At 42.3% G+C, this 62604-nt stretch overlaps 2 protein-coding genes across 2 annotated transcripts; both read left to right on the top strand.

The window, feature by feature from the left end:
- Positions 1 to 6308: 6308 nt before the first annotated feature.
- On the top strand, positions 6309 to 21613 carry slc22a31 (solute carrier family 22 member 31; the record flags this gene model as incomplete). The annotated part of the gene is given in 10 exon segments (XM_079737415.1): positions 6309 to 6410; positions 6413 to 6820; positions 7742 to 7845; positions 8416 to 8570; positions 15821 to 15989; positions 16245 to 16390; positions 16649 to 16757; positions 17068 to 17282; positions 20598 to 20709; positions 21091 to 21613. Coding segments are annotated over 10 exon segments (2043 nt in total).
- Positions 21614 to 24905: 3292 nt separating this feature from the next.
- Positions 24906 to 45459, top strand: dpep1 (dipeptidase 1). Its single transcript, XM_079737411.1, has 10 exons — positions 24906 to 25068; positions 27321 to 27447; positions 30450 to 30582; positions 36475 to 36625; positions 37019 to 37088; positions 38034 to 38210; positions 42594 to 42678; positions 42790 to 42865; positions 43026 to 43161; positions 44832 to 45459. Exons 1-10 carry the CDS (start codon positions 24935 to 24937, stop codon positions 45003 to 45005), a joined length of 1263 nt encoding a protein of 420 aa, XP_079593537.1. The 5' UTR covers positions 24906 to 24934; the 3' UTR covers positions 45006 to 45459.
- Positions 45460 to 62604: the final 17145 nt, after the last annotated feature.

Raw genomic sequence — 62604 nt, 5'->3', positions numbered from 1 at the left:
GTCCAATCTGAAGGCTCTACTTAACCACTCCCCCTACTCACTTCCACCAATGCAAACCGAACAGAACTGGGAGGGCGTAGCCTAACTAGTTTGTGAACGACCCAGAGGAGCGCAACGCAAATTCAATGTGAACATGTATGAGGCTTTAATAAAATCCCGGACGATTTTGAAATTCCGCCCGGAGATTTTTTTTTATAAGTTTCTCAAAAAGAGTGCATGTCCGGGCAAAAGAGAACGTCTCCCTACGTACGGGGAACCCATTTGATTCCTATCTGTTTCACTGTTAAATAGCGGCGCAAGTTGGTGGATGCTATCCTGTAATTTCTCTGCGTGAGAAATACGAAGTGTGGCGTGTGAGCGTGTGCATGGGTTGAATTGCGCCTGTCTCGCGCCGAAAGCGTGAGACTTGAGAAACTACACGCCTACTAAGGGGTCAGTTGATTCCCCGTATGGGATTAATAAAGTAGGCCTACACCTCATGCACATTCAGTAAATGCGAATGAAGGTAACTCTGTATGTAGTTAATTTTCACACTAGTATCCTTATGTCATAAATATAGCGGTACACATATATTGATATGGCGTTCCTAACATACAAATTGTACTGAGATGGTATCCACCTGGGGGCAGCAAATCACAATAAACCGGTGCCAGAGCGTCGACTCTTTGAGGCATGGACCTATTAAAGAGCCTACTTCTAGCCTTCTGTTGAGACGGAGAACCGAGCGAAAAGACTACAACCAGCCCCCCTTTCCGGTTCCGGTCAACGAGCAATTAGTCTTCCCACCGAAATCAATGGATTTACAAAAAAATGCCATTTTTTCTCATGGGACTGAAACAGATAGTGCACCTCAAATGTTTCAATTTTAACATTTCTTTCATGATCAACATGGCTAATGGCCAGCCCTTTCAAAAACTGTTGTTTTCAATGTTGGTGGTTGTGAATGGAGGGTAGCCTACATTTTCAGGCCCTTTAGCTAATGTTTATTGCTTATTGCATTAGGGCCTGTAGCCTAGGCTACATCAAACACCACTTATATAGTCCACTTGGCATTGTATGCGTTTGATACCTGGCTATTTTCTTATTTATATTTTACAACTGCAATTCATTGGCTCTGTAGCTGTACTCTGCTAAATGACAATAAAATTGAATCTAATCTCATCTTTTTTCAGCATGTACTGCCAAGCAGAAAGACCTTCGCAACGGACTTGGATAAGGCATATGCTGTCATGGCAAAGGAACTTAAAAGGACCATTGAAGAACAGCTCCACGTGTCCACCACCGCAGATATTTGGAGGGCCAATAACAGAAGCTACCTCGGGGTGACAATGGATTGATGGTGAAACTTTGAAACGGAGGAAGGCGGAATAGCCTGTAAACGATTCAGTGGTCGCCATACATTTGATAAAATTGCCGCTGAGATCGAAGACGTTTTCTCGGAATTTGGCCTTACTCACGACAAAGTTACTGCATGTGTAACTGATAACGGGAATTTGTGAATGGCCTCAAGGAGTATCAGTAAGTTTGATTCTGAAGAGGAGGAGGAGAAGGAGGGCAAAGGCGGGCGAAGGCAAAGTAGAGTTTACAGAGACCGTCTCAGTGTACTGCTTACTGCTGTAGTCGAAGATGCCCAGGCTGGGCTATGTGTACTCCCTCCCCACCATAAATGCGCACCCCATACACTTAATCTAATTGTGAACAATGAGGTTGATAAATGGTTGGCAACCAATCCAGAATTAAGAGCGGTGTTCCGCAGTTCCACAGCCAAATGTTCAGCGCTGTGGACAAAGACGAGCCGCTCCACTGTCGCATCAGATTGTCTGGAAGAGGTTGGTGAGAAAAAGTTGATTGTCCCCACAGTAACACGGTGGACGTCATTCTATAACGCCTATGCACGAATTACAGAAATGCCCCTCACTAACATAAATAATCTCTGCACACAGATTAAATGTATGAATGGCAGGGAATACCAGTTTCTCAAAGAATATTGTGCAGTCATGAAGCCTTTCAAAGTCGCATTGGACATCTTAAAGGGTGAGGGCACTTGTTTTCATGGGACGTTTCAACCAACGCTAGAGGTTCTAATGGCCAAAACCTTCGCAATGAAAATGGTCTATCGCCAATGACCACTGGGTTGCCAGAGGTTATTGTGGGAGCAATCAAAACTCGATTTGCTGCTACAATGATTCCAAAGCTGCACTAATGGCTTCCACCTCACTGCTCAAGTTTAAGCTGCGCTGGGTAAAAGAGGAAACCAGAAGAGACCACATCACTTCAATCATCCTCCTTACAACGGAGCGCCGCTGCCTTCCAACGGAGGAGCCTGCAGCCCTGATGCCTGTTGACCGTGGTGAAGTTAGTTTGATGATGGATATTCGACAGATACTCGGATATTCATTTCCTATGGAAAATTGCTTTTTGCTTAATAGCTTCCGAGTTATGGGACCCAGACACCCCAGACCAATGCAGACCTGTCCTGCTATGTGGTACTAAAAAGACACACCTCACTAAAAATGCATATTTGGCACCTCCTATTTTATTTAAATATTTTAAGAATCCCATTAATTTCCTATGGACAATGTTTTCTTGCTCAATAGCTTCCGAGTTATGGGACCCAGACACCCCAGACCAATGCAGAACTGTCCTGCTATGTGGTACTTACAAGACACACTTCACTGAAAATTCATATTTTGCACCTCCTATTTTATTTAAAGGGGACATATCATGCCACCAGGTGTGAGTGTGATTAGCCATTACAAGCCGTTTTCAAAATGTGCAGTATTGTGACATCACAGGTGGGCGTGTCCATCTAGATGTGTGACGGATAGATGGACACGCCAACCTGTGATGTCACAATGCTGCACATTTTCAAACCTGCTTGTAATGGCTAATCACACTCACACCTGGTGGTATGAGATGTCCCCTTTAAATATTTTAAGAATCACATTCATTTCCTATGGAAAATTGCTTTTTGCTCAATAGCTTCCGAGTTATGGGACCCAGACACCCCAGACCGATGCAAACCCGTCCAGCTTCGTAGTTCTAACAAGACACACCTCATTAAAAATTCATATTTTGCACCTCCTATTTTATTTGTGACCAAAAGGGGGCGTGCCTCCGTGAAATGCCGCAGCTGGGAGATGTAGCCTAGCCCTACACCTTACGACTCGTACAGCCGGGAGCACCATACATCTGGATCGCGGCATAACTGTCCTCTTCCTTTCTTCAAAGCTCATCTCAAGACCTTTCTGTTTAATGATAACTTCTCCTCCACTCCAAACACATAGCTCTATCTTTTCTCCTAGGCTCCTTTTATTTAGTTTTGTTTTTCTCTTTTTCTGTATTATTTTTGTTTGTATTTTAATTTCCACTATGTGAAGTGACCTTGGGTTTGAGAAAGGAGCTATATAAATGTAAATGATTATTATTATTATTATTATTATTATTATTATTATTATTATTTACCTGTTGTGAACCAAATTGCCCCGTAAGGACATTTCAATTCAATTAAATTCACCTGGAGGGTCAGGTAACTCAAAAGTAGCAAGTGACATAAGGCATTACTCTGTGCATGGTAGTAAAGTAATGAAGTAACTTCCCCAACACTGGTGGCATACCAGTTAAACCTAAGTGTCCTACCAAGTGACAAAGTCATGGAAATGACTAAATAATTTATTCTTTTTTCAATTCAACAGATCCAGTGTGATAAATGTGACCAGTGGTTCCATACCCTTTGCTTAAACATGGACAACAAGAAGTTAGAGGAAGTCAAGAAAAGGCCATAGCTGTGTGTTTTATGCCGATGACAAGGTTGAGGAAGAAATATTTTCCATTGGAAAATTGTGCCTTGTCCAAGCACCAGGTTTAGTTTTGAAATGTCATTACATTGCTGTTAACACAGTTCCTGTTTAGTGGCTTTGGCACCATATTTTATAGCTTCTTACGGGCAAATAAACTTGGTGCTGAACAATCAGACAGGTACGTTTTTGTGGCTTGGTCTGAAGATCATCTAGTCTGAGTGTCATCAGGTTTGCGGAATTGAGATGATTTAAAAATATATATAACCTTAAAATGTGTGTTTACATCAGAAAATGTGGAAAGCATGAATGGGGGGTGGGGGGCGGAGAGACACACACACATTTCCATTTCATCTATTCTCTCTGGTTACAGCCATATAAAATGTCATATTGGGTCCCTTCTACTTTCTTTAACCCTAGGCTATAATGTATTGACTGAAGATCAATGCCTGATCACCAAAAGATTCTGTTGAGTGTATAAAACACACCAGCTGCGTTGATTGAAAATCGCTTCACACCTATACTGTGCATAGTCTCATTCATTGCCATGGATTGCAAGAAGGAAATATTACAGAAAGGTCTGAAGCTAAAATATAATTTGCAAAAACTTATTTTGGTAAGTTCCCATAATGAAATGGTCAATGAAAAACAGCAACAAAATGCTGAATGCAACAATTGTTCCATTCCAATGTGCCTGCTGGTGCCCCTGGTGGAAGGTATAGCAAAAATCTGTTTTCTGATATCTGGAAGAAGGGTGTTATTTAAATATTGTGAATGAAATAGTAGGTGCAAAAGACTACAATTAATTAATAGATTAACCAAAAAATACACATATACCAGAAAGGCTCTGCATTTTGCTTTAGAAAATGAATACAATTAAAGTGGGAAAACATGTAATAAGGTGTGTTTGATTAGTATATCCTAGCAGAATAGTTCTGCATTGGTCTGGGGTGTTAGGGTTCCATAACATGGAAGCTATTGAGCAAAAAGCAATTTTCCATAGGAAATGAATATCCGAATATCTGTCTAATATTTTCCATAGGAAATGAATGGGATTTTTAAAGAGTTCAGATAAAATAGGAGGTGCAAAATATGAATCTTTAGTGAGCTGTGTCTTAGTACAACATAGCAGGAAAGGTCTGCATTGGTCTGGGGTGTCTGGGTCCCATAACTCGGAAGATATTGAGCAAAAAGCCATTTTCCATAGGAAATGAATGGGATTCTTAAAAAATTCTAATAAAAAAGGAGATGCAAAATTTGAATTTCTAGTGAGGTATGTCTTTTAAGTACTACATAGCAGAACAGATTTACATTGATATTGGCTGTCTGGGTCCCATAACTCGGAAGCTATTGACAAAATCAATTTTCCATTGGAAATTAATGGGATTTGGAAAAAGATTAAATAAATAGGAGGTACAAAATATGAATTTCTAGTGAGGTGTGCCTTATTAGCGCTACTTAGCAGGAAAGATCTGCATTGATCTAGGGTGTCTGGGTCCTATAACTCGGAAGCTAATGAGCAAAAAGCAATTTTCCATAGGAAATGAATATCCGAATATCTGTCGAATATCCAACATCAAACTAACTTCACCACGGTTGCCTGAAGCCCCTCAACCTGCCGCGGTCACTCCAAGTGAGGAGGTCTTTTTCTCTTTTGATGAACAGGTCAGTACCTCGGCTGATGCACCCATGTCAGTAGAAACAGAGGTAACGTCTTACTTGAATTCTGCCCCTCTGATGGAAAGCCTCCATCGGTTACCTAGAACTAAAAGAATCGCTCTCCGTTCCAATGCACCTACACCATCCAGCGCACCAGTCTAGAGTTAATTTTACCAGCCTTGTTTGGCTGCATGCTACCTCTGTTTATTTATTTGGTAGTAACAGGTGATCTGTTAAGACTTTTATTTCCATTTCTTCATGTATAGCCACTAAAATCAAAATTTGAAGCCCTTTGATTGTCATTTGTAATTTTGAAAAAAGTGTCTATCCCCACAGAAGCAATAGCCATAGGTCTAGCTATATCATTATGCTGTGAATTCTCTGTGAATAAAGTAAAGGGATACAATTTTAACAAGGGGTGTGTATCTTGTCATGACTTTTTTTTTTTTTACAATCTACAGTAGTATTTCTTTTAATGTGCATTGTAGCACTTTGAGGTCAATAAGTTGATGTAAAGTGCGTTATAAATAAAATGTATTATTATTATTAGTAGTAGTAGGCTCTTGCTCTTGATTTCAATATGAATTCCTAAAGTTACAGTATTTCTATTATAATTCTATTATAGTGTTCTATTATTATTCTATTATATTTCTATTATAGTGTTATTATTGCCTAACACTGTGCGCCAGTATATAAAAAAAATGAGTTAACACAAGACATTATCACCTAGTTGTAACGTATTTGGTTAAGAGGGGGACACGCTTTCTCACAGTTGTCTGACCCAATTATCCAGGGTCTGTTTTCTGCAGTTGTCCTTCTAACGAAGACAAGAGATGACCAACCGGTCTGTTAATGAACATCCCCTTTAACTCCCGCCCCTTGGGAAGCTGGTCTCCAGGTCCTCCTACATGTGCATCGTGTGGCGGCTCTTCCCAGCGGGTCGTCTGTGGCTCCACATCAGTGTTCTATCCAACATGGACTATGAGACCAAGGTTTACCCCGGGTCTGGCGGCTATGGACAGTTCAACCGGCTGGTAGTCTTGTTCAGCTGGTTCCCAACCTTTGCGGTCATGCTGAATCTTTTCTGCGACGTTTTCTACACTTTGATGCCGGAATTGTACCACTGCAAACCGGACCCTCGGCTGCTGCCCTCGTGTTTCCTATTCAGCAACTACTCCAAGCAAGGGTACCTCAACATCACCATCCCCTGGCTCAACAGCAGCAGACGCAGTCACTGTCAACTGTTTAAATACCCGAGAAATGTCTCGGTTTTTAACGAAAACCTCCCAAAGCAGAAGGTGTCGTGCACCAGGGGATGGGAGTACATACACTCTGCTGGACTCATCAGAAACTACGTGACTGAGGTGAGAGAAGCGATAGATGGGCAAAGATTTGGGTGGATACTGTTTATTTTGAGAGTAACTAGGCATGGTCATCAAATCGGAGATCCCAGATAAACTAATTCCAGGGTCGTTAGTTTCCGCCCTGCATTACTTTGAATTATTGCATCGTCGCTCAAAGTCCTCTCTCTGTTTGGCGTCCCGCTGTGGTAGAATCAGCGTGAGCCGCCGACTTCTAAGATTCAATTTTAACAACCAAAACCTCGCACCACTCCCTCGCTATCGTTCTTACTTTAAGCTGCCTTACCTAGAGGTAAATCCATTAGCCCACTGGTAAAAAGCAACACAGCCACGTGTGATACACCGCTTAAACACACACACACACACACACACACACACACACACACACACACAAACACACACACTATGTGTGATAAGGACATTTGACAGCTCAAATATTTATCCTCTCCAACCTCACAGTTATAGCTGGAAAGTGCACCTACTTGCTAGTGTTTCCCAACGTCTATTTCTTAATGGAAATATGTCTCATGCTAAACATGTAGCAGCTCTTACAGTGTAAGAACAGACAACAAAGTTCAAGTTCCTCTTTTCTATGACTGTATAAGGAAATACAGTAACATGTAAATATGTTGAGAGAGAATGAGAACCATAGTGAGAAGGAGCGAGAGTTGGAGTTGGGGGAAGTAGGAGTCATTGACCCTGAGCTGCATACTTTGTTTAATGCAATAACGCTGTCAGCAGACTTTCTAATTCAACATACAGGGACTTGATTCACTTTTCAACAAATCACACACAATGTGTCTGTGTGTGTTGTTTGTACTGCGTGCTTTTTCAGTAACTGACTCCAGCCAATCAGTAGTTCTTGTGTCTACTACTATCTGCTACTTCCTGTATGATGTGATGTCTTCCTGTGTCCTTGTGCAGTGGGACCTGGTGTGCGGAGACTACTGGAAGGTTCCTCTGCAGCACATCTGCTTCATGACAGGGTGGACCTTCGGATATGTTCTTCTGGGGACACTGTGTGACTGGTGAGGACTTCTGATTTTTGCCACTAGTTTCTGTATTTCAGATGAGATATTAAACTGAGGTCCTGATTCCCCCTGGTCACTGAAGATCACATGGCTGTTAGCGTGGCGTCCCGGATGCCCTGGCTCTTGTAACAACATGGCCAACCGATGGGCCCCTGGTCGCTATTCTGATGATTCCTCACCTCTCACTGTTAGTAGAAGAGGTGTGATATCCACTCACTCACTATGTATAGTGCATTGAGTAGCTTGAAAAGCAATATATATTAATATGTTGAGTCATTGTTATTAATAGTGTAACAGAGTGACAGCTTATTGGCTAATCACAAGAAATAACCACAATGGTAAGATTCTACCTCCCTTGAAGATGCTCAAGGAAGCAGACAGACCTCTTTTTACATTAATATGCTGGTTTTAAGGTTGCTTCCTTCTTCCTTCTTCTAAATGACTAAATAGTTATAGTTAAACATGAGTAGCCTTACGTTCTGGCCAATCCTTCAGAAACAGCTTATTAAACTTATTTTGTTAAGTAGCTTTTGACTGTTGCTGCACTGTGTGTGCTTTTCTCCCCAGGGTGGGCCGGCGGCGGGGGTTTCTAACCTCTGTCAGTCTGAGCAGTGTGCTGGGTGTGGCACTCTGCATCTCCAACAACCCTGTAGTCTTTCTCCTGCTGCGCCTGGCCCAGGGAGCCATGCTGGCCGGGGTCCTGCTGGCCTCCTATATTTCCAGTAAGGTTACAGATCCTATATTTGAAACACTTCTACATCTCTATTAGGGTCACAAATTCTAAATCTGATACATTTCTTTATCTTCCGCCAGGATCCACACCCTAAAGTTCTAGTAAGGTCACACATCTTATACTAATACACATCCTAAAGTACACCCACTATATCTCAGGTAGAGTCCCAAATCCTATTTCTTCAAATCCTAAAACACATCTATTATATCTTCAGTAAGGTCATACATCTTATATCTGATATCTGCATCTCTAGTTAGTTCCCATAACTATATATGATTCACAATCAAAACCTGCATCTCTAGTTAGTTCCCATAACTATATATGATTTACAATCAAAACCTGCATCTCTAGTTAGTTCCCATACCTATATCTGATTCCCAACCTTCATCTCTAGTTAGTTCCCATACCTATATCTGATTCCCAACCTTCATCTCTAGTTAGTTCCCACATCCTCTATCTGATCCACAACACCCTCTACATATATCTCACTATATCTCATGAAGTGGCTCAGAACCTATATTGAATACACCATTTACTTTATCTCAAGCAGTGATGGGGCTAACGGTAATATAAATAACGGCATTATGAACTGCGTTACTTTTTTCAGTAACGAGTAATAGATTACTCTTCCAATCATTATACGGTGCGTTACTATAATTGAAGCAGTTTTTTATTCAGACCTACTAGATCTCTTTCTCTCTCTTTACTGTTCTTCCTTGATTAGTGGGCACAAGACAATTGCATTAATGACGAACGATGGGCTGAGGTAGAGTAACATGTCACATTAAGCCAATCAGAGGTAGAGTTGGGTGGGTGTTGTTTACACACATTCAAAAGCACGCATAGTCGGACACACAAGGACACAAGTGAGTCAACGGGAAACAGGAATGGCGAGCCCAAATAATCCCAAAACAGCCTTCTTTAAATGGAAGTAGCCATTACTTTTCCCTCCAAGAAATTAAAGGAACGAGTGTAATCGTGAAATTATGCCGTCCTGGACAAGGTGCCTATCCACGTCGGTGTCAAGTAATTCAAATATCTTTCAACGTTGCATGCTTCCGTGCATTCAATGCTTCCGTGCATGAACATATTTCGGTGTCTCCATTTAAACTTAAACACTCCAAATGCAAATAACACATTACATGCTGCCTCAGGACGCCAGTAATGAGGTGTAGGATTTCATGTTTCCCTGTTTAACAATTTACCAATAAGATCTGTCACATATTCTTAAAGGGGACATATTATACCACCAGGTGTGAGTGTGAATAGCCATTACAAGCTGTTTTGAAAATATGCAGCTTCTGACATCACAGGTATTATACGTCCCCTTTATCCATAAATGTTCAGGGACATTTCAGGGTATATTTCAGGGAATTTATTTCCAAGGCCTCATCTACTGACTGAAGTTCCTGTCCATTTTTAAGACCCTAACGCATATGAATGACCCTCTGGCTGGTGATTGGCTGGTATAACCGGTTGCTTTGCCCTCTTTTCAGACATTTACATTTACATTTAGGGCATTTAGCAGACGCTAAATCCAAAGCGACTTACAATAAGTGCATTTGTTACAATAAGTACATTTGTCATAAGAAGTGAAACAATATATCGCTGTCGGTACAGTAAAGATGTTCATAGAACCAAGTGCAAGTATTACAATCGCTAGGCTAACCCATTCCCCGTGTAAAGCAATGATAGCAGCTACTGTAGATGCTACACAATTAAGTACCTTGAATAAGTGCAATATGTACAAGTGCCAGGACGTACAACATTCAATGGTGGCTGTGCATTGGTTTCTATGCAGAGTCGAGGTGAACTCTGAACAGGTGAGTTTTGAGTCTTTTGCGGAAGCTGGTGAGCGACTCTGCGATCCTGACATCGGTAGGGAGCTCGTTCCACCACTGAGGTCCCAAAACAGAGAAAAGTTGTGAGTCAATGGTGAGAGGGTACACTAACGTGTGTGTGGAGGTCAATCTGGGCTGCGGTTGTGGTTTCTGATAGCTTAAGATAGGGTTCTAGCAAGGTGTGTGTGGCACATTTCATATATAACATCACTCGTTAAAATACTCCTAGACAATGCCGTAAAGGATAAAAATAAAGTATCACAGAGTTTCCCTGGGGGGTTCTAAGTGCAAGTTTTCACTTACACTTCAAAAGTCAAGTCACTTTTTTGTTAGTCAGCTAAATCTATCTTTAATGACTCAACCTTTTCCATATTAGCATTTTTTGTCTCACTGTCAGATTTTTAGGATCAATAATGTTCAGTATGATGAGTCAAATTCGTAGTTAAAAGGTTTAGGGACAGTTAACTGGTAGTTGATTTAACAGCTTAAAGGTGTATCATGTGAGATTAGTCCTTAAAGATTAACTGAACTGAAATTTGAAGTTTAGTTGATACAACAGATGTATTGTCTGCCTTCTCATTGGTACAATAACTAAAAATGGCTGAACTTGCTAAAAGGGATAAAATTGTACAGTGAAAGTGTTGTTTATGTTACGGGGCGTCACCATGTTGGATTTCAACAATCAGCTACGTCACTGGCATGGTAACCTACTCCTACTCTGTGGCTCTAGCAGCCATAGCAGGTAATGAGTCAGACTCCAAGGCTCGCTGAAATGGCTACGGAAAAGCAAACAACCAGGTCTTCAGGAGGATCATACTGCATTGCCCCTGGCTGCAGTAATGAATTATATAGGGCCAAGGCAGCTGGGGTAATCATATATGTTTCCAAGCTTCTAATCAAACCACGGAGGGTCTGTAAACAGAAATTCCACATATGTCCCTTTCTACTCACCTTGATGACCACCGACTGGCCGATTGCTGATGCAGAGGGAGTTGCACTCGAAGAAGTAGTTTCATAGTAAGATGTATCTGTGCAATATTCATCTGTGCAATATCCATCAACATCCACCAGAAAGTAAAACTCCAACATCCACCTAAAGTAAATGTAACACTTGTGAATCTGCCTCGCATCTATGCTCATCCGCGGGTATATCTCCCAAAGTGCATCTAACATGTCTTTCAGGCCCCGTCCACACGGAGCCGATTTTTGGGTGAAACCATTCCTATAATAACCATGTTATTAGGCAGATAATAAACCATGTTCTTTAATAGGTCCACGGTCCCAGGGTGATTTCAAATAAAACCGGACCTATGCGGTTTCGTGTTAGGATTCGTGTGGACGCCTGAAGCAACTGCGTTGAAAGTTAGGGTTTTTTTTGTATTATTTTTATTATTTTTGTAGTTTTAAATAAAGCCCCTTGGTCAATTTAATTACTAATTGTACATTAAAAACTATTTCTACTCAATCTAAAAGATTTAACAACTGATATCTCCTCCTTGACTTGAATGTTTGTATACAGCGCCCAGGCTGGATGCTCGCAGGCTTGATGCGCTTGACTTTTTTTTGTCGAGAACCAGTGCCTTGAATATGTAGATACTACAGCGTTTGTACAGGTCGATGGGTTTTCGCAATGAGTCCGTCTTTAAGGAGATATTCCTGAAACGCATCAAAGGAAAATGAAGGGGGAAAGATCATTTTCGCCTTATTACTTGTGGTTGCTATTTATGGGGCGCTCCAGCGTCTCCGCTCGGACGTCCCTTAGAGACAGCATGGCCACTTCCAAAACCTCTCTCTCGCCGCACAGCATCCGAAATGCCCTATGCATGGTTATGCAACCTAATCCCACCATTAGATGGTCATGGTTGACCGGGACCCCTTGGCAGCAGACCGATTCAACGGCAGTGTCCATGCCCCGGCAGCACCCACACGCACACCAGTCACACCCACATGATCCGAAGGTGGAGCTGGAGCCTGAAATGTATCCCTCTCCACCGGGTGGTAGTCGGACACTACAGGCATGTCCCCTCACAGGCTCAATCGCGTAACCAGCCATATTAAAATCACTATTTTCCGCCGTGGAGTGTAGAAGACGTTTGCGTGTCTGCAGCAATGACCTGTCCTACCATGCCAGTGACGTCATCGAAAATGTCGCCGCTCTAATACTAACAGACGCATTTTCTTTAGTTGCTGAAAAAAAGCTGTATATTGATTTTTTAAATATTTTTTTTTGTCATTTTTTTATAATGGTCATAACTAACACGTTATCGATGTTGATTATTTCAGTTCAGTTCATCTTTAATGCTTAACAAATAGGGGGCCGCGTACTACATGATGTTTATGGTGTTCACAACTTTTGTTTTCTAACTGTCCTTTTATAAGATTGCGCTACACAGCCAACGTGATCCATAGCTGCTTACTGGTCAGTCTAAAGGAACAAGTTTAGTATCAAACATCATTCCTTTACTAGCCAAGAGCCCTATCCAGTGATGGGAAGCATCACCAACGTTAAATCTGGTTTTGCTTCTATTTCTCTCATTTATTTAATTAGCCAGGACTGACAAAATTTTAGAATAGTGGAGATTAGCAATAGGTATTGACAGGGGTCAAAACTAGCTTTTTTCACCACCGTCCCGGAAACGTCCCGAGAAACATTTTGAGCCGTCCCGAATCGTCCCGAATTTTCTCAAGAATCTTTTTTACATTTTGAGTTATTACTTACTGATAATATTAAAAAACCACAATACACTTTGTTGATAAAATAATATATTTACTTCCAGACTAGATTTGTTTAGCTTCAAGATGACAACCAACACCCTCAGTCAATGTGACCTTCTGCCAGTAACCTAATCCACCATTTAGTGACTGCATTTAGTGAGTTGTATTCGTCAAGAGGAGGATCATGCATGATTTGCATGAGGCTGTACAGAGTGTCATTGTCTAGGCGAGACCTCCAGTCCGACTTCACCCGTTTCATGCAGGAGAAATCACGCTCGCAGCAGGAGCTGCTCACGCCTTTTTCACGGGACGGTCAGCGTGTTTACACTGCCCGAGGTAAATTGCCTGCTTGAGCTAGCACCCCAATTTACCCTCCCGGACCCTACACACATTGGCGGTTTATTGGGTTTCATTCTGATGTAAATCCGACGGCTACGTGGTTCCGGGGGGGGGGGGGGGGGGGGGGTTGGGTAGAGGTGTTGTGCTGTCTCCACAGAGACAACGCAGCAATATCATTATGAGCAGTTCTAACTGGAGAGAAAGTGAAATACGCAAGCTGCTGATTACGTAAGAGAAGGTGATGCAGTCGCATTAAACAAAGACGTTGAAAGATGGAGCGATCTACGAGAGAGACGCAGAGGAACTGTCCTTACGAGGCATTTGTGGTGGTCAGTAAAATAAAGAATATGTTGGCGTTTTTGCACTTGTAAATAGGCCTAGTTAATCGCGTTTGTAGCCTACACTCAGACGTGAACTCATTCTTGCATGCGCGTGTCTTCATTCATAAAAAAAATAAAAACATTCGGGAGTATGCAAATTATTCTAAAGAGGTCTAGACTAGAGATGTGCGGTTGGCGGTCATACCCGCGGACACCATGGATAATCCACGGGTTGGGTGGATTGCGTGAAAAAAAGTAAGCCTAATACTTGGTGGAATTGCGGGCAGGTCACGGTTGAAATAAATAAATAAATAAATATTAAGTAGTTTTAACATATTGACTAGGCAAACGGCAAACGGACAAATTAGACATATACTTTTCTATAATCTCCCTGCGTCTGAAATGCGCGAACATCTCCGCCCAGTGCTCGTCCGCGGGGTTTCCATAAGCATTCCACTGCGATCATCCCTGCTGCGTATGCCTTCACACATTGTTGTAATATGCTGGATGCTTTATTCTTTCTATGTGGCTTTTAGTTATTGATCGGGCTACAATAAGACCACGTTGGATATGTAATCGCTGACAACAGGGGACATTTCATAGTGGTTGGACATTTTAGCGTGCCGACAGGCATTTGTCGGGACGCAGAACACGCAACTCAAAATCGGGACGTCTGGTCACCCGATGAACGGGCGGGTGCGGGTATCAATTGTTGAAAAAAACATTGCTTCGGGTCGATATTGATATTAGGCAGCGGGTACGGATGACATTACAGCTCATCCGCAGATGTAGGCTCCGTATAAAATAGACACATTTTCATAACCAAGAAAGCCCGCGCCATGACGAACGGGGGATTTTACCCCCTCGGTTTTACACAGGAAACTTGAGATAAGACGGTGAAATCGCCGGGCGTGCCAAGCTGCGACCGAACCGGCTTGGCAGTGTAAAGAGGCCATCACCATTTTTGCAAACAGTCTCTGCGTTTCACTGAAGAACAAAAACGCGAGCACGCCAGCCAATTGAACGAAGCTCAGTCATTTTTCCATTTACCTTTTCACATAAGTCTTTTCCACCGACCACGAACCCGTTCGGGTTCGCAGAAAGTGTTGAAAACTTAAATAGAAAAATGATGTCAGTGCCCACTAAATACTCTTCGTCCCGAGGTCGATCCGAGAGAGAATATTGATCCTCCCGATGACAATTAATTACGTCCCCGGGACGTCGTTAATTTTAATCCCTGGGTATTGACAAGAATGACAACCTACTTCTTCATCCTCTCATGAAGGACTGAGGGCGATGCAGTGACGGGAAACTCTTGAAGTACAAAGGTGTATTACGAGACAGAAGGGGTCACACTTAGCTGGGCTAGCTGCTAATAAAACTTGTATATCTCTGCCAAATAATAGAGATGTCTTTGACATAACGTCAAAACTGTTCTGTCTTCACATTGTTAATTAATGTACTTCACTTAACGTTGTTTTTAACCCCACCTTTAAATCTTCTGAGTTTGCTCTCCAATAAATTTGTTTTGTGTGGGATGTCATATCCCTCCTTACTTTCCCATCCCACATCTCTCTTCTCCCTTGCATCTATCCTCTCATCTTCCTCTGCTTTCTCTAATCTGTATCTCTGTTCTCATCTTTCTATCTGTTCTCCCATCTTCCCCTCTGTTCTCTCATCTCATCTTCCAATTGCCGTGGCAATTTCTTAGTTTTCCTTGAGATATTGCTAGTAGTGAGTGAGCCCAGAATCTAGTTTCCCACAGCCTTTTAACACAGTTCACACCCTTGCCGCAATGTAATTTTCCATACATCATGGGAGGGGAATTCCCTACTAGAGTTTTGTAATTTGTTAATGCATAATTTAGAAACATTTAGAAACAAAAAATTAATAATAATAATAAAATAAAAAAATCACATGACACATGAGGTGGCTAGATGACACAACCTGAAGAAAACAAAGCTTAATTTATTCAAATGAAATAACATGGATTTTCCCTTACAACCTGTCTCTTCTTTCCTCAGGGCTGGAGGTGTGCGACCCCCCTCATCGCCTAATGGTCGCCATGATCGGTGGCTTCTTCGGAGTGGGGGCAGAGCTCCTGTTGCCGGTTTTAGTCGTCCTATGCCGTGATTGGAAAATTCTCCAGGGCGTCGCGACGCTGCCCCTCATCCTGTTGCTCTCCTACTGGTGGTCAGCGCTATCTAGCACTTACTAGCCTAGTTTTGCATTAGCAAGGAAGCTTGGATTAACAATAGCAAGCAAGCCTAGATAAGCATAGCAATAATTAACATTCTATCACAAAGTGCTTTTTTAACCTATTTATCCTTCAACTAAAACTTGCAACACAAACATTTTCCTGTTCACCTGTTTCATCGTTTACTGTCTTTCTTCATATTTCCCAAATACTGCTTCCTGTTTCCTGCCTATTGCTTCCTGCTTCCCCAGTTGTGAGTCAGTGTTTCCAGAGTCTCCCCGCTGGCTGCTGTCCACCTCCCAGCTCCTCCAGGCCAAGAGGTCCCTCAAGATGTTCTCCTTCAGGAATGCACTCTGTCTCCGAGACGAGAACCAGCCAGGAGAGCGCCTATTGGCTGGTAAACATCCACACGCTCACGCTCTTGCTCTGAGAAAGTGAGAATTGAAGGATTTAACGGCTAAAGATCACTCTCTTGTCTTCCTCTTTGTTTCTCGTCTCTCTCGTCTCCCTCTCTCTCTGTCTCTCTCTTGTATGTCTCTTTCTCTCTTTTGTCACTTGTCACTCTCACTCTGTCTCTTATCTTTTTGCCTTTGTCTGTCTAAATGTTGTGTCTCTCTCCTTCTCTATCTCCCCTGCCTCCCTCCCCCTCCCCCAGAAATGGACTCTGTGTATGGGGACAACTGCCAGCCAGAGTTCCACACAGTCCTGGAGCTCCGACAGACCCGTGTCGTCTGGAGGAACTGTCTGATTCTCAGCTTCACTCTGTAAGAATCCTCTTCTTCACCTATATCTTAATCTTATTATTATTATTATTTTTTAACTGGCTCTCATCTGAAAGCCATGTCACCTTTTCTAAAATCTGACATCCAGATTTTCAGAATTCCAGCACTGTCCAGAAGTCAGCACTGGTTTTGAGGACCCTTTTAGAAATAATATACATTAATTAGAGTTAAACATGTTTAAGATGCTTCTGAGCTTTTTTATTATTGTTTTATTAGCTATAAAACCAGTAGTTTCAACAGCGTTACCTTCACCCTAGACTTCCTTCACTATTGTCTTATCTTGTTTCTCCAGCTTTATTGGGACAGGTATACAGTATTGCTTCAAAAGGAACCTGCACAGCTTTACCACAAACTTCTACTTCACCTACTTCTTGAGGGTCCTCACCAGAGCTCTAAGCTGCCTCTTCCTCTGTTTCACTGTCAACCGCTTCGGTCGCCGCAGCATCCTGCTTCTATCTGCCATCTTCACCGGGCTGTCCTCACTTCTCCTGCTGGCACTCACACTATGTAGGTGATCTCACTTATACAGCTCAGTCCCCACAATCGTATATCCCCTGATATACAGCTCAGTCCCCACAGTGTTATGTCCCCACATGTACAGCTCAGTCCCCATAATGTTATGTCCCCACATGTACAGCTCAGTCCCCATAATGTTATGTCCCCACATGTACCGCTCAGTCCCCACAATGTCTACATTATTACATAATATGTAAAATGTTAAGTATCTTATCGAACCAGCGCTAGTTGTCCTTATATGGTTTTCAACCCTCATATTTTCAACATTTTTGATAATCAATAATTTATACAAATTTATACTACTATCTGATTATCACGAAAGTCAACGAAACAAAACTTTTGTTGACAGCCCTACATCATAAGTCCCCGCAATATTTATTGCCCCACATGTACTGCTCAATCCGCACAATGTATCACAATGTCACTGAATATGCTGTTTGGACCACACATGCCACAATTTAAGTACAAACCTGTTCCCAATGCTGTTTTTAGCAAGTTCTCCTCCAATCCTGTTTTGACTACAATGTACGTGTCCCTTCATGTACAGTTTGTCCCCAAACATGAAGATGTACAGTGTAGGTGTCCCAACAAATAATGTTCAAACTCAGGACAGACCTTGTGCATCTACTATCTCACTTTCCCCAGAATGTATGCATTTTAAATCTCATGGTTCTCCATTGAATAGACAACACATTGAATTCTGTTAACCTAATTTAACTTAAAAGTGCAGTGTATGGAGGGCTTCCGATTTGGACAATGGAGTAGTTAGACGTATGTGACACTGTGCTCCCAGACATATCTCAATTTATCCTCTGAATAACTCGATAACCTAATATACAGTAAAAACGATAGATGAACCAGTGTAGAACCACCAGAAGCCACAAAAGTGTGCCGAAAACCATAGTCATTGATTTGACAGAAAAAATTTGCAAAACCAGAGCAGCTCAAGCTAGCAAAAGCCAGGCCAGCCCCGGAACAAGCATGGGTTCCACAGACATAATTAAGGCGATAAAATACAAATAAAATTCCGTAATGGGGGACAATGACGGCTTGAGACAAGAAATGATTCACAATGGACAAGAAATCAACGGTGAACTTGACAATCTCGTGGCAGAAGTGCACAATTTGACTGAATGAGTTGAAGAAGCAGAGTCCCATGTGGCGCAGGTGGAGGGATGGGCGGCGGCGGTGACGAGGCCTTCTGCACCGGCCTGGAGCAGCAAAGAACCATGCGGCGCAAGCTAACCAACCTGGGATCCCGCTCCCGCAGAAACTATATAAGAATCTTTGGCGTTGCAGAGGGGGAAGAAGAAAACTCTGACACTGTTTATTGAGAAACTCCTCAGAAGACAATTGCCACTAACCCAGGACTTGGCCTTGAAAATACAGTGGGCACATCGCGCAAGGAGTACAACGGGTTTAAGAAACAACCTTAAGAGAAAGGGAATTGTTTCTAAACAACGTGCACAATCATGCTGATCCACTCGGACATGGGGGCCCAGGAGGCACAACGTAAGATGAGAGCAAGAGCGAGGGATAAACTTCAAGGTTTCCAGAGAGGAGAAACTGTGTAAAGATAAATGGGAGCATATCTCACGAGCTGGTATGATTGTTATAATATTGAATGGCTCTAAAATGACTGAAACTATAGCAATTTGGCTTCGCACAGTTGACTCAACTAGTCTGGGAAAGGCGGGTTAATTTTTCGTATGAGTCACGTTACGTTGGGCGGTGGTGGTAGAGTTATTGTTTTTCGCCAGCCACCCTTAACATATGGCCCTTTCTTATTGAGGGGCTTCACCCCCGACCCACCACCGGGGTAACAGATGAGGAGGTAAGAGAGCCTCATCTTTCCTTGGAGGTCAACTCATTTATATGTTGAATCGTTTTTGTTTGTGTTCAAATTTTGCTTTTGGGGTTCAGTACTCTGTTAATCACATCTTGGAAACAAATGGCCGCGTCACATAATTTTGATTCACAGACTCCAGTTAGGGTCCCTGAATCTCACCCAATTTACAGCTTGGGTTAAAATGATATCTGTTTATTTGGGCAGGAGCTAGGAATAAGGATAAGATTCAAGACACTCCAATTAGACAAGGAAATGGGGGGCATAACACTGCCAGATCTAAGAGAATATTATTATGCTGCCCAAATCAGATACATTGTTTATTGGTGCTGCCAAAAATATCAAGCCAGATGGACGGACATTGAGTTAAATCTATATCAGGCTCCTCCTCAGACTAGGCTAGGTAGTAAACAATTTTCAATTCAAAAAGATAAAAACTTAAATTTAGAAGGAACACTTGAAATATGGACTGAGGTTGTCAAAAAATATAAACTGGTTGGAGTAAGTCAACTTTTGAATTGGCCTTGTCAATTTCCCCGGTTTGGACCTGCAGAAACTGCCAAAACGTTTGCTCAATGGGCCAAAAAATTAATAACAGCTCTTTGCACACTTGTTGAGGGACAAGTGTGTTTAACTTAGAAAACAGGGATATGTTCAGGTACTTTTAATTGACCTGTCACTAAGCTTTGCCCTTAGAACGCAGATGAGCCAATGACATTCCAGCATCCACTATACTCGGACATCAGCTCGGACAACTCCATTGAAAACAACAGGGAGGAGCCATAATATAACAATTTCATGGTGGATTTACATTGAAAAACATGGTTCAAACGATGTGCTTGGGGTACATGTAACATGGACAGTCGGTATCCCGCGAGTCAGCAGAATGGGGTACATTTCATCCCTTTTCCCAAGCCACAACGAGACAAGAGTGTGTGTAATGTAGATCAGACTGTGTGGCAGGCCAGAATACCAAATTAATTTAAGCTTGTCACCTTCTGTATGTATTTTAAAGTTTTGAATGTACTCCTCCATAGCGTATTGTACTCCCTTTTGATTGCTTCTGGAAGAAATTAATAATTTTCCGCCCAAAACTTCTCCAAAACCTGCTTTGATATACTGTCAGCTGATTTTTCCATATGTTTGTGTTTTCTAGTCTGGTTTGTTTGTCTGAGTTCGTCATGGTAACGACAGGGGTCGTGACTTAGCGACAGGTCAATTTACATTTCTATCACACAGAAGTTAAAAAAGAATATCAATAGATGTTAATTAAGTGATTGGATTGCTGACAAACTTTGGAGAGAATTCGGATGGAAAAACTTAATTAAATTTTTTCATTACACCACATATAAAAAATGAATAATTGGATAGTTTGTTGCATTAATAAAAAATTGTAGTTGTAGGGTGTGATGTTTTATGTTCTGGATGACATACTATGAAAACTTTTTTTGTGTGTGTAGACCTGCATGACGGTCTCCTCATGGTCCTGTCTGTTGTGGGTCTGCTCTCCTCTCAGGCCCTGGCAATGCTCAGTTTGCTCTTCGCCAGCGAGATCATGCCCACAGTCATACGGTACGAAATATCCCTTAAGTATTTATACAGCAGCATTGTTAAATATTTGATACTAAATGGTTTGTAATGTTCCATCTGTGTGCAGTATATTTCCATATAAGGAAACCTCTACCCTTTCATGTTAGCAAATCAATGCACTAAATTGAAGAATTAACAACAATTAGAAACTCGACCAGATGCTTCATTGACCTCGCAGAAACAATATGCCTATAGCACTGCGGAAGAGCATTTAATTTCAGCTGAATTGTTTTCCATTCCCTATCTTCTTCTTCCTCGGCTCGTCGTCTCATACTTTCTCTATCGCCACTCCTCTACTCTTCATATCTCACCCTATCTTCCCTCTTTCCTCTCCCTCCTCCCTTCTTCTGACCTCTCCCCAAGTGGTGGCTGTCTGGGCCTGGTGTTCGCGGCGGGCTGCGTGGGCATTGCCGCCTCCTCTCTGATGGAGCTCCAGAACAACGCCGGCTACTTTCTGCACCACGTCATCTTTGCCTCCTTCGCTGTGCTCTCCGTGCTCTGCATCATGCTGCTGCCTGAGAGCAGGTGCAAGCCCCTCCCCGACTCGCTGGACGACGGCGAGAGCTGGCGCCGCCCACCCCTCTTCCTTTTGCGCAGTGAACGGGACAGCCTGTTGCTGCCCACAAATCCTCCGCCCCCAGAGTACAATGCTAGCAGCTACTCACGCCTTCTGACGGCCACTCACCACATGCTGTGCAAGAAGGGAATACCGTTCAAGATGGCCGTTCCCGCACAGTCGTCATCGACAACGCCACCGCAGCTGGAAGTTGGCAAGAGAGTTGAGGAGGGATCATGGGATTACAGCTTCGCTGAGGGAGAAGATATCCAACCCCTCAACCCCTCTCTAGGTCTCTTGGACTCGCTGTCCATGTCTGAAGATATCTGAATGGTCCAGACCGACAATTATCCGTCATCCGATAAGACAGTGGTGTGGTAGAGAGGACTAGTTGTTTACAATATCAGCCAGCGGAACTTTGGGTGGTCCCCTCAACAACACAAGAGAGAGGATCCTTGTGCTTACAATAATTTGCTTTTGTAGGTATGAGAGAGAGAATTATCAGTAATCGCCTCACCCCTCCAGAATGCTGTACACAAAATTTGAGCACTTAATTAATGACATCACTGTCCTCTCATCTGTCGGTGTCTCTTTCCGTCTTTCTGTAGCCTGTATGTGCCGCTGTGATTCAATGTCTGTCCATATTTCTAATTGTGTGTGTATATATATATCTTGTCTCCTATTATGTCATTCATATTGTCATTTCTGCATATTTGTCTGTTTGTCGAGATATCTTAACCTCTGTCTGCCTCTAAGTTTGTCTCCAAGTCTGTCCAGTGACGGGGCCTAAGGGTATTAGCTAGCTATATCCTTATGCTATGGCAGGACTTCCTGATGAGCTAGTCATCAATAGCAACGTTGCTTCGAAAGAAAATGTCTTGTCTGTTTTGTTAGAAATTGTGTGTTGTTCTGTAGTTGTTGATTATGGTGAGGATACACGCAATCCTATTCTTCCACTGTAAATTTATTGAATCTCAATCAGGGTTCACTCTACTGTAATTACCTTGAGACTTCAAATCATCAAGTCAACCTTAAGTTTTGCCATAAGACTAAATGTTTGGTTGCCCTCTAAATGCGGGGAATACGCACTGCTCCCATCCAGATATCCATTTATGACAATTTATGACTTCATAGAGTGCCTAGGTCACGCCACTTCCGGTGTTCCAGGGGACTTTCTTTCCAGAGCTATTTAGAGTCACGACAGCGGAAGTTCAAACTACTTGATCGTCACAGGTTTTTTTTTTATTTGAAAAGAAAATTAATAAATCTGAAAATCATTCACAAAATAGACACATTTACATATCTACATAAATGTACATATATTAATAAATAAATCAGAATATAGATTTTAATTTAAAAAAAAAGAGGGGGGGAGGGGAATGATTAAGTTGCACAACAGTTCAATATGAAAGGATTCATTGATGCAGTGTTAAAAAATATTTCTGGCTGGGTCCGACTTAGCTATGATATGGAGTAGACATGTCTTCCTCGAGCTCCGACTACTTTAAGGGATTTGTTTTTATTTTTATGTTGGATTTTCTTCTTCGTTGAAATTGACTAAAATGGGCTTCGAAAGCGACCAGAAGAGACGGCAAGAAAGACTAGTCGCCTGCCGTTCCAAACATGGCCACCCTTGTTAAGCTGGAGAAGCATCGAGAAGCCCTCTCTATGGAATTTAAATATGCCATAAATTCACTTGAAGGGAAATTGGACTTTATCCAGACAACGGTCTCAGGCCATGGTAACCGCCTGACTTCCCTCGAATGAAGCCAGCTTTTGGCGAATCAGCTTAGTGATTAAAGGCTAGTGCTAAAGGCTAAAGATATTGACCTTGAGTTAAGCAGCCGCCGCAATAATGTAAGAATAACTGGCCTTGATCGGGCTCACAGAGCATTAACTACCAAGCCAAGCGCCGGGTCCAGTCCAAGTGCGGTAATAGCGCAAACCCACCATTAGACCATTAGAGTAGACTAGAAGAGAGGCGAGTATTACAGTTCAATTACCTTGAGAAGAATAGCTTTACAGCCGCCAATAATTAATTATTGTTAGCCATATAACAATAACATTCTAGGAAGAGAAAAGGTCAATGGGAGAATTCGAGCAGCTCTTTTCATGGATAAACAACACTTTAACAAAATAAGAGCAGTCAAGAAAGCTAAAGTTTGAAAGAAAAAACTTTATTATCACTTGCAAACAAGTAACAACAAAACCTGAGTTGGTTATATTTAGAGAATAAGCGTGCATTCAAAAAAAATTATGATACCTCTGTATGTGATTGTAGAATACATTCATGATGTAGGCTTGATGAATGTATGTTTGATTAGCTAGTTAACCTTAACATATGTCATCATAATCTTCTTTGTGGCTGTCATAAAGCCCTCCCCATCTTATCTTCTCAGGATGAGGTGAGCCAGGTAAAGAAAAGTTTATAGCATTTTAGGTGTAAACACTGAGTCAGCTAAGTAACAGGGTTCATCTCGGGGGCGGCAGAAGGTATAAAATAGTAAGACATGGTTGTCCTTTGGAATGTGGGCCTTCATTTACTTTTTCCACACTTCCTTTATATGAGCAAGATAATGGCTTCCTTTAAGTTTGTGGTAAATTCAATCATACGGCAGGTCAACTATAACCCCCTGGCTCAACAGGGGGTTATAGTTTTAGGGGTTACTCAGGTAAACAAGGGTCATCTCAGAGGGCTGGTTAGGAGGTGTTATGAGTGCCATGTGGAATATAGTCCTTCATTAACTCGTTGCTTAATGCTTACACGCCCTTTAAACCTCAGTACATTTTTACCATACTCTGCAGCGTTCTGTTTGGCTTATCAGCTCACACTTCAGGTCTCTAACAGAGCATGGTTTTTAGCTACTTTTAACCATCCCAACTTCATTTATTCTCCTTGGAGATTCTCTCGTTAGCAGGAACTTTCAACATATTCTGAAAAAAAACATCTAGTACTTCTCCCCTTGCAGCACCTTGATGAAACCACAATAGAAAATATGGTATAATCACAGGATTCCATCTACACGCTGAAGGAAGCTTCAGTCAATGTTAAACAGCATTAAGAGATTATCATGAACGTTGTTAACATGTAATGACCAGTGCCATGCCACACTGCAATGTGTTTCAATGACGAACTGACAAAATAATTCACAAATAACAACTAAAGGACTAACAGAAACCAACACCCTAACCGAAAGCCAATGTAAGAAAACATGGTTTGAAATACTGCGAGCTATTCGCATTAATTCTCTCTTGATTTTGGTCAGAGATCATTATCTCCAGATGTTTTCCCGAAAGCTTTTGGAACTGGAATCTTTATCCTCTCCCTCCCTTTCCTTGGTATTTTCATTTGGATTCCCCAATGTCCGCTGAGCTGTACTCGTTGTTCTTTGGCAAGTAAATGAATAACATGGTCATCTGCTGTGTGATAATGTTCACCTTGGCCAAAGAGGAGGCGTGATGGGCGTCTCAGGATATCCCCCAATCCAGTCAGAGAACAGCTGAGTGTGGAGGAAAAGGGCAGAGACTTCAGACTCTACAACGGACAGACACAAACTGCCTCATGACTTAGACCCAGCAGGAAATCAACTGAAGAACTTGCGTAGATTGTGCGATTTAGGTCTCTGTGTTTGTGAGACTGAAGTGGAAATAATGTTATCTAGGGCTTTAGCGCATGTATGTAGACTTATGGGGGTCATGACCTTTGTCGTGGCTCAAATCATGGCTCAGGATGAGTACATGATCAGAGCTTTGAGGCTCATGTCTGAGACTCCTCTGATAGATGGGTGAGTAACCAACAAGTCCAGCTAGTGGACCTCTAACTATATGTCCTGAAACCGCTTGATATCTAAGGATCTGCCTTTCTACTAACTACTTTATAACTAGCATTATCTACCTCTTACTATAGTTGACCACTAATTAGATGTCCACTTACTAGCTGACATCTATCTGGCTAGCGTTCCACTAACCAGCTGACTTCTTCTTACTATTTGATCTCTAAACCTCGTACTTTCTATCTTCTAACTAGCTGACTGACGATTAGGTGCTACCATTGACTAAAATGCTTATGCCTTTGTTTTTCAAATGAATGTATAATGGTTTATCAAATGTAAAACCTCTTCATGAGTTGTTTGTTGGACTACTATTAGAAACATGGATGGAATTCTTTCCCCTATTTAATACGAAAGTAACCTAATACTAAAACTACTTTGACAAGCAGCTCTTAACACAGTGTAGCAACGTAGCATTGTTACATCGCAAACATTACCACTTGAGTTGGTTTTCATAGTTGCAGTTGTTCTAAAGGGAGTTGATTCACAGTTTTGCGAAAAAAATATTTAAAGATAATCCTGCACAAGAGAGCTCCGTATTCTAAGTTTTATAGCTTTCAAGGTCAAGGTCGATTACTTACGGATCTAGCCAGCGAGTAAATCAGTTTAAACCATCACTATCGGGAGCTTTGTTATAGTCCACATGGTCAATGTATACGTTATATTACATGGCGGAAGTAACAACCTATTTACGTTCCTCCACAGATAGTACTCTTACTCATCCATAGTGGTAAGCTACATTCATAAACCTATAATTATCGTTATCTATTATATGATTATTAATCTAGATAGCAGTCGGCCCTACAAGCCAATGTTGGACTGCGGTACGTCAAAATAGGTTGCTTTTGATAACATGGTGTGAAGTTGTATCGTCTAGTTTTGGATACCAAATTTCTGTGAAACAACCTCAAAAACGAAAGTCTCAGAATGAACACATACTTCTCATAATCCCCCTCATCCTTGAATTGCCATTTGCGACACTTATTTACAATTGATTTGGAAGTAAAGGGATATTTTGGTGAAAGGCTAAAGCATAAGATTGCCTTCACAAGGCTATGTAGGTTGAATAGTAAATATTTCATTTTCGACATCGCGATTTATTGGAAATTGCGAAATATTCCTGTCGAGGCTGATGTAAATAGTTTTGCTGCTACAATTCTGTATGCATTATTTTCGTCTGTGTAATTGCTCCATGTTTAAGCTTTAACAGGTGCAATGTGGCTGTGAATTGGCCCTCGTTGCGGAAGCAATCCGAAGGGATGTGTTTTCCCACACAAACAAAAATGTGTATGTGTATAAAATAAAATCCACTCTGTCCTGCCATTTCTGGAATTTGAGCGAATGTGCAGACAGAGCCTCACCATCCATACACACACACCGTGGCATTATAAGTGTCTGAAAAACTAAACTTTCTCTTGGACGCTGTTGTCAACCACTACCCAGAGACCTACATGCATCCCTCTACAGAGCATCTGCAGTGGTTTAACTGGATGTGGTTCTTCACCTGAGAGGGGTTGGGTAAAGCAAATTTTCCTATCCATGAAGTCAAGGTCGGGGGATTATCAAAACGGCCTGTTCTATCAGACCTGTTCAGAACCACACTTCAGAACAAGACAGCAAACAAACAGGGGGACTGCCAGATTTCAGATTTTTCCCCTACTTAAGTCATGGTTAACATGTGGACAAGTGAAGGGCCAGGGATAAGCCATTTTTCCATAATACGTCCTCTTTAAGCTACAGTGGGTAGAATTTAGTGGCATTTGCAAAGTGGGCGTGGTTGATGATCTAGATGAGCAGATTTCACGCGTGGCTCTTTTTCCTGTGATTCTCGACCGTCTTCCTCATTGCTGCTGGCCCACAACTTGACACGCCCAAGCATAGATTGTCTAATTGTCTCATTAAACGCTATATAATATCACCTGGACTCTGCATAGTCTCCTCCCTTACCCCCCTTGCATTAACCTTGAAGCATGGACCTGAACTTCCCTGGCTGAGTACGATCTTACCTATCTAGGGGGTAAGGTGTAAGGTAGGCACCGCTGGACCACAGCCATCTCATGTGAACTGCTCTCTCGGACATGCGGGACCAGTACCGTTGCTCGGTTGGTCTGAGCCCATGCTTTGATCAGGTTTGTTGTGGATCAAGTTATATTTTTATGAGGACAAAAGTGTGTTTTATTTCCTGTGTTTCACCTGTGTTCCTTTAGTCATAACGACCTACCCTGGCAGCTCCGGGAACTGTTTAACAACCAGCTGCACGAAGTGGATCTGAACTCACTGAACATTACACACACCAACATCCCCAAGATCAAGGCGGGGAAGCTGGGGGCACAGGTAGCCTTTTGTCCATACCTTATATTAATGGTATTGCTGATTAGCATAAAACACTTACAACTAAGTAAGTGTATTATGCTATACATGTAATTTAGTCTGATACACGACTAAATTGCATGTATCAGATCAATTTTTATTTTATTTATAATATATTTTTGTGTATATTTGTCTGTATTTTTCACTATTCAAAAACATACTAACAAACATATCCCTTAAGCTATGTGCTTTAAGAGGGAGAGATCCTGTTGAGATCCTCATGCTGTCTAAACCTTTTCCCAACAACCTCCCACTGTCCACCAGTAGAAGACTGGTTGTACTGCTACAAGCAAACTGCAAATTACAGTGGGCATATAGAGAGGCCAGTCTGATCTGCATCACCATACATGGCTCGATAACACCATACCTGACTCTGAATTATTACTGGATGGATTTGGAGTGCCACTTAGGTCGGACAGAGACTGCGCCAGCAGTGGGAAAAGATTTGGGGGTGGTCTGTGTGTATATGTAAATAAAGCATGGAGTAGATCGGCCAGCATCAGAGAAACATGCTGCACACCAGATGTGGAACTATTATCTGTGTCTTTTAGACCGAGATACCTCCCCCGAGAGGTTGGGTCAAGTGACAGTGATAGCTGTTTATGTCCCACTCTCTGGCAATGACACACGTGCAGCGGAGATAATCACAAACTACGCTCAGCGCATAGAAACAGATAATCCAGATTCACCTTTATTTATTATGGGAGATTTTTAATTCCTGCAGGCTGACTAAATCATTACCAACATTCCAGCAGTATGTTAAATTGGCACCAGGGGCAATAACACTCTTGATCTTTGTTATGGTGATGTGAAAAACACCTACAAAGCAAGGCAAAAAACACCATTGAGCACTGCTGATCACAATGTTATACACCTTATCCCTGCCTACAAAACCCAGTTACAATGGGAGGATGTGTTAAAGAAAATGGTAAAGCAATGGGACAGCTCATGCACTGAAGCTTTGCAGGACTGATTTGAGAATACTGATTGGCAGGTTCTCACTCAAGCTGACAGTCTGGAGGAAGCCACAGATGTAGTTACAGAATACATCCAATTTTGTGAAGAAAACACTATACCTTCAAAGACAGTTAAAATATTCTCCAACAATAAACCTTGAACAAAGAACAAAGCCCAACTGAATTTGATGAAGATCTCAACAATTTCTACTGCAGATTTGAGCAGAAAGACCTTTCCACAGAGACAGAGGCACTCATGAATGGGCTAACAGACAATTCAGTATCCACAGCAGCATTTGCAGTACAGAGGGAGGACGTAGAGAACGTTTTAAAAGGAGTAACCCCAGCAAAGCAGCTGGTCCGGTCAGGATATCAGGTCGCCTCCTGAAGACCTGCTACAGGGAACTCTCAGGAGCTTTCTGCGGGCTCTTCAACCGCTCACTAGCACAGCACTCTGTCCCTGCCCTCAGGAAGTCTTCCATCATCTGTCCAGAACCAAACACAGTAAACCAACCTGCAATAATGACTTTCGCCCTGTAGCCCTGGCATCAATAGTGATGAAGAGCTTTGAAAGGCTCATTCTCACTAAACTGCAGATGTAGGTGGCTGGCTTTACTGACTAACTTCAATTTGCCTACAGGAAGGAAAAAGGGGTTAATGATTCAGTTGTGACGCTGCTGCATAATGTCCACATGCACCTGGAGAAACCAGGGAACTTCGCCAGGCTGGTGTTCATTGACTTTTCAAGTGCATTTAAAATGGTGCAACCTCACCTCTTGGGCCACAAGCCTCAGAAATTGGGTGTCAGTCCACACCTGACTTTGTGGGTCAGTTCCTTCCTCACAGATAGAGGACAGCTAGTGAGATTCAACAGCCACTGCAGCTCAGTCAGAACCATATCCACAGGATGTCCTCAAGGCTCTGTTATTTCCCTGTCCTGTTCCCAGTCCTGTTCACCCTCTACACCAACGACTGCAGAAGTGAGAATCCTGACATGGTATATATTAAATACTCTACTCAAACTCAGTGCAGCAACTGCAGTCTGCGGTGAACGACTTCTCTCTCTGGTGCAGGGATAACCATCTCACCTTTAACATCTCAAAAACCAAAGAGATGGTCATAGATTTCAGGCAATCCTCCACCAGCCCCCCTGCTCTTCAGTTAGATGGCCAGATAATCGAGAGACTGGAAGAATACAAATACCTCGGTTCCATCATTGATCTCAAGCTTACCTTCAAAAGTAATACAGATGGTATCTTCAAGAAATGTCAACAACAACTGTACTTTGTCCAGATGCAACGATGGCTGCAAGTCGACAAAACAATACTCCAGTCATTTCACAACTCCTTCATTAAACTCTCACCTTCAGCATCCTGGCATGGTTGGGCTCCCTGAGTGAGGTGAACAAATGTCCCCTTAACAGGATCATAAAGATGAGTGGGAAGATCATTGGACAGCCACAGACCACTCTCACAGCCATATAGGAAAAACAGGCCATCAGGAAAAGTAGACGGATCATATCGGACCCCACCCATAACCTCAACAACCAGTACCATCTGCTACCTTCAGGAAGGACACTTCGTTCCCTGCCTGTAAGAACCAAACGAGCCATGTCCACCCTTGTTCCAGCTTCCATCAGGCTGTTGAATAAACAGTAAGCCCCCCATCCCGCCCAACCCAACCCATCACTTCAGCCTTCAACCTATTCACCTTCCACCAACTAACAATCTATTCTCCCTACCCATACCTCCACCCCTACCCACAGGGTGTTTTTTAGCTTTTAAGAATTTATTTATTCTCGTACACGATTGTTACTAACTATTTATTGTTGAAGTATGTCTTGTTTGTATGTGCCTGATCACAAATGAAGTTCCCTCACGGGAAAAATAAAGTTCTTTGGATTGAATTGAATACTGTGCAGCTCTGAGTGTCCACCTTGGAGATTAAGATTGGCAGCTCCCAATGCCTACTCACTCTGTGTTGGTCTTTGTATCCATTGTGCCTTTGTAGTTCTGGTCAGCCTACGTCCCATGTGATACTCAATACAAAGACGCGGTGAGACAGACATTGGAGCAGATCGATGTGATCCACAGGATGTGTCTGAAGTATCCAGAAACATTTCGCTTCGCCACCAGCAGCCAAGGTCAGACTCAGAGTAAATGTGTCTCATTTTAAACGCTTTGACCCTTTTGTTTGATACATCATCATCTTTTTGACTTTACTTTCTACCATTTACTAACACATTTTTTAATGGACATGTTTATCCTAAGTAACTAACAATGATTAAGATGGATTTATGAGCTGGTATGGGCAAGGGCATTTTGCGCTAGGATAAATACAGTTGCTGTCATGATCTCCCCTCTCAGTCGTCTCATGCTGTAATCCATTTCAATGGTACGTTGGTACGTGCAAGTCGTAAATTGCATATCTTCTCGTTCTCGTTGGCTAGTCATTGTTATTGTTAGCCTCTTTAGTAAACCAGCTCCCAGTGTTTTTCCAACGGCCCCTCCTTCTCCTCACCTGCCTGCCTGCCACTCTCTGTTCATCAGTCCAACTCTCCTCCCCTTTTGCGCTCAGCTGCCTTTCATCACCAATCAACCCGGCATATAGTCTCTGCTCTCCGTTCACTCAGTGCCAGATTGTCCTATGTCATCCATACTAGTCTCTCCAGCGTTTTCCGGACTGATTCCCCGGTATCGACCCTGACAGTCCCCGACCTGCCTGCTCTGTCTCTGTCCTGGTGATCGACCCTTCCTTCCGCCCCCGACAACAGATTCTGCCTGTGCCCTGACTGTCCGTCTGCTAAATAATGTGTTAAATAAAAGTCATTACAGACTGTCTGTCTGCCTGCCTACGTGTGCTGCATTTGGGTCCTCTCCCGACCCGTTACAGTACAATCTGGCCAGACATGGACCCAGCACACGAGCGAGACTGGGCCGAGTCGAGCTGCCGTTTCTGGTATGGACAGATCACAAGAACCTTGACTATATCCAGTAAGCCAGACGTCCTAACTCCTCGTATTAGCCGGGGTCTCGCAACGTCAAGCTCGACGCCCTGCCCCGGCACTTCCCGGAGGAGGTAGGGGACTCTGCCGGCCCTAATACCATCCTTCCACCCTCCCGTTTGGTCGCCACACTCACCAGGTGGAAGTGAGAGTTAAAGCCACTATCCAGGACCAGCCCGGTCCCAACTCGTGTCCTCCCAATCGTCTGTTTGTGCCACCTGACCTCCAGTCTGAGGTTCTGCAGTGGGCCTACAGCTCCCAACTCACCTGCCACCCTGGAATCCAGAGAACCAAGGAGGTGCTCCAGCGCCACCTCTGGTGGTCCTCCCTGGGAGAGTAATGCCAGGATAGCATAGCTTATTAGCTAACATGTCTGCTTCACATTTCTGATTGTTATCACTGTCACTTTCCTTCACTATCTACTGTCATGGTTTTGACTAGCTTAGGTCCTAACTCCCCAAACTCTACAATTCTACTGAGTTGGATTCTAAAAGCTGCTAGCAACCCTGTAAAGCGTAGCAGAACGCTACGCTTTAGCGTATTTGCTCATCTAAAGTACCTTAATTCTGATATAACGTTTCCCCAAAAGACTCATATCCGGTCTAGTGACCATTCCAAACTTAAAAGGGGCTGGATGGGCCAAATCTACAACTCCAGGTTTAGTGCAAGGGCTAGGGGACCTGCCATCCTTATTAGAAAAGGCATTCAATTGATCTCATCCCAAGTAATCTCGGATAACAATGGCCGTTAAATTATAGTTGCGGGGAAACTATTTGTCACACCAGTTGTGCTAGCTGGCCTCTATTGCCCTAACTGGGATGATCCAACATTTTTTCAAACTTTATTTCTTCTCTACCAGATCTGGACTCGCACCAGTGATTATTACGCCTGATGTATCATATTGCACTGTATGGGAGGCATGAAAAGCTTATTTGAGAGGTCAAACCATTTCATTTGCTGCATGAGAACAAAAAGCATGTCGGACGACTCTGAGCTATTCCACCTCATTTCAGATATTGACTTGAGATATGCAACTACTACTACAATTTGAATTTGAGAACCTCTCCACCAAACAGGCTGAACAATAACTATTAAATGCACGACAGTGCATGTTTGAACACAGAGAGAAACCTAGCAGACTACTAGCTCACCAGCTACGTCAAGCGGCCCCCAAAATACAATACCAGAAATTAACATGGCACAAGGCTTGACCTCATGCGCCCCTAAAGACATTAACAACAAACAGTTTTACTCTTCCCTTAACACATTAGAGGCTCTCCAAGACAATTATTGTATGCAAGCCTTCCTTGATAAACAAGATATTCCTAGCCTCAGCTCCGAACATAGAACCGCCCTAGACAACCCAATCTCCATAGAAGAAATCACAGAGGCAATCAACGCAATGCAAAATGGAAAGGCCCCAAGCTCTGATGGATTCCCATATCCCAATTTTATAAAGCATTCTCTTCCAAATAATCCCCTATCTAAAAGCAGGTATTTGCTTAAACATTTAATAATGGCAGGTTGGCACAAACCCTAACCCAGGCTACAATATCAGTCTTACTAAAGAAGGAGAAGGACCGCCTGGAGTGTGGAAGCTATAGGCTGATACATTTTTGTCATGCGACTATAAAACACTCACTAAAGCTCTTGCACGATGCCTGGAGACGATATTACCCCTTACAATCCACCCTGACCAAACAGGGCAGGCAGTCCTTTTTTAATATGCGCTGCTTATTTAATATTCTCTACTCTGCCCACTCTACAATTCAACCTGAGATTGTTATTTCACTTGATGCTGAAAAGGCATTTGACAAAATTGAATGGACCTATTTATTTACAGTCCTGGAAGGATTTGGTTTCAGCCCACAATTCGGTTACTGGATAAAGATTCTGTACACATCTCCCGTTGCGTCAGTCCGCACAAACAGCGTTGTTTCAGATTTTATTGCCCTTCACATAGGGACACGGCAAGGGTGCACTCTATCGCCTAATCTTTTTAATGTAGCTATAGAACCCTTAGCGATTTCCTTGTGATCCGAAAACAAAATAGCAGGAGAAAAAGGGGGGTCACCACGCATAAGGCATCACTTTATGTGTATGACCTTCTTTGTTCTGTTTAATATCCAAATGAGTCTATTCCCATCCTTTTAGATATGCTACAGACTTTGGGAAATTTCTCAGGTTAAAAAATGAACCTCAACAAAAGTTTAATAGATTTAGAAAAATATCTCGCTAGCATGGCATATAAACTCTATGAAAATGACAGTATTACCAAAGTTTCTATATTTATTCCAAATTATCCCTGCCTTCTTGCCAATATCTTTTTTCAAACAATTGGATAAACTCATCTCTATTTTTATATGGAATAAGAAGACCACACGCATTAGAAAAACGTATCTGCCTATTAAGTCTTCCACTTTTATTGAAAATCCCATTAATAAGTTGTCCCTAAAAATATGATTCAGGAAAAGTTTTGACCTCGGCCAAACCAGTACTTTTCCCCCATTGGCCTCTAATCATATCTTCCAATCATCACTTATTGAAACAGCCTTTAAACTGTGGCATAGAGGTGGCCTTGTTTTCTTTGGTGATATTTTTATTGGTGTGTTTACCTCTTTTGAGACTCTCAGTGAAGACCTCAATATCCCCAAATCTAATTTCTTTAGATACCTACAGGTGAGCAGTCTTGCCAGAAAACATTTCCCCTCATTCCCACAATGTCTACCAAGGGCCCGGTTGAGTTCTGCTTAGACCTTAATCCCTCTATTAAAGGTGCAATCTCCAGAATATGTAACGTTATTCAGAATATAAACCCACCATCATAGTTTAAGATTAAGGACCCTATCTTACACCCAGCGCAATTGACTTTCAGAAGTTTGCACACGGCGTAAAGCAGATTTTCCCCTGCAGCAAACTCACGCCACTAGACTTGCGCCCTGGAGAGGCGTGTCGGCGAAAAGCAGAGGCGTGTTCTGGCGCAAATGATACATGGTGCTATTTCAGTGATCCAAAAGCAATCGCGCCACTTAATGCCATGGCGTAAAAATAATAATAATAATAACAATAATAAACTTGAGCAAAGCATATCCCAGCCTTCCAAAACAAAATCTGTTTTTAGGGTAAACGATAACGTTGGTTAAATTATTTGGGAAAGAACAGCTGATACAGCGGTAGGAATTCGTAAAACAATGCATCTGCAAACACCGTATAGCAAACACATATTTTCGTGACACAGACATTGTGTACAAGCCCATAACTTTTAGGATTGATAAGTATTTGATCGTGAGAAAACATAGTTTTACCGCGATTGAGTGTTTAAAAGAATGAATGAATGCAGGTGATGTTTGGTGAGCAGTTCAACAATATGTGTGCACCCATCTGTTTAAACACATGCAAACAAACACGCAACGCATAATACAGTCCATGGCAATGTATATTAACGGGGGGGACATGCATATTATGAACACAAGTCGATAACGATAATGTATACAAGACTGGTAACAAACAATGTTTGTTAATGTATTGCCGCATATCATTAAATAGACCCACAGTTGCGGCCACAGGACCGCATATCATGGGCTAAGTTCTCTTTTCCGAAATTGACATGACGACTCAGTGTTTCTGAAGTTGAAGAAAACGCTATTCAATGTGTGAACTAGGCCTATTCTTTTGCCATAAACTGAGCCATTTGAGGTTTGAAATTCATGTGGTTATCATCATGCATCTGTCTCAGCGGAGACTGCAAACGCGCTGTCAAAATATCAACTCGTCAAGTTCAAATGCGCTGGCTCTTAAAGGAGATGGAAGATGGCACTCTCATTGGTTTATTGCATGTTACGCCAAAACACAACGGGTAATTAAGCTACTTCAGACCAACCCATTTTAGATTTGCTTCAGGCACAAGAGTAATTTATCCGCCGGTATAATAGCCAGAAGATAGGTCCACAAAGCTACTTGTGTTTCGTGTTTCACAATTGAGACCACTAAAATAGGGCCCTAAGTCTGCATGGGAACAGGATATTGGATGTGAATTACCTGATGACACATGGCATCACAGTGCACAATATATACATGCTTTGACTTTCAGTATAAGGCATGGTGTCATTCAATTTAAAGTGCTCCATCACCTTCATCTTTCCAGACTGGCTAAAATATATCCATCTGTAGACCCCAAGTGTTTGAGATGTCATCAGAGTACCAGCTACTTTGGCTCATATGTTCTGGTCATGTCCGTCTTTGGTGTAATTTTGGACGTCTGTTTTTGAGTGTTTTTCAAATATTGATCCAAATCCATTTACAACTATTTTTGGAGTATGTCCTTTAGAAACTAGCGTTACCACCCATCAAGCAAATGCAATTACTTTTGCCTCACTTTTAGCTCGTAGTCTCACTCTTTATGGTTCGAAGTCAGAATGGCCTCCATCTTTCCTACAATGGGTGAAAGAAGTGATGGTGATCTACGATACATTATGCATGGATCCAAACACAAATTTCAGTGCCTATGGTCCCCCTTCATAGAGTTTGTAGAGAACCTATATTTTACAGGACCGCAATCCAGATTTTTCTGAATCGTGATTATAATTGTTATTGTAAATTGACTGTATTGTTACCTATTGATGGCAACAAACTTTTTGTATGGGCGGAGGGGGGTGGGGATTGTCTGTTTATTTGTTACTGTTTATATTTTATGTATGTCTGAAAATCTTAAAATAAAGTAAAAAAATGAAAAATAAACAGCGGTTGAGAACCTCTGAGTGCGTGCTTAATTCAGTCTAGACTTGGTACTTCGTGTCCGCTGTGTGTTACATCTGGTGGTGCATACCCGAGGAGCGAACATCCCCCCCCCATACCAGAACTGAACCCCCGGAACTGAAGCCCCCCCCCCGCCCCCCTTTTTCTTATTCTCAACTACTCCACTCAAATACTGTATTCCAATAACCATAATATTCTTCTCTACTACTCTAATCCAAGAAACGTTATATATACCATAACAAAATATTCTACTTTACTCCAACTAATTGTGGTCAGAAATCAGAGCGGCGTTCAGGGATAAGAAGACGGCCTGTCTGATCGGGGTGGAGGGGGGTCATTCCCTGGACAGCTCCCTTGGGACCCTGCGCACCATGTACCTTCTGGGGGTCCGCTACCTCACCCTGACACACTCCTGCAACACACCCTGGTAGAAGCACACACACAAACCATATTGAGGCACAAACAGACACATGCAGACACACACATACCTGTGCAACACACCATTGTAGGAACAAGCTCACACACACAAATCAAGAAATGCAGACACACAGACACACAACCATACATACAAACAGACATATACAGCTGGAGAACATATCTGCGGAGACTTAGGGGGTGTGGGAACACATATAGCCTTAAAGGATGTGTTGACTTAAGGCTTATCTGGTGACATGAGAGAACCAGCAGCTGGCTGTTTTATATTAAATTAGTGTTTAAGGAAAGGAACCAATGCATTGGGGAAAGAATGTAAGGAAAGAAGGAAAATGAGAAATGCACAAATGAAGGAACCAAAAGGTAATTTTGATTGTTCTGCTAACAGGGCTGATAACTGGCTGGTGGACACCGGCTCAGAACACTCCGAACACAACGGGCTCTCTCCATTTGGCAAGGTCAGTCAATAGACTACATACTATATATATATATAACTATATATATACACATGCATGCATATATACATATGAAGCTCATTATCTTGATTCTAGATATTGTATGCATAGTTTATATTGTATGTACTGACCTTCAAGATTCTAGAAGGTTAGTTCATCATACACACATGTATAATATAAAGTAGGTCCGTAAATAACCTACGAAAATGACATACATAGATAACATTCCTGCATAAAGTACATTTTCCAGAAGGTTAGTAAATATCAACTTGTCAATCATACATTTGAGACGAGACAGTGATAGATTGGCTCCTGTGACACCAAAACTTCACATTTTTAATGATTAAACTATTATCTTACTGGGGAATAACAAACACAAAACAAATAAGGGCATATTTTCTGTAGTTGCCATTACATTATTATGTTTATACATATTTGCTTGTCCATATGTTTACGTACGTGAATGTATGTATGTCTACATGCGTTTGTGTGTGTTTGTTTGATTAGGCATACATACACAAACATATGCAAAAACAAAACCTCAGAAATAGGCATGGTGATGAAAATCTATAAATCGGCAATCTGCATTTTAGAAAATTGACAATTTAAATCGGCCATTAAAAACCATGATCTGATTCTGATTCTGTTTGTGATTGGTGCATCCCTAATGAGGATGTACCAAAGTATAAGGGATGACATGACAGGAAATGGGATAACAAAAGGGTAGGAGCTGCAATAGACATTTCCTGATGAGTAAATATTAAATAAATAACTATATTATGTACCGTATGGCATTTTTTTGGTCTTTCTTTTTTATATTTGTGGGGGTGGTTAGTGACCAAAAAAAAGTGGCAGATAAGTAGAATAATAAGAAGAAGTTTAACAGTACTTGCCCTGCTTGCAGCATTGCAAGTAATGAATTACAAATCTTGTTACTTCCAATCACAGCAAGTGATCAAGGAGATGAACCGGCTGGGAATGTTGATAGACCTATCCCATGTGTCAGTGGAGGTAATGAACCAGGTACTAGACATGTCAGCAGCCCCCGTCATCTTCAGCCACTCCTCCGCCTACGCCATCTGTCCTCACAAAAGAAACGTCCCCGACAACGTTCTCCTCAAGGTGGTGAGTTCAAATCTCAGGAGAGAGAAATGGAATTTATTATATATTTCTGTGTGCAAGTGTGCATAGTGTTTCACTATATATAACACTATGATACTTATATATAATATTTATTATTCATTAAATTATTTATTGATGAGGGGAAAGGAGGATAGGAGAGGGAGGAATGAGAAGGAATTAGAATGAGAGAGAATGAGAAGATGCGAATGAGAAGATTAGAAGAGAATGGAGGTAGGTGAAGGGAAGAGGAGAACTGGGGAATGGAAAGAAGAGGAGTAGATGAGAGGTAAGAAGGGAATTGTAGTGGAGGAGAGGAGAATTGGGCTGTAATGTAAATGGCAATGAAGAACAGTTTTAAAAGAAGCTTTACTAAAATCACATTTAAAACTAGACATGTTGCCATGGGCTTTCTCTGAAGTAAATGTGTGTTGTTGCATGGGCAAATGCTCCATATTGGCAATTTTCATGTGGATGCTAATGCTAGCAAGGCTTTTAAGCAAGCATCTTAAGTTTGAAGTCCCTAGGCCACTTTCAAGTGGACTTGTGAATTATTGAAGGACGTTGGCTCATTTGCATATCGTATTAGCATTTCTTTATTTTATAAAATAGAAATTGCTTAAGATTGGGCACGATGAAGCAGCATGATTAATGCATTTGGATTAATGGTACATTTTTGATGGTTTGCTCAAGGTTTTCCAAAACTTTTAACTACAGAAAAATCTCTCCATAAGGATCTTATTGTTCCTTGAGGCAATATATTCAACATGTCATTATTGACATTACCAAGGTTCAAAATCTTTTGTCAAACGGTGCAAAGTTATAGCTCCCAAAGTAGTCAAATCGGTACCTAAAGTTTTAGAGACCTTTAAGTGCAACAATTTTGCAATGCATGCATGCATTTATGGTACATTCTTCACAATTTGTTCAAGGTTTTCCAAAACTTTCAAGGTACCTATCCACAATATTTTATGGGTCCTTGATGCAAAAAGAATCAACATGTCAAATAATGCCAGATACAAAGTTTCTAATGAGATCCTGTGATCCTCCTTCACAGGAGGATCACATTTGGTGATAGATACAGCTCGAGATAGATTTCGAAAACTAAATATTTCTAATAGAAAAAGCAAAAATATACTTTTGGTGTAAACAGATAACATTACGAATTTCTGGTCTTATATGCGGCCCTTATGGCCTGTTTGGTGGAAGTGACAAAAGAATAATCTGTTTTTTTTCTTCATTCTTTCATTTCACAGTTTTTTCTGGTATCTCACCTCCATCTCTTGTCTCTCCCCATATTTGTATTGTTGAAACCTCTCATAATAATAAGAAAGATCTTGAGATGAGCTTTAAAGAGAGGGAAGGAGGGATAGTCACGGAGGGACTGAGGAAGGGAATTCCAGAGTTTGGGAGCCCCATGGTGCTGAAATAACTGAAGAACACCCAGGGTAGAAGGTCTAGTGCGGGGGACAGAGAGCAGATTGTGGTTAGATGATCTGGGGGAACGCGATGGAGTATAAGGGGTCAGATGGTCACAGAGGTAAGGAGGAGCAAGGTCATGGGTTTGAAGGTGAGAAGAAGAATTTTGAATTTTATCCGGGACAGAACCAGTAACCAGTGAAGCTGAGAGAGAATAGGAGTGATTTGAGAAGATTGCTTGGTATGAGTTAGTAGCCTGGCTGCTGAATTTAGAATATATTGCAATCTTTGGAGTGATTTAGTTGGGAAGCCAATGAAGAGGGAGTTGCAGTAGTTTAACCATGAGGTAATGAAGGAGTGAACCAGGGTTAGAGAATCAGAGGTAGAGAGGAAGGGGTGAATGCGGTCTATGTTACTGAGGTGAAGAATGCGGTCTTAGTGAGGGATTTAATGTGGGGATTGAAACTGAGTAAGGGGTCAAGCAGTATGCAGAGGTTTCTGACAACAGAAGCGGATTGTGTTATTGTTCCATCAATGTTCAAACTGAGACCATCAGCCCTATTTTAACGGTCTGAAACGCAAGTGAGAAGCGCCAAACGCAAGTAGCTTTGTGGGCGGTTCTATGGCGATGTTGCTATTATACCGGCGGATAAATGACTCTTGCACCTGACGCAAATCTATAAAGGGTTGCCCTGAAGTAACCTAATTACCCGTAGGTGTGGTTTGGGCGTAATGTACAATAAACCAATGAGAGTGCCATCCCCTTTAAGAGCCATGAGCGCATTTGATCTGACGAGTTGATATTTTGACAGCGCGTTTGCAGTCTCCGATGAGCTGTGCTGTGCTGTGATGTGGAAGGAAACCAGATTGGAAATGCTTGTTGAGTTTATTGTCGGTGAGAAAGGACTGAAGTTGTGTAGCAGCAATTTTTTGCAGTCATTTGGCGGGAAAGGGGAGGTTGGAGTTGGAGAAGTTGGACAGGGAAGTGGGATCTGAGTTAGGCTTCTTCAAAATGGGGGTAACTGCAGCAATTTTCAGAGCAGGGGGAACAACACCAGAGCTGAGGCTAGAGCTAACCAGTAATGTACATAACTATACATGTACACGATAATACAATTCAGCTTTGTAAAACCTCTGCTGTATCTCTGCATCATTGTATTGATGTACCTCTTCTTGTAATTTTAAACCCCTCTTATCCATATCTGAAGAATAAAGAAAACTAGAAAATGCATTTCCTTCAGAAAATGCAGTGAGGGCTGTATTGCAAAGTGAGGTTGAATAATATTATTTTTATAAAGACACATAGTTTAAGCCATAAAGAATTGTTGAATGGCCTAAATCAAGTGGAAATATTTAAACAGAGTTTAATTCCATTTAGAAAATGTAAAATGGTTGGAAACAAATAAAGTGAAAATTTTAACAAATAGCTAATGTGATAAAGTTACACTTGAGATCAAATATAGAATAGCTGAGCTGTGTGTGTGTGTTATCAACATTATTATTTCAGTTCTAGTTAATTGAGATGAGCTCAAAATTATAAGGTTTGTACCGTTTAGACTCTCAGCTTTCATATGACGTAGTGTTTGTTTAGAATACAAAAATATTCTATTTCAGCACATTAGCATTAAGCTTCTACAGGAAGTACACCGAATATGTAGGAAGAACCTAGCCTCTAGCCATAATAACAGGGGATCCCCACACACAAACGGCCAATATAACAATCATATTTCCAATCGATTCATAATTTTAGCGCCAGTGAAACAAGAAATTCCTTATACATTCCGCCTAACATTGTGTTTGTTGGTCAAATATTGATGTTGGTAGGTTCCGCGACTTCCAAAATGGTTACTCTTTACGTGTGGAATTCTCACGTTCTAGCCTTAAATGGAATTCAATGAGACCAACTGAAAATATACGAAGAGGGTATGAAATTAAACTGAAAAAGTATAAATAATATCGAAAATCTGTTCATATATATTTGATGTTCAAGTGTGTTGATTTGTTAAATGTTTGAATGGGGGGGAACGGTTAAACAATTTCCAAGTTGCAAAGTCTGAAGTAGTTGAAGTGAGGCCCCGTCCACACGGAGCCGAAACGGGCGAAAACGATCCGGTGTCGTTTTATGCGGTTCAGGAATATCTCTGTAAAGACGGAGTCATTGTGAAACCGCATCGAGCTATAGAAACGCTGTAGTAAATATTCAAGGCGCTGGTTCTCCACAGAAAAAAGTGGAGCGCATCAAGCCTGCGCGCATACAGCCTGCACGCTGTATACAAACATACGGTCACGAGGAGATTCAACCTTTTAAATTGAGCAGAAATACTTTTTAATTAGTAATGACATTTATCAAGGGGCTGTATTTAAAGCTACAAAAAGAATACAAATATTTTTTTTTAAAAAACATTTAACGCAACTCTGACGTCGCCCAGCTGGTGGGGGGCTAATGACGTCATCGTTTGCGTTTCAGGCGTCCACAGGAATCCTAACACGAAACCGCATAGGTCCGGATAGATTTGAAACCACCCTCGGACCTGGTTTCAGAAATGTGCGGTTTCGGGCACCGGATTCGCCGGCTCCATCTGGATGGTCGGCCGAAACGCAAAAGACTTATGCGGTTTCACCAAAAATTCGGCTCCGAGTGGACGGGGCCTAAGTTGGATGGCGTCCCCTTCCTCCTATTGACTTCCATTACAGAAAATAATATTTTATAGTAGAATATCTTAAAAAGTTTAATATATATTTACCATGTCATGTATATTTAACATGGTTGAACATGGTAGTACACAATTCAAAGCTAATATGAACACTTTAAAAGTGGAATGTAGTCTGTAGGTGAAAAATGTGGAAGGAGTAGGGTCCCAAAATGTGTAGAGAATAAGAAAGAAAGAATAAACAATAACAATAGTTGAGCGCTGCTTTCGGTACTCACCTAATAAAACAAATCTTTGAACTTTTACCTTTCCTCCACAGAAAAACACGGGCGGCATCGTCATGATAAACTTCTACAACGACTACGTAACATGCAGCCGTACGGCCAACGTCTCCAATGTAGCAGGTACATTATTTCATCACTAGATGGAAGCAGCTATTAATGAAATACCAATACATGAAATTTATTCAATAAAACATAGACTCTGTTGTGACCCTGTGATTGACTTTGTCCCAGATCACTTTGACTACATAAAGAAATTAGCTGGACCCAGTATAATCGGCTTTGGAGGAGATTATGATGGAGTGTCCAGGCAAGTAGAAACTCTGTCCACTCTAACAACTTTCACGTTGTCAAATATTGGCCAAAAATGTCAATGTGTGTGTGTGCGCGTGTGTGTGTGTGTGGGGGGTTGTGTGTGTGTGGTGTGTGTGTGTGTGTGTGTGTGTGTGTGTGTGTGTGTGTGTGTTCAGGGTACCAACGGGTCTGGAGGATGTGTCTAAGATGCCGGTGTTGGTAGCAGAGCTGCTGGCGAGAGGATGGACGGATGAGGACGTCAAAGCAGCTTTAGGAGAAAACCTTCTCAGGGTTCTCCAGAAGACACAGGAGGTAAGAGGAAACACACACACATTCTCACACACACAAGCACCACATCATGACATAGGCTACACTACATAAAGACACTCGCAAAAACACACACAGGGCCCTATCTTCCACCCAGCGCAATTGTCTTTCTACACCGACGCGTATCGTTGCTAGTTTGCACCCGGCGCAGGGATGATTTCCCCCGACAGCAAACTCGTGCCACTACACTTGCGCCCTGAGAGCCGTGTCGGCGAAAAGCAGAGCCGTGGTCCGGCGCAAATTATACATGGCGCTATCTTACTGATCAATTTTGCAATTGCGCCGCTGACCGAAATAATCCTGGTCTAGGTGCCCTAGCGGAAGTGGATCTGGTGTTGCTATTTTGACGTGCCTATGCAGGTCGGAACTGTAACATAAGCTTACACACACGTGGGCTATACACAGCACAAACATACAAACAATTAGCCTAATTTAAATATTATGATGTCAAAGATTGTTCATATGTGTGAAACTGCATGGAAATAGCATGTGGATTGTGGAAAAAAACAATCTTTCAATAGGGGCTGCATGAATGAACACTGCAGTTCACTCAAAGCATGGCTATGCCATGCGTTAAAATAATAATAATAACTATAATAAACTCGAGCAAAGTATATCCCAGCCTTCCAAAGCAAAATCTCGTTTTAGGGTAGCTAAATGATAATGTTGGTTAAATTATTTGGGAAAGAACAGCTGATACAGCGCATCTGCAAACGCTGTACAACAAACATATATTTTCTTGTCACAGACATTGTGTACAAGCCAATAACTTTTAGGATTCATGAGTATTCGACAGTGAGAAAACATTGTTTTACCACGAGTGAGTGTTAAGTGTCACGCAAACTAAGTGTCACGCAAACTAAACACGTAACGCATAATACAGTCCCTGTTAATGTTTAGTCGATAATGATAATGTATACAATACTGGTAAAAAACGATGTTTGTTAATGTATTGCCGCATATTATTAAATAGACCCATAGTTGCGGCCACAGGACCGCATATCATATATGTGTCAAGTTCTCTTTGCCGAAATTTACATGACGACTCTGTTTCTGAAGTTGTAGAAGAAAACGCTATTCCATATGTGAATAAGGCCATAGTATTTGGCCATAAACTGAGCCATTTGAAGTTTGAAATTCATGTGGTCATGCATCTGTCTCAGCGCAGACTGCAATCGCGCTGACAAAATATCAACTCGTCAGGTTCAAATGCGCTCATGGCGCTTAAAGGGAATGGGATGGTGCTCTCATTGGTTTATTGCATGTTATGCCCAAAACACACCTAGCGGTATTCAGACCAACCCATATTAGATTTGCGTCGGGTGCAAGAGTCATTTATCTGCCGGTATAATAGCAACAATAACAGAGAGCCGCCCACAAAGCTACTTGCTTTTCGCGCTTCTCACTTGCGTTTCAGACCGTTAAAATAGGACCCACATACTTAAACACACAATCACTGAAAGTACATAAGCAGACACACACAGACACTACATTAAGGCAAAATAAACACAAACGCACACAGATAATACATAATACACAAACACACCCTGACTGTAATTAAGCACACACACACAGTCCATAAACACACACACAGTATATAAACAAAGTACATAAACACACAAACACAAACCCACTCGCCCTCTGTCTGCGCTCAGGTGCGGGACAGTCTGGCCACTGCCCCACCAGACGACGTCCCCATTCCGTTCCAGGAGGTGTCGAACCACTGCAGGACCAGTTATGGTTACCCTGACAGCAGTTCCTCCTCTTCTCTCAGCTGGCTGACTGTCCTCATGTCTTTGTTTGCCTGCCTCAAGCTCAGAGAGCATTAGATGGGTCTGGCTGCCTGTCTCACTCTCAGAGAGCACTAGTCTGTAATACAGTCCTGCATACTTTGTCGGCTTAGCTCAGGAGGTAGAGCAGTTGTCTTGTAACCGAAAGTTTTCTAGTTTGATCCCCAACTCCTGAGGGGATGTGTCCCTGAGCAAGACACTTAACCCTAACTGCTCCTGACGAGCTGGCTGTCACCTAGCATGGTTGACCCTACAATAACTACAATGGTTGACAATAACAATGTGTGTATTAAACGATGTACCGTATTTTCCGCACTATAAGGCGCACTTAAAAGCTGGTAATTTTCTCAAAAAACGACAGTGCGCCTTATAATCCGGAGCGCCTTATATATGGATCAATTCGTGTTTACAAATGAACAAAGTTGTCAGAACGCTTAATAAAGTTTGACTTTGTCTGACTGTTTTGTTGACATTCCCTTTATGGCTGGTTCAGACCACACGACAGATATTCCTCCACTATTAGGAAGGTCACACTATACGATCACGGAGCCAGGACATCGGGCGGAAGACTGGCCACACTACAAGATTCGAGGGTGCGATGCTCTACTTTGTATCATTCACGTTTGCAAGATATTTAAAAAATCTAAGGTTTGGAACTGCGTAATTGTGTTTTACTTTTTTCTCATAAAGGTTCCAGTTTTATATCTGCTAAATGCAGCAACTCGTCCTCACAGTTGCGTTGCGCGTGACGAGCTATACAATTAGCACAGCTCCATCTAGTGGATGCATAACGCATCCCCAGTCAAACGTTTGACTGCAGTATCTTCTATGCTATGCGCTTTATAATCCGGTGCGGCCTATTTATGAAAAAAGTTCTAAAATAGGTCATTCATTGAAGGTGCGCCTTATAATCCGGTGCGCGTTATAGTGCGGGAAATACGCTAAGTCACTTTGGATAAAAGCGTCTGCTAAATGCCCTAATTGTAATTGTACAAATGTACAATGCAAACCAATAAATCGAGTAGGACTAATATAAAATAAATGGTTTGTTGATGTGTATTTCGTTAAATATGTTGAATATAGTCGTTCGCCTAAAGATTTAGTGAGGCATTTCTTTGAAACTTTAATGGTACTAACATTAAATCACAGCATGTTTTTTGATTCAAAGTTCTGCCTAAAATCGTACTAAATGAGGTATCACCTACTCTTAGTAATACAATCCCGAATGAGCAATCACATTATCACACATAGGACTCCTGGCAAAATATCTGTTTACTTTGGAAACACACATTACAGAAGCTATGATGGCCTATAGTCATTTGAAAGGCCCGTCATCTATTTCACTCTATGGCCAGCTACAGATCAACTTCCTTGACGGTAGTTATCTTTCCGGTTTATTCCAGAAAGGTGCATTATTTTAAACTCCTACAGTCATTGTCTTTTAACCCTTTTCTTTTTGCCTTAGGCCATTTCTTACGTTTAAGCACTTTGGTGCGGCTCAGCTGTCTGTAAATGCGCTATAGAATTAAAAATTGAATTGACTTGACTAGTTGTAATCTGAATTACAATAACACGTTGTCCTCCAGACAGACTGGAGAGTCCTGTCTTTTTCCTCCGTGATCCTGTCGTCTTCAGAAGTATGTTGAGGTTGCTGATATTCAAACTCTGAGATTGGAGACAAGATGGAGGAAGCAGCTCAAAAGATAACTGCGTTTAGTCTGATAAAACAATGTAGGAGCACAGTAAAGTAAGTTTATTTTTCATTGTAAAAAAGGTAAAAAGTTAATTGTATCTATGAATTTCAATCATAAATACAATTTCAGAAGTGGGTGATCAATGGTGAATAAAATATCTTGTTATAACAAGCAATTATATCGATATAATGAGAAATGATGTTATAAGGACAAGAAAATAAAGGCTGCATGTCTACCTAAAGTATTACAACTGTGCAATTATAGATTTATATAATAAGAATGATATTATAGATCGTGAAGTGAGACAATTTCACAATCTATAGTTGTGGGCCAGCTACAAAGACGAGGACGGCCGAAGTTCTCTGGAAAAAGACTAGCGCGAAATCGGCACTTCCACTTCCACTTATTTGATCAAATACAGTTCAAGACTGTATTGTATATAGTTAAGACTAGATTTATGTATAAGGTGATAGGCTATAACCTTATAGAAACTGCTAGTCTACCTGTATATACAATACAGCCTATAACCTTATTCATACATCTAGTCTAACTGTATATACATGTCAGCGTTTATTTACATTCAATATTAACGTTTCTAGATAAGTATATATCAACGTATAGTTTTGAACTGCTCGTGGGCCTTTCTTTTGCTCTTTTGTTGTTTTGAGGGAATATAATGGGGGTAGGCTATAGGCCTACTCTGTTTAAGAAATATGCAAAATATGTATTTAATATTTCACAAACGTGGAACAATGAGCTAAATTTTCATTCGGAATCCCAATGGCTGTCGCCTTGCATGGTTGACCCTACAATAACTACAATGGTTGACAATAACAATGTGTGTATTAACCGATGTAAGTCACATTGGATAAAAGCGTCTGCTAAATGCCCTAATTGTAATTGTACAAATGTACAATGCAAACCAATAAATCGAGTAGGACTAATATAAAATAAATGGTTTGTTGATGTGTATTTCGTTAAATATGTTGAATGTATATGTATTTAATATTTCACAAACGTGGAACAATGAGCTAAATTTTCATTCGGAATCCCCCCCGCCCCCTTGGTTCTCAAGCGCTTTTTTACGACCTATGGCCATCATTTATTTTTCTTTGACATGGACGCATATATACTGTATGTTACACATGAACATATTATATTCACACAATATTGTTAATAAGCCCCGACATGATTGGTTCTTGGTTCCTGTCGTAGGAACTTGACGATGGGAAGAACAGATCACGTAGCTTGTATTGAAAGTGTTGCCGTTTGCGGACTCGTGGAGCACTATATCTAAATAATATAATATTTATATAGGTATCTATATAATATAATATTAAATATAATATCACGGCCAAAAGCTGTGTGAGCCTCCAGATGATTATTATGAATTAAAGACTGTCGGGTTCTCGGACATCTCTAGTACTTCCACAACAAGTAAAGACTCGCAGTGGGGGTTATCTCGGCCAGAGTCCTGCACGGGTTCGGGTACCCAACGGGTGACTCGCACAATTTGGATGAAACAGGTGAAGAATCTCTTCATTGTGGTAATCTACCGTCCCCCTGGTCCCCTTCGTCACTTCTATGATGAAATGGATGCCCTTCTCAGCTGCTTTCCTGAGAATGGCATACAACTCGTTATACTTGGCGACTTTAACATCCTGCCAGAGAAGTTGCATTCACCTGAATTAACCAACTTTTTTGCCACCTTTGACTTAACACTATCCCCTTCTCCTCCCACACACAGGGCCGGGAACCAGCTTGACCTGATATTCTCAAGGTCCTGTGGCACCTCTGCTCTCTCTGTTACCCCACTCCCCGTGTCTGATCATCACTTTGTTGCTTTTTCTCTCCCCTTAAAGTCCTCTCCCCCCCTCCTCTCTAGTCCCCACATTGTCACCACCCGCTGCAACCTCAAAACTCTCTCTCCGTCTACTTTTGCCTCAACTGTTCTGTCTTCACTACCTTCTATTGAACAATTCTCTCAACTATCCACAGAGGAATCCTCTGACACTCTGCTATCCTCCCTCTCCTCCTCTTTGGACTCCCTCTGTCCCTTCCACTCCAGACCGGCACGATCTTCACCCCCCCCCCTCCTTGATTGTCTGAATCTCTGTGGACCCATAGAGCAGAGTTGCGGGCAGCTGAGATGAAATGGAAGAGATCAGACTGTCCTAATGATCTATCTCACTATCTCTTTCTTCTCTCTGATTTCACCTCCACTGTGTCAACAGCCAAATCTGCCTTCTACCGGACCAAAATTAACTCCTCCGCCTCAAACCCCAGGAAACTGTTTTCCTTGTTCTCTTCCCTCCTCAATCCTCCCTCCCCTTCTCCTCCTTCCTGCCTCACTGCTGATGACTTTGTTACCTACTTTACCCAGAAAGTAAAGGACATTAGCTCCTCTTTTATCACTGCCACCATCCTCCCTCCCCCCACCCCCACCTCTGTCTTTACCCAATTCATCCCTCTCACCTCAGACGAGGTCAACAGAATTATAACATCTAACCATGCCACCACCTGCCCACTTGACACTATCCCTTCCTCCCTCCTCCAGGCTGTGTCAAACGACATCCTGCCATTTCTCACCGCACTTATTAACTCCTCCCTCACTTCTGGCATTGTTCCAACGTCTTTCAAGCCTGCCAGAATAAAGCCTCTCCTCAAAAAACCAACCCTTGATACCACTGACATCCAGAATTACAGACCGGTATCTCTTCTTTCATTCCTCTCTAAAACATTGGAACGTGCAGTCGCTAACCAACTGTCCTCCTATCTCTCATCTAACAACCTGCTTGACCCTCACCAGTCAGGCTTCAAAAAAGCACACTCCACTGAGACGTCTCTCCTCGCGGTGACTGAGTCCCTCCGTGCGGCCAGAGCCTCGTCCCTCTCATCGGTTCTCATTCTCCTTGACCTGTCTGCAGCATTTGACACTGTGAACCACCAGATCCTCCTCGCCACTCTCGCCGAACTTGGCATAGCTGAATCTGCCCTTTCCTGGTTCACATCCTACCTGATGAATCACACTGATCAGATAACATGGAATGGCTTCTTGTCCAAACCTTGCACGCTTGATACTGGTGTCCCTCAAGGCTCTGTACTGGGGCCTCTTCTGTTCTCCCTCTATACCAGATCTCTGGGCTCTGTAATTACATCCCACGGCTTTTCCTATCACTGCTATGCTGACGACACACAGCTATTTCTCTCTTTTCCCTCATCTGACAAAGCCCTGATTGCAACACGCATATCTGAATGTCTGGCAGAAGTCAGCACCTGGACAACTGCCCATCACCTTAGGCTTAACCTCACCAAGACTGAGCTCCTCCTAATACCAGGGAAAGATTGCCCACACATGGACTTACTGGTCACGGTCCAACTGGCAAAAACCTTGGTGTAGTGTTGGACAATCAGTTATGCTGCACCGCAAACATCACTGCGGTGGCCCGATCCTGCAGATTTGCACTTTACAACATCCGCAGGATCCGGCCCTTCCTCACAAGGGAAGCAGCTCAGCTTCTAGTCCAATCACTGGTCATCTCCTGCCTCGACTACTGCAACTCGCTCCTGGCTGGACTCCCTGCCTCTCGATTAAACCCTTGCAGCGCATCCAGAATGCGGCAGCGCGCCTCGTGTTCAACCTACCAAAGTTCTCACATGTAACCCCCCTCTTCCGAGACCTCCACTGGCTCCCTGTAATAGCTCGCATCAGATTCAAGATGATGGTACTGGCATACAAGGCAGTCGATGGAACTGCCCCTGCCTACCTCCAAGCATTAGTAAAGCCACACACCCCAGCTCGATCCCTCCGCTCAACTACATCAGCTGGACGTCTGGTACCGCCATCGCTAAGAGCAAGCAAAGGTCGATCAGCGAAGTCACAACTTTTCTGTTTTGGGACCCTAGTGGTGGAACAAGCTCCCTACCGATGTCAGGATCGCAGAGTCGCTCACCAGCTTCCGCAAAAGACTCAAAGTCGGGCGCCTGTATCAATTTATATCGGGTCTGGTAGGGTGCGGAATGTTATTCGCGGGTATGGGCGGGTGCGGGTTTGCAAAATAAGACCTGTGTATTGATTCTTGGTCATGTCGGAGAAGGAATTGAGGGAAGAAGCATTGGCTTTGACTCTCTGAAGTCCAGATGTACCACGACTTCAGATTGATGTGGAAGGACCAGAGACGTCAGACAACCCAATGCAGTTGTTTATTTATATCATCCTGAGGCGCACATAGCTTTTGGCCGTGATAATATATATTACTAGAGTTTTCGCGTGCACAACACGCGTGCTCAACCTCTAGTTGTAATCAAACCCATAGCAATAATGTGGAAACCACAGTCAATAATGTAACAAATTCTGAGAGCATAATATAACATTTTGCCTATAATTTTACAACGTATACCGTTCGTTCAGCACAAATTCATCGAACAGTGAATGGTTCAACAGATTCATCGAACCATCCAGCGAACAAAAGGCAACAGGCTGATTATCATTTAGGGGGCCACTCAATGACATGCAAAAGCTTCATCAACACGCTCATTGAAGTGGTGTGAGAAATAGACTTTCTACTCCTCATTCACATATAACAGTCCCTCCAGAAAAACGTGATTATGCGATCGCATAATTCAACGCATAAACGCATATTCATGCGGGGGCCGCATTTTTTCAAATATGCTGCACTTTCACCGCATAAATTGCCAATTTCCGCGAAAAAACGTGTGTTTACTTCACAAAAGAGCAGCCATTTCCCCCTGTTGCCATGGGAACGTTATGAAGTGACGCAATTACGCGACATGAACGTCATCAAAAGCTGCAAACCCCGCGACAAAGGCATGATGAAGCGGTCTCATTTGCCAACAAAGATAAGTGCAAAAGACCGTGCAAAGCAGTTTCCCGTATTGTTACACGACAGTGGGGGCAAATTATTTTGCACTCTGTGCAACTGCGTGTTGGACCACAGGCGGAAGTCGACACTGGAAAACCACTTTGCCGCTGCCAAACATGCAAGGATGGTTAAAGCAGCAGCGGAAGCAGCCAAGAAGCAGCTCACCTACACCGAGGCCTCAACTTCCAAAAGAGTTGCTAGGGCTGAAAGAATCAAGGTCAGTAGCCTACAAGATTAAAGCTTGTAAAATTATGCAAGGTTGATAATTAAATTGAAAACAGAATGAAACAGGGAGAGGTGTGAGCGTGAATGAGATTTCCAGGTATGTTGTGTGTGTGGATGTATAACTTTAGGGTTAGAAAGCCTAACAGTAGTGTAATATCCCATGCAAGATGATTGATTTTGCCATGAAATAATTGTTTTATTAGCAGAAACACTACAGTTCTGTGAAAGGCTTACTGTAAATGATTCAGTTTTATACTGCAGTTTTCTGTAGGTTACACTGGACTGTGTGTGTGTGTGTGTGTGTGTGTGTGTGCGTGCGTGTACATAATACAGCCCAATGATACAAAAGTATTTTTCTTTTTGTAGATTTGTGAAACCTGGGTTGCCACCTGCACTGCCATCAACATCCCACTGTCTAAGACTGACCACCCTGCACTGAGGAAATTTCTGAATGAGAATGTCATCAATGGCGGCGCCATTCCAGGGTTTTACCAGCTTCAAGAGAAGTACTTGGGAACAGTTAATGAGAGTGAAAAAGAGGAGCTGAAGACACATCTTGCCGGAAAACCTCTTGCTGTGATATTCGATGAGACTCCGGATGTCGAGGGGAGATGTGTCCTCAATATCCTCCTTGCATCACTTGAGAAGGATCATTCTGGGAGGATTTTGGCCTACCTTGCAGAAACTGTTTTCCTTGAGCAGTGCAATCATTCCACTGTATCCGTGGCTGTTGTAAGGTGCCTACAAGAATACAGTATTAACAATGAGGATGTGATTGTGTTCAACACTGATAATGCAGCCTACATGAAGAAGGCATTCACAGCAGCTCTGCAGTCGTTGTTCCCCAACTCACTACACATCACATGCATGGCACACATAATGCATCTCATTGGCAATGCCTTCCACAAACCTTTTGTTCAGTTGAACAGCTTCATGCTGAGTTTCTCCCAGATGTTCTTCAATGCTGGATCACGGAAGAGAAGATACCTCCGCTTCATAACAAACAAGCTGCCAAGAAAAAAGGCGGTCATGCCTCCAAACCCATGTGCAACACGATGGAACTCCTGGTTCTCTGCAGTGCAGTACCACGCACAGCACTTTGGACTGTACAAGGAGTTTATAGAGATAGAAATCGAGGTAAAAACTTCCTTCACATAATTCCTCAGTACAATTAACACTTCCTTTTCTTCATCAGTTAACCTCCTTTGCACATACAAACATGAATAGTTTAGTAAGATCAAAGTAAAAAATGACCTAATTCCTTTCTTTCTATATGTGTTTTTTATTTATAGGTGTGTAGCAGAAGTGTTCCACAGTCTGTGGAGAGACTCCTCCAGATGCTTGAAGACCCAGACCTAGCTCAGTCCCTGAATGTCCACATCAACATCATGGCTGACAAGTGCAAACTCTTCCTAAGTCTTCTCGATATATTCCAGAGCAGACGTCCTGTGACCACAAAGATCTTCAACTATCTGGAGGATCTGCAGGTGGTCTTTGCTGCCAACAAAGAGCTGCAGTATGAGGCTTGTGCCGAATACTTTCAAGGGTTTGACTTACCACACACCACGAAGACACAGATCCTCAACACAGTTGGTCAGGCATATGAAAACACTGAAGAAAAGCTCACCAAGTACATGTCACACGGGCAACCGGCCATTGAGTTTCTCCAGGAGGTCAGGGTGTTTGACCCTCGTCACATCGCATTCCAAGAAGAATCCGTAGCAAGCTACAAGGCCATTCCAGCTTTCACTGAAGTGCAGAGTGATGAATTTGATTCTTACTTCAAAACTCTTGGTCCAGCAGCACTCAGAGCTGCACCATCCGGCGTGGTGGATTTGGATGTGTTTTGGGATGGCGTACAGGAGAGACTTCCTGGGCTGAGTTCCTTGGCAAAACGGTACAAAGATGCTGTCTCAAACTCAGCTGATGCTGAACGCAGTAAAAGCATCTACAAACTGGTGTTGTCTAACCGAAGAAGATCAACTACCAACCAAAACCTCAAAGCCTTCGTCTTCCTTTACCACAACCAACGAGTCTGCAGTGGAGCATTTGAGAGGGAGCAGATGGTGGAGGAGGAGGAGATGGAGAAGGATTGTAGCAGATTCTTTTTTTACAAAAATAATCTGCTACAACTTTTACAGAAGTTGTAGCAGATTCTTTTTGTAAAGCTACAGAAATTGTACTGTAAGTTTGAGCCATGTTTTAAGGTCTCAAATAAAACAAGGTGAGAACTTAAATATTCCCAGCACTTTCTGTGATGTAGTACGCTTGTTTATCATAGAAAGTAATAAGAAATGACTCTTTACATTAAGGTAGTAGCCTAGTGAGAACAGGGTGTTGGGGGAAATCACTTTTTTCTCCTCTTTTTCATCAAACCGCAGTTGTGGCAAGTTCCCGCAATTTTCGCAATTTCCCGCATTTTTCGCAAGTTCCAGCATTTTTCGCAAGTTCCTGCATTTTTTCGCAAGTTCCTGCATTTTTTCGCAAGTTCCCGCAATCTTTGCAAGTTCCCGCAATTTCATCGTATAAAATTGCATAAATATGCCGCATATTTCATCGCATTTTTTAAGAAAACGTGCCGCATAATCAAGGATTTTTGGCCGCATAAATCACAAAAAACGCCGCATTTTTCTGGAGGGACTGATATAAGGTCATTTGCATTTCCTACAGAGAAAATACTACCTCAGGGGTAATATTATTCAGGAGATTTTCAGGGTACAAATACCAGGACATGTTGTTCACACATACGGCCCATCAGGAGAATATCAGGACGAAAATTCTACCTCAGGGGTAGTATTATTCAGGAGATTTTCAGGGTACAAATACCAGGATATGTTGTTCACACATACGGCCCATCAGGAGAATATCAGGACGAAAATCTATGGTAGCAGGGGTAATTGTTCAATGGAAAGTGTAGTATACTATGCATGCAAATCAATTATTAAATAACTTTTACTGTTATTCAGGTCAGAAAAGTGCATTGACATTTTAAAATGCAAGGCAACTACTATTGGTTAGTTGAAAATAATGATCATCATTGAGATTAAACATCTCTTCCAGTGTCCTGAGCAAGACAGCCAGCAGTAGCCTACAGTCACACATAGCATACACACAAAACATAAGAAAAATAAAACAACTAAAACAGTCCGCAGGGGGGAAGGGGGATATCAATATCGCAAGACATTTCGGGAGGCTCAAGTAGGAGCTATATTAAGTTTGAGCAACAAAGTGTAAAGACATTTAGGGAGGCTCAAGGAGGAGAGTAATATTACATTTGAGCAACAAAGTGTAGTCTTGTGGTGGACTCTATAGACATTATTCACCATACTGTGTTGACATGTTTTCGTTTTGTTATAGGGACACTGACTCTTTAAGATCACGTCACTTATGTCTTGATATGCAGGTCGGCGCGATATTTGAATTTAACTTTTTTTTATGACAAAATGAATGACCTGCCGTTGCTTGTTGAGGTGAGAAATTGTCTTTCCTTCTTTTATCGCAATTTCTACAGTCTATAGACAGAACATTACTGAACAGAGCTTACCTGGGAGAGTTTGTAGATGGCGGAGCCGTTATGTTTAAAAACAAAACGTCTTACCTGGGCGAATGGTGGCGCGTGCGGTCTGCAGCTCGCACACACACACAGAATGTGCGAAAGCACTGTAGCTGCCCACTTGGAATTACCACACAGGATGCAGAGAGCTTCGACTGGTGTTCGACTTTAATTCTCTCCTCCTTTCACCACTGGCATTTTAACACCTTCTGACACCGTGAAAACTATGAAAATGGACAGAAATACAAATGCCGTAGTACCAGATTTCAGTAAATAATACATAGAAATCATGTTCACAATTTAAACTTAAACAAATACATTTTTTGTAAACTTAAGCCATGAATTTTACATGAAACTACCGTTTTTAAACTGCTATGAGTTGCAGCTCTTATTCAAATAAAATAATGACAGTTTCTCTCAGTTTTAAATAGTTTGAGCTCAGCCTGCTAGCAGCCCGTCTTCCTCACACACACACCTCGCGGTGACAGTCCTTACAGGAGAAATACAATGACACAAAAAACACGGAGTGAACCACAATAAATAACCTTTTACAAGTTTTACCATAGGATACGACATGTTAATAGTTTATTTGCATGTTTTACCAACTCTGTAGCATCGTGAGCATGTGGTTTTTGCCGAGACGGGAGCAGGAAGTCTAGCGTCTTCGATAACAGGAAGTAACAAAATAAGAGTGGTGCTCGTCAAATAAAAGTATAAAAAGTAAAGTGGCATAACTTATAGACGAAATTAGTTGCCATTTACAAGCACACATACACCGCACACACGCAAATACACACCGCATACACACAAACCGCACACACACGCGCGCGCAAATACACCGCACACTAGAGAGGCGCGGATGGGTTATTATTTCATCCGCAACCGCATCACAAACTGCATCATCCGTCCGCACAAACGTTTTTTGACCAATGTTCAAAACCGCACCCGCCCAAATTCCGCCAGTTGCTTTTAGGTCTATAGGCGATGCAAGGCTGCTGACACGAGGCTAGAAATCTCTTGCCTGTTCTTGAAATGAGAATGATCAAATGCAGCAAAGATATTTTAAGGCTAAAGTCCCTAATAGGATAGCCTATTTAGCTATGTTGTACAGGCCAAATTACTGCCTGATGAAAATTTGACTATTTCAAAGATGCTTATTTTTTCAGATGTAGGTAACAATAATTAACAATGTATATGTATGGAATGATGTATACAACGCCAGTCATTATCGGGAAAATAATCCCCGTCAGGGCGAACAGGACACCAACGCGAAGCGGAGGTGTCTTCCTTCGCCCTGAAGGGGATTATTTTTGATAAAGACTGGCGTTGTCATATAAAAAACGTGACATTCTATACATAATCCTGCTTATTATTTATTTTTGGCTACTTGTTAAAACGAAAAAATTACTTCACACGGTGTGTCTTTTTACAATTTAATTGTTATCTGTACCATTCTCACGTCGACAACGCAGCGGCAGGTCACTTATGTTATCATACAAAAAACGTTAAATTCAATAATTGCGTCGACCGGCCTATCAATAAACAAGTCAAGTGATCTTAATGAGACAGCGTCCCTATAACACAGAACATTGGACATTCACAGTCGTGAATGTCCAGCTGGCTCAATTTCGCAATACCCCCAAAACAGTTGTTACTGCCGATATATTACTCATAGACTACTGTTCGATTTAAACAGCAAAGAGCGAGACATGTTAGAAGTCAACAGCAACATAATTTAATGCAGCAATTTAAAATTCCAAAAATACATGCGCAGCCGAAATGTACGATCAAAAGCCACATCACAAGGCAACCCTCTCACAAGGCATATAATAAAATCAAATGATTCCATTGCTCTTGTGTGGGTGGTCGCTTTCGAGCTGCACTTGATGTCTCCTCTGATTTTAATTCAACCATCGTGGTTAAAATGTCCTCATATTGATCAATGACAGAAGACATACTGTACAAGAATCATGCTGAGACCAGCGGGTGTCTGAGAATTTCTGCAGGCGTTTTTTGTTGCGATTGTTTGCCATAAAGCACTGTGCTTTATGGCAAACAAGCGCTTCGGTGAGAGTTACAAACATCCCTGACAGTGCACATTCACCAAGTTGAGAGCGTGGTTTCTGCAGTGAACGTAGACTGCTGCGGGAAAATGAGCTGCGATGCGTGCCTGAACGCTGCGCGCTTTCCTGCTTACATTACCAGCACCATCACAAGGGGTTTTTACACTGCCAAATATGCCATCGTATGCACGCCTTTTTTGCGGCAGGGTCTGCGCGTTTATACTGCCCGAGGTAAATTGCCTGCTTGAGCTAGCACACCGATTTACCCTCCCGGACCCTACACAAATTTGGGGTTTATTGGGTTTCATTCTGAATCTGATGAAAATGTGACGGCTCCACGGTTCCGGGGGGGAGGGGTGCTAATCATGTGAGAGAAGGTTATGCAGTCGCATTGAACAAAGACCTTGAAAGATGGTGCGATCTACGAGAGAGACGCAGAGGAACTTTACTTACAAGGCTTTTGTCGGGATAAAAAACATGTGGCCAGCAAAATAAAGAATATGTTGGCGTTTTTACACTTGTAAATAGTTAATCGCGTTTGTAGCCTACACTCAGACGTAAACTCATTCTTGCATGCGGGTCTTCATTCATAAAAAAATAAAAACATTCGGGAGTATGCAAATTATTCTAAAGAGGTCTAGACTCGGTGCGCAGCCCCGCCTTCTCCAGTGAACCAAGAAACCATGCGCCATGACGAACGGGGGATTTGACCCCCTCGGTTTTACACAGGAAACTTGAGATAAAACGGTGAAATCGCCGGGCGTGCCAAGCTGCGACCGAACCGGCTTGGCAGTGTAAAAAGGCCTATACATCATCCTGCCCAACAATATGGGCAGGTTCTAGATCAAGCTCAATCGGGTCAGCAATAGTCATGGGTCAACGCCCAGCCTCTGCGTTCGAAAGATAATGAATGAATGCAATGTTGCATTTTTAATGTTAACACCAAAGATTCTAGACTAGAGAGTGCGCTCCAATCAATGAAACCTTATGCAGAATCAGATAGTCGGCTCTCTTTGCTGTGCAAAGCATGTTTCAGAGATCAGCATATTAAGATAAATGTAGTTGTCACACAAGCTATTTTAGATTTTTGTAACACTAAATTATTACAGGTGGGAAAGCCTGGGCTATTGAAGTTTTACCGCAATCAATCAAAAAGCTTCGCTGTGGATCTAAATAGTTTTGGTGTATGTGTCTGTCTGTGATCATTTTAAGCTTATTTTGGTAGCGGAGCAACATTAAATATTGCCCTAGTAAGACAACAAGGGACATTATCTACTGCAGAATCATCACAAGCATGTAGTCCGGCATCATTGTTGTTGTCTTATTGAGACGCTGCGGGCTTAATGGTGTGTTCAGGAATCCTCGGACGCCAGCCTTCCGAGTCGAATGTTTGAGGTCACTTCCGGTCTTGAAGCATTCATATTGTTCCTGTTCGTCTTTATAATTGTCATGAAGTTGGCTAGTCGTTGTTTATTGTTAGCTACATTAGCCTCTTCAGCAAACCAGCCCGAAAACAAACACAATTTTACATTATATTGGACGCACAGTAAGACCATGCAATGTATAAATTGGTGACCGGAATAAAGAAGCAATGTAATCAAGTGTGTAAGAGCATTTAAAATCAACATTAAAATGACCTACGTGGTACATCTCCTCACGGGCGCAGCCATTTTGTTGCGAGCGTCATCACTGCTCTCGGCCTACTCTCAGATTTTTGAAAGATGAAGACAAAAAGGGGGCGTGCCTTCGAGAAATGCCGCAAGAATGCTGGGAGATCGTCGACTTTCGACTCGGAAGTCTGGCGTTCGAGAATTCAGGAACACACCATAAGACTAGGGGGTCGAGGAGAGGGGCGATGACGTCATAGTTTACGTTTCAGGCGTCCACACGAATCCTAACAAGAAACCGCATAGGTCCATTTTTATTTGAATCCACCCTGGGAACTGGTTTCAGAAAAGTTTGTTTTCAGGCACCGGATCCGCCAGATCCATCTGGATGGTCGGCCCTAACGCACAAGATTTATGCGGTTTCACCAAAAAATCGGCTCCGTGTGGACGGGGCCTAATAATACCCCTGAGGTAGTATTTCCTCCGTAGGAAATATAAATGACCTTATATGTGAATGAGTAGAAAGTCTGTATTTCTCACACGACTTGAGTGGGCATGTTGATGACGCTTCTGCATGTCATTAAGTGGCCCCCTAAATGATAATCAGCCTGTTGCCTTTTGTTTGCTGAATGGTTAAAAAATATTTAAATGTTGGCACTGCTTTTAAGTCATTCGTGGTGAACGCTAAAAGATTAATCTGGCTATTGCCAGACCAAGATCAATCGTAGTTTGCACGTTGGTCTGGGGAAGCTGATGTCATTTTCTTCAGCACAAGAGGCGTGATCAACGGGCCTAGTTCAAAAACTCTGTACGCGATTGGCTGTTTGCCGTCGCTTGCCTGTCGTCATTGTGTTAATCCAGCCAACAGGGGGAAAAACCAGCTTGGCGATGGCTCCCGCAAAAACGTATCGGAAAGCAGAAAGAAATGTATTGCTCTTCTCCAGACCCTTGCGTCGGGCGAACTCAAATCCCCGGCAGAATGGGCGGGGCTACCCAGTCTACTAAAACATAGTTCTTACCATAACCCTAAAAGTACACATCATACTATAAATTACAATACATGAGTTCACAGATGCACACGTATTTAGAATTAATATTTATTATTATTATAATTAACACATTTTATTAACAGTTAGCTGAACATTATAGGGTCCCGTCCTTCCACCCCCGTTTTCTCAGAAAACAGGGGGTGTGTTAAACACCAGAAAACACAGAAATCAACTACATTTGTCCCAGTGTTTGTTATATGTGAAATGAAGCAAAAAAGACGCCCTTTCTCCGGAAATGCAGTCGTTTGCGACACCTTCGTAAATCGTCGTTTCTTCTATTTGTCTCTAACATGCGCCAATCTTTCATCGATCGATGCTTCGGATTTTGAAAATGCAACGGAATATATGATGCATCATTATAGCAATATTTAAGATGATCGCGATGAGTTCTGCCCGTTCTGCCTCCATTTTGTCTGTGGTCAAAACAAACTAGTGACAGCAGCTGCAATTATCCCTCTTGCGAATTTAGACCCTACGTCATATCCCACCCCTTGCAAGCCCACCCCCCTAAACACCCCATTGATTCTACTGATGTCTAAAACGACATCGATATCCGCATATAAAGCATCAAGTGGGAATCACCTTCAGGGTCGAATCTCCTGATATACAAATGTGGCAAAATTGCAGATGTGTGAAAACGGTCGAAAATGATTATGCTTGCTTCATAAAGTAAGGAGAAAATGATTATGCGTGCTTCGTTACGTAATAGGTGAACCAAAATGTTATACGTTGTAACATTAAGGCAAAATGTTATATTATGCGCTCAGAGATTTGTTACATTATCGACTGGGGTTTCCACATTATAGCTATATGGGTTTAAGTACAACTAGAGTCGGAAACTCTAGTTTGGATAACAGCTTATAAAACGTTTTTAAACAATTTTAGAAAATGATATGTTCGACAAGGGTTGTGGCATTACATGTCCATAGACAACAAGGCGGAGGATAATCATCAAATTTCATTGAATGCTAATAAGAATAATAAATGGTGACAAGCAAGTAAGCAACAAATCTTTCCACCACGTATCTAGGGTGACCAGATCCCAATTCACCAGAAGTGGGACAAAGGCTACGTTTGTGCGGGACAATGTGGGGGGGGGGGGGGGGGGGGGGGGGGGGGGGAAGGCGACCTGGGACCTTCAGTGGGGGTTTCAGTCCGCAATAACAGATAATCCCCCGTTCCCCCCTTGTCCGTTCTATTTAGAAACATATTTGATAAACGTGTTTTATTTCGCTTATTTAGTTAATTTCATAATTAATTAAGGCCGCCACCAGAGGGCGCCTTCAACGCATTTGCCGCCCTAGGCGATTGACTAGGATCGCCCTTGCATTGCTTCTTGGTGGTGGGCGTGCCCTTAACCTGCGTCCGAGACCAAGTTTCATTGACATCATCAAACACCCCGCCCGCTCCCTGATGACAGCCCTGCTGTCTCCGCACGCAGCTATTTGATAAATGCTAGATGATAAATCACGCATTTCCAAAAAAAAAAAATATCGAGTCTGACTGTCAATAACAATGCGGGACAACGTCTCAATTTGCGGGACGCGTTCAAAGTCATGGAAATGCGGGACTGTCCCGCACAAAGCGGGACATCTGGTCACCCTACACGTATCTGTTCATAATTGTCTTCCTAATGGAATGAGTCCGCAAACAAATCTCCCGACAAATCAAACTCCTGGTCCTCATTAAAGAGGAAGTGATTTAAGCTTCCATCCTTCCTCATACCCTCAGCTGACCTCCCCCAGGTCTTACCCTCCACAGCGTTCGTCTGTGTTCCAGATATCTCCAATGATGGAGTCTGTCTGATACAGCCGTCAGCATTCTCTCCCTGTCTGGCACTCAAAGGAAAGGACATTTCACCAATTAAGGGAGTCACAACCATGTCATCGTCATTGTCGACACACAAAACCGAGATGGACACGTCTTTGAAACACTTTAGACCCAAAGCTGTTCGGCATTGAAGATTCAGGATCTGCCTGCTAGTCAGATTTTGGTTAGCTCTGTTCAGGTTCCTCAACCTTCTGCGTGATATCGGGTTGAGGTTGTGGTTCCTTTTCGTGGGCGTCTCACTGGTAACAGGGTGCAGCCCAAGAAATTGCTGGGTTCTGCTGTGGCTGGCGGTGAAGCGGTTTGACACGCTATACCCAGTTGGTGGAGGTGTAGTGATGATGATGCGAGGGGGGAAAGGGGGCTGCCTGTCTGGCTTTAAGCAGCCCAGACGTCTAGACCCTGCACTGGTCTGGTGTACAGCAGCAGAACAAGACCCTGTATGAACATGGATCCTTGGCAAGGGCGTGGACTGTGAGGGGGGGATGAAGTCCAGCAGAACAGGTTCGCTACCATGGATGATGCCACCTAATGTGGTTTGATTCCGTAGTGGTGGAAATTGGTTGGAGTCGCTGGCCCGATACCTGCTGCAACCTACTCCATGTTTATTGGATCTGAATAAATAATGGTGCGCTGGCGATGTCGCGGACTCCAGATTTTGGTCGGATCGAGCTGCACTTTCAGGGCTATCTAAGCTAGACGTGTTTTCGTCTGTTTTGAGTGTCTGGGAGTCAGTG

Source organism: Pollachius pollachius, assembly GCF_949987615.1.
Source record: "Pollachius pollachius genome assembly, chromosome: 5".
NCBI lineage: Eukaryota > Metazoa > Chordata > Actinopteri > Gadiformes > Gadidae > Pollachius > Pollachius pollachius.
The sequence above is the reverse complement of the archived record's forward strand: the minus strand, read 5'-3'. Positions and strand labels throughout refer to the sequence as shown.

Coding starts and splice junctions, on each gene's coding strand:
- dpep1 (XM_079737411.1), top strand. CDS start 24,935: ATGTTATCTAGGGCTTTAGCGCATGTATGTAGACTTATGGGGGTCATG. Junction 27,448..30,449: donor CGGGGAAGCTGGGGGCACAG/GTAGCCTTTTGT, acceptor GTGCCTTTGTAG/TTCTGGTCAGCCTACGTCCC. Junction 42,679..42,789: donor CAACGTCTCCAATGTAGCAG/GTACATTATTTC, acceptor ACTTTGTCCCAG/ATCACTTTGACTACATAAAG.